Genomic DNA, 71,871 nt, shown 5'->3' with positions numbered 1-71,871 from the left:
ATCCAGGCGCCGTCGGCGATCTACCGCCGCCCCTGCGCACTCGCGGACCGTCTGGCCCTAGGGCGCGGACCGTCCGCCGTCAGGCAGAGGACCCAAGCTCCTGCACCAGGTCGCGGACCGTCCGGCCCCAGGCCGCGGACCGTCCGCGCCTGACCAGAGAGCACCGCCGCCGGTTCTTCTTGAGTATTTGGCGCTCCGAAAAGGCGTCAACAATAATGATATTTTATAGTTGTAGTGGAGTATAGAGAGAGAATATAGGGGAACCGTTGTGGGAGATGAAAAAGTAAGGGATGATGTGATACAGAAAATAATATAAGAGAAAAATTTAGCAATAACCGCTGCGGACAGTCTAAGGTGCAGCCGCCGCCGAAGGCCCTGGCTGTGGAGGGCACAGTGGCTTCCAATGGATTCTACCAGGGGCAAAACCAAAAGTTCTCATGGTATAATATTGGTAAAATAAATATTTTTTAAAAAAAAACTGAAAGGGTATTTTAGCAGGAGTCCATGGTTTGAGAAGGGCGTATGGATGAAGTCCATTAGAACGAGGGCATTATGACTACTAAGTCCATGTTTGATAAGGATAAAAGCAAATAACTCGCTTGGGCGCAGATGTTGCTGCCACGACATGGTAAGCCTGAGGATGCGGGATCAAACTTCATCCGGCCCAACGGTTGCACGCGCTCACCATGCTCACCAGCGTCAAACGAGTGGGTCTCGTGCTGGTGTCAGCAAGGCAACAAGGGTTTCTGGGGCTACCACGACGCCACTCACGGCTATGGCGTTTGACGATGTTATATCTTAACTCAGCAGTGTCGTCCTCTAAATTTTTATCTTTTAAAATAATATTATTTATTCTTTATAGTACACCTTAAAAGTTTTCGTCTTTTATATTTTCTCTCACAGTGTCCTCTATGGCTTCATATCTCAGCAAGTATATTATCAGAATTTTTATAAACCGTATTGTTTGTGGCAACAAAAAATGCGCGTTCATATACGGATTGGAAATCTTGTATATTATGTACGAATAGATGCAAATGGTGGTTTCTTTCATACAATTACCATTGTTGGAGCTGAAATTTAGGAGACGGAATCTTTTAGAGAATGGTGAAAAAGTGAGATTGAGATAAATGATATAGGGCCTGTTTGGTTACCCTGAGCTAAAACCAAAGGGCTAAAGTTCACAGGCTAAAATTTAGCCCACCATGTTTGGATACTCTAGCTAAAACACATAGTGAAGCAATTAATGCTGTACAAAAAGACCAACATACCCATTCTTAGCCGCATGTTTGAATACGGGTGGGTAGGGTTCTGTGGAGGGTATACGGTGGAATTGTGGGCAGAGAAGCCCAGTTTAGCTCCTCCCCGTGGGCTAACGCAGCTAAAGTTTTTTAGCCGCATTTTAGCCGGCCTGTTTGGTATTTTAGGCCACAAATGGGCTAAAGTTTAGCCTTTTTGCTTTTAGCCCAGGTATCCAAACAGGCCCATAGAAGCAACTGTTGCAGGTTGTCTTAGGCTATTCTTGGTAGGTATCCCATGCGGGCGAGTCTTAGGCTGTTCTTGGTAGGTATCCCATGCGCGCGCAGGTATCCTATGGCGTTCAGCAGACTGCGCATGTATATAGGCGTATACAAGGATAGAAAAACTCGTAAAAATGAGGTACTGGTCGCCCGAATGCTCGTTTTGCACGTCCTCTTTTACCGTCTACGGGAAGGTGAACACTGCAACACGGATGCACAAAATGAGCATGCGAAACAGGTTTAGCACCTTGCTTGAAATAGCCCTAGGAGGCTAGGACATGTTCGGTTCCTAGGGATTAGTCACCCGGAATGATTCCTAGTCGAATTGTTTACCTAATTTATATAAGTTTTGATTAGCTAGAACGATTTGAGGGACAAATCCCAACATAAACTAACAGGTCCTTACATGAGTGCCGTTGGGAATAGCCTTACATGAGGGAGAGAAGCTCACGAACCAGTATATGTAGCAGAGAGAAGCAGTTACAGGTAGGGATGAAAACGAAAACAATAATTTTCGGTTATCGAGACTCGTTTTCAAAATTTATTGAAATTTAAGGCTAAACGAAAATGGAAACAGTTGGCGAAAACACGGCAACAAAATCGGTAGAAAAAATTGGAAAAGGAAGCGATTTGGTTCCTTCCGACTGTTTCCAAAAATTACCGTATTTATTTGAACGGATTCACTATTTTCAGAAAAGAAAATAATTATGAATTGATCTTTGTAAATTCATAATAAATTCGTATTAACTTAGAAAAATATGAAACTAATTTTATTCATTTTCTAAAACTAAGATCTATCTAATGGTTAATATTTTAGAGTTGTCTAAGACTTTTATAGATCTTATTTATAGTTTGTTTCTAATTATTACTCTTGATACATATATTCTAAAGGACCGGGATGATACAAATTATGTTGACTTTCTATCTATATGTATGTGTGCACAGTGTTTGTCGATTGTATTTGTTGTTTTATTATTCATGAATTTGTGAATATTTACATATTATTACTATTTTTATGTGGATGTATGATTTATGTGAATTTTTGAAGTCATCTGAGGGTACATATTATGATTTTTATCGGTGTATTTCATATTCCGATCGTAACTAATGTGTTTTTCGTACCAAACTTTTGTTTCCAACGTTTTCGAATTACCTATGTCATTTCTGTTTCTGGAGTTATCATTTTTTATTTTGTTTCCAATAAAAAATATGAAAGCAAAAATGATTTTGATATTTACCAACCGTTTTTACCTCTATTTAGATGGGCTTGTTGGGACAGCCTAAGCCTAGAAAGCTTGAAGTCAAAGTTCGACAAAACAACAGAAAGCACAACGCTCAAGCCATTAATGCGACTGTTGAATTATGAAGTCTGGAAGCTTTTTTCTCTCTCGAATACGCACGAGGAGAGCTATATATTTCTATATATTAAAGCAGGAAGGAAATCTGCCCTCAGGTTCAGCCACGTCAGCAGTTAGCATTACAGCCGTCCGATCGCCAATCAAAGGTTGATGTCTCCTCTCGCTTCCTCGCTCGCTCCGCCTCTCCACGCTCCCTTCTCATCGTTCGATGCCTGTCCTCGCTCTGCGCCTTGATTTCACTTGGTCCTGTAGCGTTGTTTAGTCAAGCCTCTCTCTCCCTTCCCCATGTCGTCGTACCCCAAACCCTAGGATGCAGCGCCGCCGCCGTAGCACCCCCACACGCAGCAAGATGAGGCCGCGCGGCAGGGGCGACGACATCGAAGACGACGAGGATGAGTACGAGGACATCACGCCCCCTCGAAGAACGCCAGAGCCTGAGACCGACCCCGTCCGCTCGCCCTCGCCCTCGCCCGCTCCTGCCCCCGCCCCACCACATCCCGCGCGTGCCCCTCTCAGCAGTCTCGTTGTCAGGCCGCCACCGCAGCAGCAGGAGAACGGCGGCGGATCCTCCCCGCCCTCATCCTCCGCCCGCTCGCCTTCTCCCAGCACCGGCGGACACCGAGGCCGCGGGGCCTCGCCCCCGCGGCGACGGCGTGACTTCTCACCGCCGCCTCCCCGTGGTTGGGTGAGGCGCCGGTCGCCGCTGCCGCCATCGCCGGAGAGGCGGCATCCTGGGAGCCCGCAGCCCCAGCGCCGATGAAAGGGAAATGTGCCCTTGGGCCATTTCTAAGTATTTTGGTGATTAAGTGCAAACACAAGTGCTTAAATGTGAATCTATGCCCATGGATGAACAAAGTGAAAATCACAAGTAAAGGTATGTTTCTAAGCCTTAGTACATTGGTTTTGTGTACTAATATATTTGTCTAAGTGTTAGAAACAGAGAGAAGAAGAAAAGGAGAATGTTGGCTGTGTACAGCCAACAGGCTGTTTCGGTCTGGGGCACCGGACTGTCCGGTGGTGCACCGGACAGTGTCCGGTGCGCCAGGCTGCCTCGGCCCGAAGGTGCCGCTCTCGGGAATTTGCCGACGGCGTACGGCTAAAATTCACCGGACTGTCCGGTGTGCACCGGACTGTCCGGTGAGCCAACGGTCGGCCGCGGAATCTGCGCGCGACACGTGGTCTGGCCAACGGTCGGAAGAAGGCACCGGACTGTCCGGTGTGCACCGGACTGTCCGGTGCGCCAGATCTGCAACGGCCGGCAACGGTCGGCTGCGCCTGTTAAGGAAAGAAATCGGGCACCGGACAGTGTCCGGTGTGCACCGGACTGTCCGGTGCGCCCGACGACAGAAGGCAGGGATGGCCTTCCAGATTTGCTCTCAACGGCTCCTAGCTGCCTTGGGGCTATAAAAGGGACCCCTAGGCGCATGGAGGAGGATATCCAAGCATTCCCTGAGCACTCTTGATCACTCACACATCAATCTTGCGCACTTGTTCGACATTCTAGTGATTTGAGCTTCGTTCTAGTGTGCTAGTCTCTTGAGCTCAAGTCTGGGTCTTGTGTGTGCGTATTCGCTGTGATCTTTGTGTCGTGTGTGAGTTGCTAATCCCTCCCTTGCTCTGTGATTCTCTGTGAACATCTTTTGTAAGGGCGAGAGGCTCCAAGCTGTGGAGATTCCTCGCAAACGGGATTGAGAAAAGAAAAGCAAGAACACCGTGGTATTCAAGTTGATCATTGGATCACTTGAGAGGAGTTGAGTGCAACTCTCGTCCATTGGGACGCCACAACGTGGAGTAGGCAAGTTTTGTACTTGGCCGAACCACGGGATAACCACCGTGTCATCTCTGTGATTGTTTTCTTGTGGTTATTGTGTTTTGACTCCGCTCTAGCCACTTGGCCATAATTGTGCTAACACTTAACAAGTTTTTGTGGCTTAAGTTTTTGAAGTTTTACAGGATCACCTATTCACCCCCCCCCCCTCTAGGTGCTCTCAATTGGTATCAGAGCCGTTCTCTTCAAGAAAGGGACTAACCGCCCGAAGAGATGGATCCTAAGGGGAAGGGAATTGTGATCAACGACAAGGAGAAGGAGTCCTTCGTCAATGAGCCAAGGGATGACAAGTCCAACAACTCGGGCTCGGGCCACAAGCGAAAAGATGGAAAGAAGAAGAAGACAAGACGCATCAAGGAGATCGTCTACTACGACAGCGATGAGTCCTCTTCTTCCCAAAAGGACGACGACAACGACTACAGGAAGACGGTCAATTCGAACTTCTCATTTGATTATTCGCGTATTCCACATAGTTCAAATTCGCATTTGCTTTCCATTCCTCTTGGCAAACCTCCACACTTTGATGGGGAGGACTACGGATTTTGGAGTCACAAAATGCGTAGTCACTTATTCTCTCTCCATCCAAGCATATGGGAGATAGTAGAGAATGGAATGAAATTTGATAGCTCGGATAGCCCTATGCTTATAAATGAACAAATTCATAGAAATGCACAAGCTACTACTGTTCTCTTAGCATCTTTGTGCAGGGAAGAGTACAATAAGGTGAGCGGCTTGGACAATGCCAAGCAGATATGGGACACCCTCAAGATCTCTCACGAGGGGAACGACATCACCATGCTCACCAAGATGGAGTTGGTGGAGGGTGAGCTTGGACGATTCGCCATGATAAGGGGAGAAGAGCCAACTCAAACTTACAACCGGCTCAAGACCCTTATCAACAAAATAAGGAGCTACGGAAGCACGCGTTGGACGGATCACGACGTCGTCCGCCTAATGCTCAGGTCCTTTACCGTTCTTGATCCTCATCTCGTGAACAATATTCGTGAGAATCCCAGGTACACGATGATGACGCCCGAGGAAGTACTTGGAAAATTCGTGAGCGGGCAGATGATGATCAAGGAGGCAAGATACGTCGACGACGCGTTGAACGGTCCACTCCACGAGCCTCAACTCATTGCTCTAAAAGCAACAAGGAACAAGGAGTCGCTACCTAGCAAGGTGGCGCAAGTTGAGGCGGCCGGGCTCAATGATGAAGAGATGGCTCTCATCATCAAGAGATTCAAGACGGTGCTGAAGGGTCACAAGGGGCAGCCAAGCAAGAACAAGACAAAGGGGAAACGCTCATGCTTCAAGTGCGGTAAGATTGGTCATTTTATCGCTAACTGCCCCGATAACGATAGTGACCAGGAACAGGGAAACAAGAGGGAAAAGAAGAAGAATTACAAGAAGGCCAAGGGCGAGGCGCATCTAGGCAAGGAGTGGGATTCGGATTGCTCCTCCTCCGACTCCGACAATGAGGGACTCGCCGCCACTGCCTTCAACAAATCGGCCCTCTTCCCCAACGAGCATCACACTTGCCTCATGGCAAGGGAAAAGAAGGTAATCACTCGTAATGCTAATACTTATGATTCTTCTAGTGATGATGAATCTAGTGAGGATGAAACTGATTACTCTAGTTTATTCAAGGGATTGGATAGAACTAAGATAGCTAAGATTAATGAGTTGATTGATGCCTTAAATGAAAAGGATAGAATCTTAGAGAAACAGGAAGACCTTTTATATGAAGAACATGATAAATTTGTTAGTGCACAAAATTCACTTGCTCTAGAAGTTAAAAGAAATGGAATACTTTCTTGTGAACTTTCTACTTGTAATGAAACCATTTCTTCTTTAAAAGGTGAAATTAATGTTTTAACTGCTAAACTAGAAGTAGCAAGTAACTCTTATGTTGAAAATATTACAATTTGCACTAGGTGTAAGGATTTTGATGTTAATGCTTGTAGTGAACACTTAGTTTCAATTTCAAAACTAAATGATGAAGTGGCTAGTCTTAATGCTCAACTTAAGACTAGCAAAAGTGATTTTGAAAAACTAAAATTTGCTAGGGATGCCTACACGGTTGGTAGACACCCCTCAATTAAGGATGGGCTTGGCTTCAAGAGGGAAGCCAAGAACTTAACAAGCCATAAGGCTCCCATTCCCGCCAAGGAGAAAGGGAAGGCCCCTATGGCTAGTAGTGAAAAAAGGAACCATGCCTTTATGTACCATGATAGGAGACATGCTAGAAATGCTTGTAATGATTTTGATTCATATGTTTATGATTCTCATGCCATGTTTGCTCCTAGCTCTTCATATGTGTATGATAGAAATGTTACTAGGAGAAATGTTGTTCCTAAAAGAAATGTTGCTCATGTTCCTAGAAAAGTTGTGAACAAACCTTCTACCATTTATTATGCTTGCAATGCTCCCTTTGCTATTTGTAGAAAGGGTAAAAAGGTAATTGCTAGGAAGTTAGGGGCAAGATGCAAGGGAGATAAAACCTGCATTTGGGTCCCTAAGGATATTTGTGCTAACCTTGTAGGACCCAACATGAGTTGGGTACCTAAAACCCAAGCCTAAATTTGTCTTGCAGGTTTATGCATCCGGGGGTTCAAGCTGGATTATAGACAGCGGATGCACAAACCATATGACGGGGGAGAAGAAAATGTTCACCTCCTACGTCAAGAATAAAGATTCCCAAGATTCAATCATATTCGGTGATGGGAATCAAGGCAAGGTAAAAGGGTTAGGTAAAATTGCAATTTCTAATGAGCATTCTATTTCAAATGTGTTTTTAGTAGAGTCTCTTGGTTATAATTTACTATCTGTTAGTCAATTATGCAATATGGGATATAATTGTTTATTCACAAACATAGATGTGTCTGTCTTTAGAAGAAGTGATGGTTCACTAGCTTTTAAGGGTGTATTAGACGGCAAACTTTATTTAGTTGATTTTGCAAAAGAAGAGGCCGGTCTAGATGCATGCTTAATAGCTAAGACTAGCATGGGCTGGCTGTGGCATCGCCGCTTGGCACATGTGGGAATGAAGAACCTTCACAAACTTCTAAAGGGAGAACACGTGATAGGATTGACTAATGTAAAATTCGAAAAAGATAGACCTTGTGCAGCTTGTCAGGCAGATAAACAAGTGGGAGGAGCACATCACAGCAAGAATGTGATGACCACTTCAAGACCCCTGGAGCTGCTGCATATGGACCTCTTCGGACCCGTCGCCTATCTGAGCATAGGAGGAAGTAAGTATGGTCTAGTTATTGTAGATGATTTTTCCCGCTTCACTTGGGTGTTCTTTTTGCAGGATAAGTCTGAAACCCAAGGGACCCTCAAGCGCTTCCTCAGGAGGGCTCAAAATGAGTTTGAGCTCAAGGTAAAGAAGATAAGGAGCGACAACGGGTCCGAGTTTAAGAACCTTCAAGTAGAGGAATTCCTTGAGGAGGAAGGGATCAAGCACGAGTTCTCCGCTCCCTACACACCACAGCAAAATGGTGTGGTAGAGAGGAAGAACAGGACGCTCATCGATATGGCGAGGACGATGCTAGGAGAGTTCAAGACCCCCGAGTGCTTTTGGACAGAAGCCGTGAACACGGCTTGCCATGCCATCAACAGGGTCTACCTTCACCGCCTCCTCAAGAAGACTTCGTATGAGCTACTAACCGGTAACAAACCCAATGTATCTTACTTTCGTGTATTTGGGAGCAAGTGCTACATTCTAGTGAAGAAGGGTAGAAATTCTAAGTTTGCTCCCAAAGCTGTAGAAGGGTTTTTATTGGGTTATGACTCAAATACAAAGGCGTATAGAGTCTTCAACAAATCATCGGGTTTGGTTGAAGTCTCTAGCGACGTTGTATTTGATGAGACTAATGGCTCTCCAAGAGAGCAAGTTGTTGATCTTGATGATGTAGATGAAGAAGATGTTCCAACAGCCGCTATGCGCACCATGGCGATTGGTGATGTGCGACCACAGGAACACTTGGAGCAAGATCAACCTTCTTCCTCAACAATGGTGCATCCCCCAACTCAAGACGATGAACCAGTTCGTCAACAGGAGGCGTGTGAGCAAGGGGGAGCACAAGATGATCATGCGATGGAGGAAGAAGCGCAACCAGCACCTCCAACCCAAGTTCGAGCGATGATTCAAAGGGATCATCCCGTCGACCAAATTCTGGGTGACATTAGCAAGGGAGTAACTACTCGATCTAGATTAGTAAATTTTTGTGAGCATTACTCCTTTGTCTCTTCTATTGAGCCTTTCAGGGTAGAGGAGGCCTTGCTAGATCCGGACTGGGTGTTGGCCATGCAGGAGGAGCTCAACAACTTCAAGAGGAATGAAGTTTGGACACTAGTGCCTCGTCCGAAGCAAAATGTTGTGGGAACCAAGTGGGTGTTCCGCAACAAACAGGACGAGCACGGGGTGGTGACGAGAAACAAGGCTCGACTTGTGGCAAAAGGTTATGCCCAAGTCGCAGGTTTGGATTTCGAGGAGACTTTTGCTCCTGTGGCTAGGCTAGAATCAATTCGTATCTTGCTAGCATATGCCGCTCATCATTCTTTCAGGTTGTACCAAATGGATGTGAAGAGCGCTTTCCTCAACGGGCCAATCAAGGAGGAGGTGTACGTGGAGCAACCCCCTGGCTTCGAGGATGAACGGTACCCCAACCATGTGTGTAAGCTCTCTAAGGCGCTCTATGGACTTAAGCAAGCCCCAAGAGCATGGTATGAATGCCTTAGAGACTTTCTAATTGTTAATGCTTTCAAGGTTGGGAAAGCCGATCCAACTCTTTTTACAAAGACATGTGATGGTGATTTGTTTGTGTGCCAAATCTATGTCGATGACATAATATTTGGTTCTACTAACCAAAAGTCTTGTGAAGAGTTTAGCAGGGTGATGACGCAGAAATTCGAGATGTCGATGATGGGCGAGTTGAACTACTTCCTTGGGTTCCAAGTGAAGCAACTCAAGGATGGCACCTTCATCTCCCAAACGAAGTATACGCAAGATCTGCTAAAGCGGTTTGGGATGAAGGACGCCAAGCCCGCAAAGACTCCGATGGGAACCGACGGACACACCGACCTCAACAAAGGAGGTAAGTCCGTTGATCAAAAAGCATACCGGTCAATGATAGGGTCATTACTTTATTTATGTGCTAGTAGACCGGATATTATGCTTAGCGTATGCATGTGTGCTAGATTTCAATCCGACCCTAAGGAGTGTCACTTAGTGGCAGTGAAGCGAATTCTTAGATATTTAGTTGCTACGCCTTGCTTCGGGCTCTGGTATCCAAAGGGGTCTACCTTTGACTTAGTTGGATACTCAGATTCCGACTATGCTGGATGCAAGGTCGATAGGAAAAGTACATCGGGGACGTGCCAATTCTTAGGAAGGTCCCTGGTGTCGTGGAACTCTAAGAAACAAACCTCCGTTGCCCTATCCACCGCTGAGGCCGAGTACGTTGCCGCAGGACAGTGTTGCGCGCAACTACTTTGGATGAGGCAAACCCTCCGGGACTTTGGCTACAATCTGAGCAAAGTCCCACTCCTATGTGACAATGAGAGTGCTATCCGCATGGCGGAAAATCCTGTTGAGCACAGCCGCACAAAGCACATAGACATCCGGCATCACTTTTTGAGAGACCACCAGCAAAAGGGAGATATCGAAGTGTTTCATGTTAGCACCGAGAACCAGCTAGCCGATATCTTTACCAAGCCTCTAGATGAGAAGACCTTTTGCAGGCTGCGTAGTGAGCTAAATGTCTTAGATTCGCGGAACTTGGATTGAATTGTAGCATACATGTGTTTATGCTTTTGATCATGTCCATTCTGTATTCTGTTGCGTACTGTGGTGCTCAAGTTGTACAAACACTCCCTGGACCTCACAAGTCCGTTGCAAGGTGATGCACATGTTTAGGGGGAGATGTGTTACAACTTGACCCTTTGAGACTAACCATATGCTTGAGTTTGCTTGACTTAGTCTCGAAGGAGAATTGAAAGGGAAAGGTGGACTTGGACCCATGAAAGTCTTCCACTGCACTCCGATGAGAGGGTAACTTATTCCAAGTCCATCTCGTGAACTTTTATTGCTATTTGATCTAAATTGAAGATTTTGGTGAGGCAATGGGGTTAGAGGGCCAAAGTTGATCCCGTTTTGGTGCTTAATGCCAAAGGGGGAGAAAATAAAGGCCAAAGCAATAAATGGATCAGCTACCACTTGAGAGATTTTGAAAACAGTAGAATAGAGCTTTTGGTTTGTTCAAAACTCTTGCATTGTCTCTTTCGTCAAAAGTCGGCTTCTTGTGGGGAGAAGTATTGATTATGGGAAATAGGGGGAGTTTTTGAAATCTGTGATCAATCTCTTTCTGAATGACTCTCTTTATGCTTCAACATGTGTGTTTGACTTAGAGATAGAGATTTGAGTTTGATTTGCAAAAACAAACCAAGTGGTGGCAAAGGATGATCCATATATGCCAAAAATGAATCAAATTAGATTTGAGTTCTATTTGAAGTGATTGTGCACTTGTTCTAGTTGCTTTATGTTGTGTTGGCATAAATCACCAAAAAGGGGGAGATTGAAAGGGAAATGTGCCCTTGGGCCATTTCTAAGTATTTTGGTGATTAAGTGCAAACACAAGTGCTTAAATGTGAATCTATGCCCATGGATGAACAAAGTGAAAATCACAAGTAAAGGTATGTTTCTAAGCCTTAGTACATTGGTTTTGTGTACTAATATATTTGTCTAAGTGTTAGAAACGGAGAGAAGAAGAAAAGGAGAATGTTGGCTGTGTACAGCCAACAGGCTGTTTCGGTCTGGGGCACCGGACTGTCCAGTGGTGCACCGGACAGTGTCCGGTGCGCCAGGCTGCCTCGGCCCGAAGGTGCCGCTCTCGGGAATTTGCCGACGGCGTACGGCTAAAATTCACCGGACTGTCCGGTGTGCACCGGACTGTCCGGTGAGCCAACGGTCGGCCGCGGAATCTGCGCGCGACACGTGGTCTGGCCAACGGTCGGAAGAAGTGAAAGGGAATTAGACTTACACCTAGTCCCTAATTGATTTTGGTGGTTGAATTGCCCAACACAAATAATTGGACTAACTAGTTTGCCAAAGTGTATAGATTATACAGGTGTAAAAGGTTCACACTCAGCCAATAAAAAGACCAAGTGTTGGATTCAACAAAGGAGCAATAAGGCAACCGAGGGCACCTCTGGCTGGAGGCACCGGACTGTCCGGTGTGCACCGGACAGTGTCCGGTGCGCCCGTAGACTTCGTTTTTTACCCTTCGCCAGAGGACTTCGACTTCAACCCTTCGCCCTCGGGAGTTCGCGGAGGCCGGCGCGCTATAATTCACCGGACTGTCCGGTGTGCACCGGACATGTCCGGTGCGCCAACGAACCGCGGCATCCGGAACTCGCCAGCCTCGGGTTCGCGCGGCAGCCGCTCCGCTAAAATTCACCGGACTGTCCGGTGTGCACCGGACTGTCCGGTGAACCACGGAGCAACGGCTACTTCCGCGCCAACGGTCACCTGCAAGCGCATTTAATACGCGCTCTGCGCGCGCAGTCGGCAGGCGCGCCCATACCGCTGCACCGGACAATGAACAGTTCATGTCCGGTGTACACCGGACATCCAGGCGGGGCCACATGTCAGAGCTCCAACGGTCAGAATCCAACGGCAACGATGACGTGGCAGGGGGCACCGGACTGTCCGGTGTGCACCGGACTGTCCGGTGCGCCATCGAACAGAGAGCTCCCAGCAACGGCCACATTTGGTGGTTGGGGCTATAAATACCCCAACCACCCCACATTCATTGCTATCCAAGTTTTCCAACTTCTAACCACTTACAAGAGCTAGGCATTCAATTCTAGACACATTCAAAGAGATCAAATCCTCTCCAATTCCACACAAAACCCTAGTGACTAGAGAGAGTGATTTGCCGTGTTCATTTGAGCTCTTGCGCTTGGATTGCTTCTTTTCTTTCTCACTTGTTCTTGAGATCACAACTCCATTGTAATCAAGGCAAGAGGCACCAATTGTGTGGTGGCCCTTGCGGGGAAGTTTTGTTCCCGGCTTTGATTAGAGAAGAGAAGCTCACTCGGTCCGTGGGACCGTTTGAGAGAGGGAAGGGTTGAAAGAGACCCGGCCTTTGTGGCCTCCTCAACGGGGAGTAGGTTTGCAAGAACCGAACCTCGGTAAAACAAATCTCCGTGTCTCTCTTGCTTATTCGCTTGGGATTTGTTTTGCGCCCTCTCTCTCGGACTCATTTATATTTCTAACGCTAACCCGGCTTGTAGTTGTGTTTATATTTGTAAATTTCAGTTTCGCCCTATTCACCCCCCCTCTAGGCGACTATCAATTGGTATCAGAGGCCGGTGCTTCATTAGAGCCTAACCGCTCGAAGTGATGTCGGGAGATCACGCCAAGAAGGAGATGGAGACCGGCGAAAAGCCCACTACAAGCTACGGGAGCACTTCATCGGAAGAGTCCCGCACCAAAAGGAGGGAGAAGAAGAAGAGCTCCTCCAACAAAGGGAAGGAGAAGAAATCTTCTTCTCACCACAAAGAGAAGAAGGAAAAATCTTCTTCCCACAAGCCGCATCGGAAAGGCGACAAGCACAAGAGGATGAGGAAGGTGGTCTACTACGAGACCGACACTTCATCAACATCGATCTCCGACTCCGATGCGCCCTCCGTCACTTCTAAGCGCCAAGAGCGCAAGAAGTATAGTAAGATCCCCCTACGCTACCCTCGCATTCCTAAACATACACCTTTACTTTCCGTCCCATTAGGCAAACCACCAACTTTTAATGGTGAAGATTATGCTATGTGGAGTAATTTGATGCGATTTCATCTAACCTCTCTCCACAAAAGAATATGGGATGTTGTTGAGTATGGTGTACAGGTACCATCAATAGGGGATGAGGACTATGACACGGACGAAGTGGCCCAAATCGAGCACTTCAACTCCCAAGCCGCAACCATCCTCCTTGCCTCCCTAAGCAAGGAGGAATACAACAAAGTACAAGGATTGAAGAACGCCAAGGAGATTTGGGACCTACTCAAGACGGCGCACGAGGGTGATGAACTCACCAAGATCACCAAGCGGGAAACGATCGAGGGGGAGCTCGGTCGCTTCCGCCTTCGCCAGGGGGAGGAGCCACAAGACATGTACAACCGGCTCAAGACCTTGGTGAACCAAGTGCGCAACCTCGGGAGCACAAAATGGGATGACCACGAAGTGGTTAAGGTTATTCTAAGAGCTCTTATTTTCCTTAACCCCACTCAAGTACAATTAATTCGTGGGAATCCTAGATATCCACTAATGACCCCCGAGGAAGTTATCGGGAATTTTGTGAGTTTTGAATGCATGATTAAGGGCTCCAAGAAGATCAACGAGCTTGACGAGCCTTCCACCTCCGAGGCGCAACCGGTGGCCTTCAAGGCAACGGAGGAGAAGAAGGAGGAGTCTACACCAAATAGACAACCAATTGACGCTTCCAAGCTCGACAACGAGGAGATGGCCCTAATCATCAAAAGCTTTCGGCAAATTCTCAAGCAACGGAAGGGGAAGGACTACAAACCCCGTTCCAAGAAGGTTTGCTACAAGTGTGGTAAGCCCGGTCACTTTATTGCAAAATGTCCTATGTCTAGTGACAGTGACAGGGGCGACGACAAGAAGGGAAGAAGAAAGGAGAAGAAGAAGTATTACAAGAAGAAGGGCGGCGATGCCCATGTTTGTCGGGAATGGGACTCCGACGAAAGCTCAAGCGACTCCTCCTCCGACGAGGACGCCGCCAACATCGCCGTCACCAAGGGCCTTCTCTTCCCCAACGTCGGCCACAAGTGTCTCATGGCCAAGGACGGCAAAAAGAAGGTAAAATCAAGGTCCTCCACTAAATATGAAACATCTAGTGATGAGGATGATGATAAAAATGAGGAGGATAACTTGCACATTCTTTTTGCTAACCTTAACATGGAACAAAAGGAAAAATTAAATGAACTAATTAGTGCCATCCATGAAAAGGATGATCTCTTGGACTCCCAAGAGGACTTCCTAATCAAGGAGAATAAGAAACATGTTAAGGTTAAAAATGCTTATGCTCTAGAAGTAGAAAAATGTAACAAATTATCTAGTGAGCTAAGCATGTGCCATGACACTATTGCCAACCTTAGAAATGAAAATGCTAAATTAATTGCTAAGGTAGATTCTCATGTTTGCATTGATCCTAGAAATGATAATGTTGATTTGCTTGCTAGGATTGATGAGTTAAATGTTTCCATTGCTAGCCTTAGAAATGAGAATGAGAAACTAATTGCTAAGGCTAAGGATTTTGATGTTTGCAATGCTACTATTTCCGACCTTAGAACTAAAAATGATATGTTGCATGCTAAGGTTGTTGAACTAAAATCTTGCAAACCCTCTACATCTAATGTTGAGCATATTTCCATTTGTACTAGATGTAGAGATATTAATGTTGATGCTATCCATGATCACCTAGCCTTAATTAAAAAACAAAATGATCACATAGCTCAACTAAATGCTAAGATTAGAGAGCATGACTTAGAAAATGAAAAATTTAAATTGGCTAGAAGCATGCTCTATAATGGGAGACGCCCTGGCATCAAGGATGGCATTGGCTTCCAAAGGGGAGACAATGTCAAACTTAATGCCCCACCTAAAAATTTGTCTAACTTTGTTAAGGGCAAGGCTCCCATGCCTCAGGATAACGAGGGTTACATTTTGTACCCTGCCGGTTATCCCGAGAGCAAAATCAGGAGAATTCACTCTAGGAAGTCTCACTCTGGCCCTAACCATGCTTTTATGTATAAGGGTGAGACATCTAGCTCTAGGCAACCAACCCGTGCCAAATTGCCTAGAAAGAAAACTCCTAATGCATCAAATGATCATGCCATTTCATTTAAAACTTTTGATGCATCTTATGTGCTTACTAGCAAATCCGGCAAGGTAGTTGCCAAATTTGTTGGGGGCAAGCACAAGGGTTCCAAGACTTGTGTTTGGGTACCCAAAGTTCTCATTTCTAATGCCAAAGGACCCAAAACCGTTTGGGTACCTAAAACAAAGAACTAAACTTGTTTTGTAGGTTTATGCATCCGGGGGCACAAGTTGGATACTCGACAGCGGGTGCACAAACCACATGACCGGGGAGAAAAGAATGTTCTCCTCATATGAGAAAAACCAAGATCCCCAACGAGCTATCACATTCGGGGATGGAAATCAAGGTTTGGTCAAAGGTCTTGGTAAAATTGCTATTTCACCTGACCATTCCATTTCCAATGTTTTTCTTGTTGATTCATTAGATTACAACTTGCTTTCTGTTTCCCAATTATGTCAAATGGGCTACAACTGTCTATTCACTGATGTAAATGTCGCTGTCTTTAGAAGAAGTGATGATTCAATAGCATTTAAGGGAGTGTTAGAGGGTCAGCTATACTTGGTAGATTTTGATAGAGCTGAACTCGACACTTGCTTAATTGCTAAGACTAACATGGGTTGGCTCTGGCATCGCCGACTAGCTCATGTTGGGATGAAGAATCTTCATAAGCTTCTAAAGGGTGAACACATTTTAGGACTAACCAATGTTCATTTTGAGAAAGACAGGATTTGTAGCGCATGTCAGGCAGGAAAGCAAGTTGGAGCTCATCATCCACACAAGAACATCATGACGACCGACAGGCCGCTTGAGCTACTCCACATGGATCTATTCGGCCCGATTGCTTACATAAGTATCGGCGGGAGTAAGTATTGTCTTGTTATTGTGGATGATTATTCTCGCTTCACTTGGGTATTCTTTTTACAGGAAAAATCTCAAACCCAAGAGACCTTAAAGGGATTCTTGAGACGAGCTCAAAATGAGTTCGGCTTAAGGATCAAGAAAATAAGAAGCGACAATGGGACGGAGTTCAAGAACTCTCAAATTGAAAGCTTCCTTGAGGAGGAGGGCATCAAGCATGAGTTCTCCTCCCCCTACACGCCACAACAAAATGGTGTAGTGGAGAGGAAGAATCGAACTCTATTGGACATGGCAAGAACCATGCTTGATGAGTACAAGACACCGGACTGGTTTTGGGCCGAAGCGGTCAACACCGCCTGCTACGCCATCAACCGGTTATATCTTCACCGAATCCTCAAGAAGACATCATATGAACTCCTAACCGGTAAAAAGCCCAATATTTCATATTTTAGAGTTTTTGGTAGCAAATGCTTCATTCTTATTAAAAGAGGTAGAAAATCTAAATTTGCTCCTAAAACTGTAGAAGGCTTTTTACTTGGTTATGATTCAAACACAAGGGCATATAGGGTCTTTAACAAGTCCACTGGACTAGTTGAAGTCTCTTGTGACGTTGTGTTTGATGAAACTAACGGCTCTCAAGTAGAGCAAGTTGATCTTGATGAGATAGGTGAAGAACAGGCTCCATGCATCGCACTAAGGAACATGTCCATCGGGGATGTGTGTCCTAAGGAATCCGAAGAGCCTCCAAGTACACAAGATCAACCATCCTCCTCCATGCAAGCATCTCCACCAACTCAAAATGAGGATGAGGCTCAAAATGATGAAGAGCAAAATCAAGAAGACGAGCCACCTCAAGATGATAGCAATGATCAAGGAGGAGATACAAATGATCAAGAAAAGGAGGATGAGGAAGAACCAAGACCGCCACACCCAAGAGTCCACCAAGCAATCCAACGAGATCACCCCGTCGACACCATCCTCGGCGACATTCATAAGGGGGTAACTACACGATCTCGGGTTGCTCATTTTTGTGAACATTACTCTTTTGTTTCCTCTATTGAGCCACACAGGGTAGAGGAAGCTCTCCAAGATTCGGATTGGGTGGTGGCGATGCAAGAGGAGCTCAACAATTTCACGAGGAATGAGGTCTGGCATTTAGTTCCACGTCCTAACCAAAATGTTGTAGGAACCAAATGGGTCTTCCGCAACAAGCAAGATGAACATGGTGTGGTGACAAGGAACAAAGCTCGACTCGTAGCCAAAGGGTATTCACAAGTCGAAGGTTTGGATTTCGGTGAAACCTATGCACCCGTAGCTAGGCTTGAGTCAATTCGCATTTTATTGGCCTATGCTACTTACCATGGCTTTAAGCTCTATCAAATGGACGTGAAAAGTGCCTTCCTCAATGGACCGATCAAGGAAGAGGTCTATGTTGAGCAACCTCCCGGCTTTGAAGACAGTGAGTATCCTAATCATGTCTATAGGCTCTCTAAGGCGCTTTATGGGCTCAAGCAAGCCCCAAGAGCATGGTATGAATGCCTCAGAGATTTCCTTATTGCTAATGGCTTCAAAGTCGGCAAGGCCGATCCTACACTCTTTACTAAAACTCTTGAAAATGACTTGTTTGTATGCCAAATTTATGTTGATGATATTATATTTGGGTCTACTAACGAGTCTACATGTGAAGAGTTTAGTAGGATCATGACACAGAAATTCGAGATGTCGATGATGGGGGAGTTGAAGTATTTTCTAGGATTCCAAGTCAAGCAACTCCAAGAGGGCACCTTCATTAGCCAAACGAAGTACACTCAAGACATTCTTGCTAAGTTTGGGATGAAGGATGCCAAACCCATCAAGACACCCATGGGAACTAATGGGCATCTCGACCTCGACACGGGAGGTAAGTCCGTGGATCAAAAGGTATACCGGTCGATGATTGGTTCATTGCTTTATTTATGTGCATCTCGACCGGACATTATGCTTTCCGTTTGCATGTGTGCAAGATTCCAATCCGACCCTAAGGAATCCCACCTTACGGCCGTAAAACGAATCTTGAGATATTTGGCTTACACTCCTAAGTTTGGGCTTTGGTACCCTCGGGGATCCACATTTGATTTAATTGGTTATTCGGATGCCGATTGGGCGGGGTGCAAAATTAATAGGAAGAGCACATCAGGGACTTGCCAGTTCTTGGGAAGATCCTTGGTGTCTTGGGCTTCAAAGAAGCAAAATTCGGTCGCTCTTTCCACCGCCGAAGCCGAGTATATTGCCGCAGGACATTGTTGCGCGCAATTGCTTTGGATGAGGCAAACCCTGCGGGACTACGGTTACAAATTAACCAAAGTCCCTTTGCTATGTGATAATGAGAGTGCAATCAAAATGACCGACAATCCCGTCGAGCATAGCCGCACTAAGCACATAGCCATTCGGTATCATTTTCTTAGGGATCACCAACAAAAGGGGGATATCGAGATTTCTTACATTAATACTAAAGATCAATTAGCCGATATCTTTACCAAGCCACTTGATGAACAATCTTTTACCAGACTTAGGCATGAGCTCAATATTCTTGATTCTAGAAATTTCTTTTGCTAAGCTTGCACACATAGCTCTTTTGAATACCTTTGATCATATCTCTTTTATATGCTATGACTAATGTGTTTTCAAGTTTATTTCAAACCAAGTCATAGGTATATTGAAAGGGAATTGGAGTCTTCGGCGAAGACAAAGGCTTCCACTCCGTAACTCATACTTCGCCACCACTCCGAGCAACTCTCTCTTCTTTGGGGGAGAAATGAGCATCAAGGAAAAGGACTTCATCCTTGGGGGAGAGAGTAAAAAAAACTCAAACGCAAAAGGACTTCGTCTTTGGTATAATCTTAACTCACTTATTTATGACCAAAGGGGAAGATTGCACTTCGAGGGCTCTATTGATTCCGTTTTTGGCGATTCATGCCAAAAAGGGGGAGAAATGAGCCCAAAGCAAAAGGACCGCACCACCACCACCAAATTCAAAAACTTAGTGCTTTCCAAAAGTCTTTATCATTTGGTATCCTATTGTGTTCAAAAGGGGGAGAAAGTAGTATTTCAAAAATGGTATATCAAAACCCTCTTGAACACTAAGAGGTGGATCTCTTTCAGGGGGAGTTTTGTTTAGTCAAAGGAAAAGCATTTGAAATAGGGGGAGACAATTTCAAATCTTGAAAATGCTTTGCAAACTCTTATTCATGTACCTTTGACTATTTGCAAAAGATCTTTGAAATGGATTTACAAAAAGAAATTGCAAAAACAAAACATGTGGTGCAAACGTGGTCCAAAACGTTATATAAGAAAGAAACATTCCATGCATATCTTGTAAGTAGTCATATTGGCCCAATTCCAAGCAACCTTTACACTTACATTATGCAAACTAGTTCAATTATGCACTTCTATATTTGCTTTGGTTTGTGTTGGCATCAATCACCAAAAAGGGGGAGATTGAAAGGGAATTAGACTTACACCTAGTCCCTAATTGATTTTGGTGGTTGAATTGCCCAACACAAATAATTGGACTAACTAGTTTGCCAAAGTGTATAGATTATACAGGTGTAAAAGGTTCACACTCAGCCAATAAAAAGACCAAGTGTTGGATTCAACAAAGGAGCAATAAGGCAACCGAGGGCACCTCTGGCTGGAGGCACCGGACTGTCCGGTGTGCACCGGACAGTGTCCGGTGCGCCCGTAGACTTCGTTTTTTACCCTTCGCCAGAGGACTTCGACTTCAACCCTTCGCCCTCGGGAGTTCGCGGAGGCCGGCGCGCTATAATTCACCGGACTGTCCGGTGTGCACCGGACATGTCCGGTGCGCCAACGAACCGCGGCATCCGGAACTCGCCAGCCTCGGGTTCGCGCGGCAGCCGCTCCGCTAAAATTCACCGGACTGTCCGGTGTGCACCGGACTGTCCGGTGAACCACGGAGCAACGGCTACTTCCGCGCCAACGGTCACCTGCAAGCGCATTTAATACGCGCTCTGCGCGCGCAGTCGGCAGGCACGCCCATACCGCTGCACCGGACAATGAACAGTTCATGTCCGGTGTACACCGGACATCCAGGCGGGGCCACATGTCAGAGCTCCAACGGTCAGAATCCAACGGCAACGATGACGTGGCAGGGGGCACCGGACTGTCCGGTGTGCACCGGACTGTCCGGTGCGCCATCGAACAGAGAGCTCCCAGCAACGGCCACATTTGGTGGTTGGGGCTATAAATACCCCAACCACCCCACATTCATTGCTATCCAAGTTTTCCAACTTCTAACCACTTACAAGAGCTAGGCATTCAATTCTAGACACATTCAAAGAGATCAAATCCTCTCCAATTCCACACAAAACCCTAGTGACTAGAGAGAGTGATTTGCCGTGTTCATTTGAGCTCTTGCGCTTGGATTGCTTCTTTTCTTTCTCACTTGTTCTTGAGATCACAACTCCATTGTAATCAAGGCAAGAGGCACCAATTGTGTGGTGGCCCTTGCGGGGAAGTTTTGTTCCCGGCTTTGATTAGAGAAGAGAAGCTCACTCGGTCCGTGGGACCGTTTGAGAGAGGGAAGGGTTGAAAGAGACCCGGCCTTTGTGGCCTCCTCAACGGGGAGTAGGTTTGCAAGAACCGAACCTCGGTAAAACAAATCTCCGTGTCTCTCTTGCTTATTCGCTTGGGATTTGTTTTGCGCCCTCTCTCTCGGACTCATTTATATTTCTAACGCTAACCCGGCTTGTAGTTGTGTTTATATTTGTAAATTTCAGTTTCGCCCTATTCACCCCCCCTCTAGGCGACTATCAAGAAGGCACCGGACTGTCCGGTGTGCACCGGACTGTCCAGTGCGCCAGATCTGCAACGGCCGGCAACGGTCGGCTGCGCCTGTTAAGGAAAGAAATCGGGCACCGGACAGTGTCCGGTGTGCACCGGACTGTCCGGTGCGCCCGACGACAGAAGGCAGGGATGGCCTTCCAGATTTGCTCTCAACGGCTCCTAGCTGCCTTGGGGCTATAAAAGGGACCCCTAGGCGCATGGAGGAGGATATCCAAGCATTCCCTGAGCACTCTTGATCACTCACACATCAATCTTGCGCACTTGTTCGACATTCTAGTGATTTGAGCTCCGTTCTAGTGTGCTAGTCTCTTGAGCTCAAGTCTGGGTCTTGTGTGTGCGTATTCGCTGTGATCTTTGTGTCGTGTGTGAGTTGCTAATCCCTCCCTTGCTCTGTGATTCTCTGTGAACATCTTTTGTAAGGGCGAGAGGCTCCAAGCTGTGGAGATTCCTCGCAAACGGGATTGAGAAAAGAAAAGCAAGAACACCGTGGTATTCAAGTTGATCATTGGATCACTTGAGAGGAGTTGAGTGCAACTCTCGTCCATTGGGACGCCACAACGTGGAGTAGGCAAGTTTTGTACTTGGCCGAACCACGGGATAACCACCGTGTCATCTCTGTGATTGTTTTCTTGTGGTTATTGTGTTTTGACTCCGCTCTAGCCACTTGGCCATAATTGTGCTAACACTTAACAAGTTTTTGTGGCTTAAGTTTTTGAAGTTTTACAGGATCACCTATTCACCCCCCCCCCCCCCTCTAGGTGCTCTCAGCCGACGCTTCAGCCCACCGCCCCGGTCCCACCTACCGCGGCATCCGCGCTTCCACGATGAGCAGCAAGGTTTGTTGCAAACTCTCCAATCTTTCTCTTTTCTTGCAAAATGTTTATTATAAGTTATTGGAAGCTCGATCCAGTTTAAGTCGATTTGTACCTCTCCTTTATATTGCTGTTTTCGCACACCAGTATTTTCTATACTTTATTTTTATTTGATTCTGATTAATGCGCATTTTGTGCGATGCTGATGATTCCTTACCTTGAAGGATACATCTCTTTTTTTGTTTTGAAGGATTAATCTTCTTTATTACAACTAAATGCACGGTTGTACTTCTTGTGGTGACATTGATTGGAAGTCATGTGATTTTACATAGTTATGTGGCGATATATGTGGAGGACATGATGCTTGTTTTAAGCTATGCAACACATGTATTTAAATTGCTATCTACTTATTCCATGGCTGTTCCAATAGCAGCACATTTTTTATTCTTTTAGGGCTTCTGTGCTATGTTCAGATTTCATCAGGTGAAAGTTGTGCAACAGTGGTTTAGTTATGTAGTTGCTCACATATATATTGTCCAGAGATGATTTTGGCTCCAGAACTTCAACTCTCATTTTGATTGCAATCGCAAAGTTTACAAACAACAGTTGATGTTGCTTGTAATTGCTTATACATATTGGAAATCTAATGACATGAGAAGTGCTTGTTGTTGGAATATACTAATATTGTATGGGACAGATATAAATACTTTTGTGTGCATTAGTAGCTGAAGTTTGAAAGATCAACTGCATGGACCAGGAGCAAAAGAGAACAGATATGACATAGTTTTGATGATCATTTTTATATATTTCAAATTGTTATTGCAATTGGTTCTGTTGCTTCTAATGGGCTGAAGCAGCTAGCAAATGCTATCTGAGAAATCTCTTATATTGGTCTAAAGCTCGGAACGGTATTTGTGGTTCATGTTGCTTGATATATTTAATATGAAATTGCCATGACTCTTAGATGTGTTTTCCTCTTTTGGGTCATTTCATGCCTTATTTGCAAGAAGCCATAGAAGATATGAATCATATAGTTTGCGTCAAATTTCATATTAATAATATCAAGTTTGTTTCCACAAGATTTGCATGATATGTTGTTATCCTTGTATTATGCATGATTCCTCATATCTTAGGTGCTAATGTGTTGTACAATTTGCATCACTCAAACAATGAACCATTTAGTGAAATTCTTTTACCTGCTTCTCTCTTCTGTTGATTTTATTTTATTGTAAATGTAGAACTGTGTTTTTTTGTTTGAACTGTTCACTAAACAGACTGCTCATCATCTTTGAAGTATAGTATGCATAAATAGACTGCCCGTTACCTTTATTTGAAGTATACTATGCATAAATAGTTATATTGATCTTGTGTGCAAATGCTCATCATCTTTGAAGTATAGTATGCACACAAGATCTAGCATTTGAGGAATTGTCATGGAGTACAGTTAAGACACATTGGCCACTGAATGACAAACATTTTTTTGGACAATTAGTTACCATAGCCTCGATGGAGATATCATCGACTATGTTCACATCTCCAAGCAACCTGCATTCGATGATCCTTCCCTCAAGAGCCATACTATCCAGGTTCCTCTTATATATCGTCACCATTTTCTATTTAATAATTGTCATATATATCATCAGCTTCAATGTATCTCCATTGGTTGCCACCTTTCAGAAACGCCCTTCTAACCACCCAGAAGGCTAGTCCAACGTTGCAACCTATCCAATAATCACCCAAAATTGGCATCAGAATGGACATTTTTCTGAGAACACCAATCCAATTAGAAGGACCAAGGAAGAGGATGTACTAAGGGCCAGCTCCATCAGCAGTTTTGGCAAGAAGAAGCCCAGGAGCATCCCAAATCACAATTCGTTTCAGCGAAGTGTGACGAGTGAGCATCAGGTACAGAACGTCGTTCGACCAACAAGAATAAGCATCTAAATCCGATAGGGTTCCGCATGTATGAATTCAATGGGGCATGATTCAAAGTCTGTTTTGGATGACCTTTTTTGCAAAAAAAATTGATTTTTTTGAACGGAATATACTCATTGTCGTATAAGAGCTATGCATACAACAATTTGCTAGATGGGTCATAGAAAAGCATTGAACTGTGCAGCACTGTTAAGGCAAAACGTTTCATACTTCCATCATAACTTATCTTTTTTGTAGCTTAGCACTAAATCAAGGAATGATGACTGCTAGAAATAAATTAAAGTGTTATGTAGAAATGTTTCTATGTTCTCGAAACAAAAATCCTATCACTATATAAAATCTAAAAAGGTTTTTAGGCTAGGTTTTTCCTTTAAAATGGGTCAATCTCTTCTAATAAAGCAACAACACAACTTTAGATGCCTTCTCGGAAACAGCCTCTGTCCTGGTATACGCCTCTGTTACTACTTAACTTGCTTGTTGTATACGCCTATTGTGGATCGTGCGCGCAGACTGTTTGAACAAATGCCCCAGCAGTTTTTAATGCCACCTCCATTACATAGCTTGCTTGCTGCAGACATTAATGAAATACAGTTATACTATATCTTTTATTGTTTGGGTGTCACACCATTACATTGCGTTTTTTTTTCTTCAACTCAGCCCAAATCTCTGTAGTGCTATTTTTTCCATGCAGTTTTTCCTCTTTCTTCTAGACGTTCACATTTTGTTGCATCCATTGCTTTACCATTTCTTTTTCCCCGTGATCTATTGGTGTCCCATTTGCCGGAGAGATCCCGCCACGCATGCATCCATGTTCTGCACTCCTTTTATTCCTTCGACCTCACCACAGATCCTAAGTAGAACACAACAACTTTACACATCTGATTTAGTGGGTTTGTGTTCTATTCGATTTTTTCCTCTTCCCCTGCAGGTCATGAGATCAGATCAACTGTTGCAGACAGAGTACGTCAAAGGCAACGTGGAAGCAACCTATTGATGTACACAAAGGTAAGCTTTCTCATAGCCTCCGCTTCAACTTACTTTGGGAGTCTAATTAATTATTGTATTATTAATCTGTTCTTCATACACGTAAGACACCATTAGTCTGCTGCATGATTTGCGATGACTAATATTTTAATTTATCCCACTGTGTTTATGTGTCACATGTGCTTTATATTATGTTTATTTCTATATAAGTAGCACTTATTTTGCTTACATGTTAATAGAACACTTTATAAGTAGCACTTTGCACTTGCATTAACATGTTTTCCTTCCATGTAAGGCATCATTTATTCGTCACATGATATGTGACAAAATTTAGCTTCTTGAACTATTTAACCCCATGGTGTTTGTGTTTCATGCGCTTTATGATTTGTGTAATTAGCTATGTGTATATACCGAGAGATCACTACATAACTGAACTAGGTAAACATATCTATACACATATACATATAAAAACATGCATATATACATGTGGCATCATTCCTTGCCCCTTCCATGCAGATCGGCGTCATTGGTCAAGTCTCGTCTAAGGTTATCAAGGAAGTGTGGTACCATGTACCATGTTGCTATGATTAGCTTCATAACTTAACTCATGTGCTTGAAAATGATGTTTAACCTGTGTGGCATTTCACTCTTGCAATTGTGAATGCTTTCCCTTTTCAATATTTTTATATTTGTAATAAGATCAGTATATTTTTACTAACAATTGTTTCCCTCTTTCGTTTCTGTTTACAGCACAGTGGTGGCTTTTAGCTGTTCTAATACTGACGGCTTCACCCTTGTCTAGATCCTTGGTTATGGAGCTTTAGCGAGGTTAGTGAAGACGGGTTATTCCATATCTAGAGATGAAGCTGCAAAAGCATTGTATGCTATATCATCTTTGATCAGAAATAATGTAAATGGTCAAGAGGCATTCCATTCAGAAATTGGGAGTGCAATGTTGCAGGTAATGACAATTTTTAGCTTCAAAATTATGGGCACAGGAATGGTTGACATGTGACAACTTCCCCTATTTTACTGAACATGTTGGTCAACAACATATTGATGTTAGGCTATATAAGAAGGCAGTGTTTTTTAGTAACACATTTGGCATACTTTCAGCTAAATTTTAGAATCGCTCAACAGATTATTGATTGTAAAATGCAATAATTTAAATTTAGATATATCCAAATACTCTAGAATTGAATTTTACAACGCGCGCAGGGCGCGCGCCATCCACTAGTCTTTTCATTAAAAAGAAAGGAAAGAGAGTACAAAACGCCTAGCCATAGGCTTAGGCACACAGAGGCACACACAAAACCACAAGGCTAAGATTACAGTTAGCCGGTTAGGAAACCAGCAAACCAAATGACTCTTAAGACAAAACACTTACATCATCATCATGTTGCGCCAACTGAAGCTGGAGGCCTTTAGCACTAGCTTTACTCCAACACCAAGCTTCCTCTCCAGCATTGGAGACAGAAGTTGAGAGATGCGGGACCCCTCTATTAAAGATAACGTCGTTCCTATGTTTCCATAAGGTCCATGCCCTTAAAATGATGAGAGTTTAGCCCATTCTTCAAAGCTTTATCATCCACAGACATGGCCTGCTGCACCAATCCATTAACTCCAACCCGGGTTGAGGACAAACAGATCTAGCCTTTGCAGAAAGTAGAACCAGAATTATCTAGCAAAAACACAACCAGCTAGAAGGTGCTAAATAGTTTTCTCTTCCTGATCCCATAGCACACAAAGAGTGGCGTGGGAGATATTCCTTTTAACCCTTCGGTCTGCTGTCCAGCAGGGATTATGAGAAAATTAAAGCTTGGGAGGAGCCATCTTAGAATAGCATAGCTACTAAGTAAAATCTTTACTGTTGCCATGGCGTGCACTTGTACAATTTTTACCCCTCTCCAGGGCTGTCTTACAACAAGGTATGATACAGGATTAAGCCAAAAAAACAGATGACACCCGTCGAGTCAGGTTACAGCTTTCAGCCTTTCACACATTGCCATTCAAAACAGAGCTAAAGTGCGTTTGAGATACTGAGTTTCTAAAACAGGCGCCCAGCGCCCTACGTGAATGTGTCCTCCCTATCACCTTCAGCGACCTCTCCCTCCTCGATGTTGCTGAACTCAAGGAAGTGTGTCGGCCTGTGGTCCTCGTGATAGAAGTCCCGGGGCATGCCCAGCTTCATGTTGTACTTCATCTGTGGGTCGTGCTTCACTCCCATGAAGTTGAAGTTCCAAGGGGTGTTATCCGGAATCTGGTTGGAACAGAGTTAATCAGACAAATGACTAGAGACCCGAGAGGAAGGTTTGCAAAATGGTGAAACAAATACATACCATGTAGAAACCAAGGAAGCGGTCGCTCAGAAGCATCTGGACCTTCTCGTAATGAGTTGGGAGGTATCCATGTGGGTTGCTTCCGTTGTCCTTGTTGCTGCGTCCCCACTCATAACCACTTGGTGTCAGCTTGTAAGCAGTCAACGAGCAAGATCCTGGGGTGAAGCTGCATGTCAGAATGATGCACTTCTCACCATCCCATTGTTTGTTGTTCTCCAGAATCTTGGCATGTGATGTCAGGTCCTGCAAGAACGACGCAATTAGTCCCATGAATTAGGTCACAAGAAGACCGAAAGAAACTAAAAGAAATGCTAAATAGACTTCAAACCTGTGGTGATAGCTGTGGAGCTTCATTTGGCTGTGTATGCATCCATCCCAAGGGTTCAAGATCATTAAGGAACTCATGTTCAGGAAGATTTGATGGCAGAGTCACCATCTGGTGTGTTCCATGCTGCGGAGGGATGGCTATACACCTAATCTCTTTGACTTGAGGATTGTCCTGTGGACTCAGCCCATATAAGAATCCAGCGATTTGTGTACGCAGATCTGCTACGCATATGAATTTCTTCAATATGTTCTTTGGCATAATGTAAGTGTAGCCAGTTTCCTGCAATCAGAACGAATGCCAGTTGGTAACCATTTAACATTTCTTTTGCTGTGTCAACTTATTGGAGTTGGAGAGAGGCTATCACTATACTGACCTTTATATCATCAGAATTGACATAAATGTGATTTACACGTAGATACAAGTTTGTGGCAGAGATGGCTCTGACACGCCAATCAGTCTTCGATGCGAATGCTTGTTGCTCATATGGACTTGTGGTTGTGATAATGAGTTCATCTCCGTGCACATTCGTCGTCCTTGTGGTTACAGCAGTTAACTGAGTAGTCTCTCTTGACTGCAAAACAGGGTAACATCAACAGTGAGCAAACTGACAAAAGTATCTCTGAAAACAAAAATACAGAGGAAAATATTTATGCCTTACCTGTTTCTCAATTTCAGCAATCTGTTGCCTCTGCTGTGATGGTGGAGCAATTTCAGCTCCAAGAATGATATCTCGCATTTCAGATTGTGTCAGTGCAGAAGTATTAACATTGTTTTTCTTTGCATAATCAGAAAGGATGAGGTCCCTTAGTGCACACTCAACCTTCAACCACTGTTCATCATTCAGAGATGGCCATATATGATGTGGTTCAGTAACAATTGTTTTGTCAGGTTTGAGCAACATCTTTGCCTTCTCATTATTCACATGAAGTGCACGTAGAATAAGCACAATGCGGGAGAATGCTGTGTATGATGATATACTTTTCAACCAATCATCATATATATTATAAAGAACCATCTGTGGTTCAGTTGCCTTCAGTATAAGATCACCAAACTTCTCAATCTTCAAGCAAGCCTGGAAAGGAAGCTGCAGCTCGCTGCCCTTAATAACAATGTTAGGGAAGTCAAGTAGATGGACCTCCAAGGGATCCAACATGCCCTTCCTTGTCACAATAATTTGCTTTGGCTGCTCTTCTACAGGAAGAGATCGAACCAATGCAGCAACCTCCTCAGCGGTTTTCCACTTGGCCAGCTGCCCAAGACGCTTCTGCCCCGCCCATACACTTGTGTGGATAACCTGCACATTATTATCCATACTCAGTTTAAACCTACCTATGTTCAGGGTTTTACAGAAAAAACAAAATCACATGAAAACTGGAGCAGAAATTCGAAAAGAACAAACCTTAAGAAAAAGTTGACCCGTTCTTGGATTGAAAATGAAAATAGCACCATTAATTGGTTTGGTGGTCAAGTTACCCTCAAATGTTTTGTGAATAGTGACTCGATACACATTTGTATCATCCACGAACCATATGATTTGATTGCTGAATATCTCTCCATAGTTCTGTGAAGACAGGTATGGTTCAGTGGGTTCAGAAGAGTACAACTGCAGACCCTTCCTTATTCTCTCCCTCAGGACATACAGAGCAGGATTTGACTGAAAAAGATAAATCAAGAAGATTATTCAAATTGGACATCAGTTGAGTGGTAATCAAGTTATAGAGATTTTAGCATCATTATATACCTTCATGATCTTGTTCATTGCCTGCTGAAGTAGTGGCTTTGATCCAGGAAACCAGTTGCCAAAAGCAGAGTGCAAATTATACGCTAGATCGATTCCAATCATCACACCTGCAACAGAGGTCAATGAAAATTAGATATACTCAATTCAAACCAATCAAGTAAAAAGGATAAGAAATTGGCAGTTCATGGATATTCAGCAGCATACCAGTTGGCGATGGGTATATGGACATATTGTCTGTTGTGTAATCCATGAACTTGGCTCTTGTATAACGTTCTATGTCATGTGAATCATAGTCTCCCCAACGCAGTTGCACATCAATCCAATACTTGTTACTTGCTTTCTGATCAAATACATCCTTCGACTCAGAAACTAAGCTTGGTTTGGACATCTGCCATCTATGAGCAGCAAAGAGAAGGATATCAGCACAGGAACTGTTCATCTTGTAACTCTTCCTGGGATGTATTGTCTCCTTCTGCACAGTCTCAATCTCAAGTGCATCCAACTCCTGGTCTAAAACTTGGCAAAGATCCATAACAACACTTTCATGGATCTTCTGCCACAGATGTGCACGGAAGATCTGGATCAGAGAAATCTTCAATGTCGGGATTTTACCATGCATGAATATGCCCGTAAGATCTAGCTGGACCTGGAAACCAACATAGACATTTGCACGATTGATGGTTGGTGACCACCACAGGGTAAATCTTCGATTGGGGATTTGATTGAGACCAGACCGCTGTGCATTTGTCAGTTTCTTGTATTTCATTGACTCTTCGAAACCTGATGCCTTCTCCCAAAACAGACCCTCCCAAGTGGGGAAGTAAGTCCCTTTAAATAAAGTATGCTCCAAGATGCCTTCTACACCACCAAGTGCTTGGATGACATCTGTTCTGTAGTTATTTAGATTCCAAAGCTTCCCATCATGCCGCTGATGTGTCCACCAGAATGGGTTCTGTTTCAGCACTTGATATTGCTTAAAATCTGTTCTCACTCTCCATCCTTTGTCATAGGCTAGTGTATGACGGTCTTTTTGGAAAAGAGTGTTGATACGAGGTATACCTCTATCCCATGAATCTTCAAGATCCTCAAGAGTTAATCGTCTGTTCTGTGATTGTGCTTCCTGCCTCTTCAAAGCATACTCAGCCCAAACACGCTGTGAATCAATAAACTCGCTCTCCCATGGCTGGATGTAGCGATACAAGTTTGGAATAAGCTGATCCTCTTCATGGCTCATACCACTTCTAAAATGTGTTACACCAACATCTGTCTGTTTGCTATACCTAAGATCACTCTGCGGTATAAGAATATGGCCCATTGATAACATTCCAAGACCTCCAATCTCCTTGGGAGTATAGAAGATAACTGGAGGAAACCTACTAGGCATCTTTGAATTCAGGCCAATCTTTATACGAGTCTGGATCTTGTTTTCACATTTGACCAGTAAATCCAAAAGCTCCTGGGTATGGACAGTTGCTTCGCGGAAATATGTCATAAGGCCAATGAGAGCTGTATTCCACTTATTGACTATCTTGGTGAATGTTGTTGACCCTGATGACATTAGAATCTGCCGGACACGGTTCTCGAACACTTTCATATGTTCATCGTCAACCCTCAGGAAGGCAATTGCCGTTCTTTCTTTTGTCTGTTCATTCTGCAAATTCCATACTCCATCTTTTGTGTTGCTGAATGCCTCCTGGGTCATCCGTATCTTTGGCAGTATCCGGACTTCAAAGCCAGACATGCTAAAAAGCAGGTTTGGATTGTCCTTGCTGTAAACAGAGACAAAGCTATTCTCCCATTCTAAAGTTGTAATGCTCCTTGGAAGGCGGTTCTTCATATCCCAGAACACACTTCTTCCAAGATTCACGTCATGTTTCATAAGCCTCATTCTTGCATCTCTGGGCCAACATTTCTTGTTATTGTAACCAACCATGTTCTCATTGTTAGGATCAGGATGTTCTGTCAAGTAACGCTGAATTAGATCTCGTGCTTCCTCATGGGTGAACCGGAACAATATATGCACCTTGTCAATATACCGAGAATATAATCTTATGGGATGCCTTGTCTCAACTTTTGTGTCAGCATATGTAAGGAACTCATTTGGCATTTGAGGTGGCCCAGCAATCTCACTTGCACGAGTTAGACCAAGAATCAGGAGATCCAGCACAAGGCCATAATACTGAACAACAAAAGATGCAAATTGAAGCCCTCGAATGAGACCATAAGAATTTGTGTGACTCATGTCCTTGTAAGACAACACTACATTGTTCTTTGCAGTGACATAGTCAGCTATGTTATGATCCAAGACCAAGCGCAGAAGCCTGTTCAACAGAGTCAGATCAATTTTCTCAAAGAACTTCTCAAATTTTGTCTGGAGCATCACAACACACTGTCCATCACTTGTGTCCCATATATCCAGTAAATTATTTATACCCTGGCACCATTTATAAACAAGAAGAGGTGGTGGTTCTGAATCAGCAGGCTTAACCCAATTTGGGAAGAGGTGCCGTTTGTCCCCCTCGTACCACAGGTACTGGTCAAGGTATGCATCAGTGATCTTTTCAAGAGGTTCAATTTCATATACCGGAATCAAGTAGCTGTACAAGTCCATGAATTCTATACCAACTTCTTTAAAAGCACGCTGAGTAAGGAGATGCCTTTTTATCCTTGACAGTGCTTCATGTGGATTATCATAAGCTTGTTCAATCAACCCAAGCTCCTCTCGTTGCAATTGGTTCAATCTAACTGCTACGCTGTATGACTCCTTCAGCCTTTCTAGAGCAAGTATAAGAAGTTTAGTGTCATGCTTGTATGACAATGGCGGGAAAGGAATTGGGGAGAACTTTCTTGATTCCAGCCAATGAACAGTTGTTGTATAAATAGCAACAGCTTCTTCAGGAGTAACATATGGCCCATCTTTCAGGTAATTGTGTTGCCTCTCTTGCTCTGCCTTCAGCCACAGACGAGTTAACCTTCCTAGATTTTTCCGACAAACAGTTTTGTCAACTGTAGCACCACGCCTGATACGCTCACGATTGTAGTGAGCAACATTTGTCCACCAATCTGCCTTGGATTTCACATAACGAAGAATCATGTTTTCAATAGGCACAGGTAGACCAGGGACTTTCCATGGGATATTTGCCTTCCAGCATCGCCATGCCTCGCTAAGATGTTGTAATATAGTTCGAGCCTTGTTTTGTTTGATGCCTTCTGGCATAGCATCTAGGACGTCGTGCATAACTGCAGCACGAAGTTCTAAATCAAAGTGAGACTCAACACGTTGCTTTGTTACAGTTTTGGCCACACCCTTGGAATGACGGCCCTCAAACTGACGTGCCAGAAGATTGCCCAACCAGCGCTCCAATAGTGGGACAATACCTCGAAGGAAGAAGAGCCACACTCTCCACATTGGAGCCCAAAACCCACAACCAGGCCCTTTACCAACAGGGCCAGTGTTGAAACGATAATATATCAAGTGCTTCAGATCTTTGCACATCCTAATCTGTCTCATCAATCGGTACTTGTACCTATACATACCAGTTAACTGCCCAACATGAGAAAATATGTATTGCAGACCATCTGCCAACTGGAAGGCATCAACATTTCCCAGACGGAACTGGATGTTAGCATCAACAACCAACTTTGTAAGTCGTAAAATCTCACGACACAAATGGAATGCATTTCCAAAACGAGATTTCTTCCTTTCCTTTGTTGTAAGAGTCTTTACAGGCTTCAAATTGAAATTGTAATCTAAATGAAGATAGTTAAGATTTTTCCTGTGAATCAACAAATTTAGCATGTTGTACCCCTGCTTGCAAACTTGCAAGCCTGCTTCTGCCCAGTCAAGCTCAGTAGTTTGGAAGAACTTAGTTGCTTGGAGTGAACGGAACAGATGCTTCTTCTTCTGGGCCTTGGGAGGCCTATGATGTAGCTCATTGAGCACATAACACTTCAATAGCTTCTGATAACTCACACGAACTTTCACAGGATAAGCTGGAGGGCTGAAAAGAGGTGTCAAGAAAAATGCAGTCAGCTGAGCAGTAATAGCCGAAACTGGAAATACAAAAAATGGCGAGGAACGAATTTGTAAGGTATCACACTAGCACTCACCAATGTTCCTTGAACCACTCAGATACAAGAGGAATATCCTCTGCACGACGTGTCCGACCAGATCTCATGTTAAAAGGCTTTGGAGCAAAAAGTAACGATATACCAGCAGCTGTTGTATCAGTGTAGAGTTCAGTCTGTTTCAAGAGAGGCTCTACATCTTCTGGGAGACAAAAATCTTCATCATCTTCCTCTTCAGCTGCTTTCCTCTCCCGACGATCAACCTTGTTGGTTGAAGTGATAGGATTTATCAGAGGATCATAGTAGAACGCTGGCAAGTCTGGATCTTCAGTCTTGATGTACATTATCATGGGGGTATGATAGATACCAAGTTTCACTTTCCTTGGCCTGTTGTTGTACAGGTGAGGGAAAGCAATCCTGTACTCAGTTCGAAGTGGCTGACGTATGATGAGCTTATTTATGTCATTAAACTCATTCCAGTCCTCATCACCCTTCTCCATATCACGGTACAATGGCTCAAACTTTGGACCCCCTGACAGGACATAGATCTAAAGTTAGTGCTTGATAGGGAAAACAATTAGCACACGTTCAAAAAAAGTAGACAAAGGTTCCCAATTTTAACAAAGTACATGGCAACTACATAAATGAGAAGAAAATGTTTTACCCCATGCATTATCCAAAGATCTTGGCGATAGTACAACAGATACACATGACATTCACTATGCTTGGTGGACTAAATTTGGTGTAACCATTAACTTCAAATCTACAGAGCCCACAAAAGCCTACGAACTTGTGCTAACCCCTCTAAAGCGCAAGGTGACCAAAAGCATGACAGTGACTATAGCTTACAAAACTTAAAGAATCACAAATACCTGGAATGCACATATTAAGGGCCTTGGCTGTAAAGAAGGACTCCATATCAAATAAGTAGAAATAATTCCTATCGATCAGATCTGACAGCAGCTGGCCAGCAAGGCGATATAGTGTTGCCATTATGGGAAGAGATAGATGCCATTTCCTGTAACTGGGACCATTTATAAGTTTTGTCTTCATTAGAGGTTTGTGATCATAGAACCATTCATAGACAGCTGCATCTTCCTCCTCATCCAACTCCAACTGTATAGCTTCAAGTGGTTCAACATCCAACAAATTATCAGCATAGTCCAGTGGGGGCTCCTCATCATCAAATGGAGGAAAGCGCATTCGTTTAAAATGCCGCCTATCCCTTTTCTCTCGCCGCATCATAATCCACATTGTACCCCACTATGAAAGCACATTAAACAGAGAGCTTTATGAGCACAAAAGAAAACAGATGTATATGAAACAACAGGTTGTTACAGAATTACAGATGCACAAATAATAGCAGTTGCTACCATGTAAACACAGCTGGGTATGTAGTTATATAAGGATACGAGTCTGTAGATTGTTACCTGTGCGAGGTATATTGGTTCAACAACCCATGGGATTTCATTTATAAAAGTGATAGCCCCAGTGATGTGATACAAGATTTTCACATGGCGAACCTGAAACAAGTGTGTATTAATCAAATAGAATGCCACACGTAATCGCAAAGGATAAGCTATTTAACCATACATCAAAGGACATCAACAAATATGTACCTGCTCCCAAGGCATCGGCATGTTCTCTAGAAGTTTGTACACAGCGTGGGGCACAAATTTGAGTGCACCAAGATAAACACGCTTGTCATGCCTGTACTTCTTGGAAGACATGTCTCCGTGGTCTCTGTTAAATAAAATATGGAACACATTATAAATAGTATACACTCTAGTACTCTACAAATAAAAGAGTGTTTGAAACTTTTAATTCTGCTGGATGGATGGATGGAAAATGCATCTATGTAGATAGAAGGTACAAGCAGCTTGCAAATGAAAGATAAATAAATCTATTTTGGAGTTTCTGCTCCAGGGACACCAGCTTTACAGGCAGGAACCAGAAACTCAGATCCCACAACAGTAAATAGAAGCAACACTGAACACGTAGCCTTAGTGTACCAACAAGAAGAAATGGAACCCTAAGAAGCCCACAAAAAAAAATGCATAACCTTCCAACTGCCTATATAGAATCTCATTCCTCGATTCTCGACCTGCGGGGGGAAAGACAGCCCCCGGACATTGTATTAAGAAGAAGATCTTCTCGCACAGATCGCGAAAACCCCCGAATCTCTGCCCCACCCATATACAGCGGCACAGTAGACCATGTGAGAACGACCGCGGTCGGGGCCCGGACTTAGACCTGTGCTTGGCGTGGGACAGACGAATATATTTTTTTAACCACAATCCGAAATTCGCTCCCACGGGGAGTCAAACCCAGAACTTGAGAAGTGCTATTCAGACCACCTAACCAATTCAGCTAGAGACCCTTTCGCTCATTCCTCGATTCTTAAATCTGCTTAACTAGTTAATAGAGTTGCTTCCCCAATTATTGGTCAGAACTGAACTCAAAATTACTCGAGGATAATTAACTTCCAAACATTGACAGCAATATTTCTGATTTTCCAAGAGTGTATAAATAAACAACAAACAGAAATTGATAAATCAAGAGCAGCAATGGATTGGCTAGCTTAACTAGAATCACCTGCGGATGTCTGCAGTGAGTGAAATCGAAAAGATGATCACATGACTTGAGATGGTTAACAAAAACTAGTGCTGCTTCACAAACCAAAACAGCTAAAGCTACTACATATCACTACCATGACCCTACAGCATCAAAAATTCAAAATACACAAATTGGGACTCAAGACAACTTATGTATCACAAAACATCACAAGGAATGGTGGATGTGCATAGCCAAGTATACAAAAACACAATTAAAGCCAAACCTGGATACTGCCCTAGCAGATGCAATCAGTAAGGACATCAAATTCTCTACTCGTGTAACATGTACCACCTAGCGTGACTGCGTGAGGCCAGCCTACCCAACCAGTTCAAAGCTACGTACAACTACATAATAAACACTTAAACCATATCCATTGTTGCTCGACACGAGCCAAAAAACACTAGGACTTAGCCATGCGCATCTCGTGTAGCCTAAACATCAATGGGCGGAGCGGATCTGGAAGCTACCTGATGATTTTGCGGACGTGCTCAGGAGGCATGTCCTCCTTCTGTGCCTCGACGAACCCGAACTTGCGCTTGTCGCCGTAGCGTTTGGAGTTGAGCTGGTGCCACTTGCGGGCCTTCTCCACCAGCTGAGCCTCGAGCTCGGCCGGCGTCAGCGGCTTGCCGCCCAACGGCGCCCCGGCCGGCGGCGGCGGGGGCGGAGGTTGGCCTGCCCCGGGCACCGTCGTGCCAGGGGGAGGCGGGGCCGCCGCCATCTGCGGCGGCGGCGGAGGCGGCGCGCCGTTCCACATCGGCGACGGGGCGGCGCGGCGCGGCGCGGCGGCCTCCCGCAACTGCCGCTAGGGTTTAAGCGTCGTCAAGCGGGGTGGTGTGGTGTGTGTTCGAGAGAGGTCGGACTTCGGAGTGAAAAGGGAAGGGGAAATGGAGAGGGCAGGAGAAACCGGTGGGATCGTGTCGGCTCGGTGTGATATTTGTACCAGGGGCTCAGGGCCTCTTGTTGGGACTAATGGCGGTTCTGGGAGAACACCCACACGGCCACATCCGAGAGCCGACTTCGAGGTTTTGGGCCTGAGTTTTGTAGGGCGTGTTTGTGACCCTGTCCCTAGCCAGCTCGACCCGTTCAACTGGTTCAGACTGAGACTAACTTGTCCCGATTACTGTAACTCATTTTGTTTGCGCACTTGTACCATATGAGTCTGGCTCAGACGAGCTAGTGTTCGTCACCCAATATACAGCCGGGCTAGAAGACCAAAACTACCTAAACACAAAATCCTTGCGCCACGAGCAGCCAGGCTCCCAGGAAACGGACCTTGAGCTCGTTTCTGTGGAGCCAGGCTGAGAGGCTAAATTTGCACGCGCACAGCCTGACTCCCAACCAAGCCAGGTGACGCAAACACGAGAGCTGCAGACCGGGAGCGCAGTCAGGCTGCTGGGCCACGGCAGCAAACACGCTCGTACTAGCTCGTTTTCGTTGTGTTGTTAAATTGTGTTTCGTTTAACGTACAAAGATAGATGAAAATGGATGGTCATATTTTCTACAGTAAAAATATGGATAGAAGTTAGCAGCTATATTTTTTATAGTGTTTAGATGAGAGTCATGCCGGGACGAGTTAAATATCAAAGCATTTTTTATGACGGCGTCCTGGAATGGTTATCTGTATTTCAAATTCTTTCCTGGACGAGTAGGACCTTCTTTTTGGAATGCAGGATTGATAAAATATAAGATTAAAGAGAATGCAGAAATATAGTTGCATGATGCAAAAGGTTGGATCTCATTTTAGAAATCCTTCAAAATCTCACTATAATTGTTCATTTCATAGGAATTTTAAAGGATTTACAGAACATGTGTTTCAAATGCCGCATATGAAAGTTCTTATCTGTACTACTTATTAAGACAGCAAAAGTAGTCTGCCTCTGACGGTTCTGCCATTCTGTCTGTTATGCCTCCAGTAAATCTGCACCCTCCATCCATCCTGCGACATCGTCCATCGCAACCACCGCCGCTCGATCGTCGCTCTCCCGAGGACCACCCGCCCGCTCAATCGTGTGCTGGAACCTCGCCCTCCCGAGGCACATCCGCCTGCTCGATCATCGCCCTCCCGAGGCCGCCATCGTCCATCGCAACCCCTCCCCTCTGTCGAGGTCGCCAAATCTCGTCTAACCGTCGAGGGCTGCACCCCTCCGCCCGGTGCCACGGCGCCCAAATCCCACGCCCCATCCCACACCCTTGATGACGACGACGAGCGTGTCGCTGCTTCTCCTCTCCCCTCTCCCCAGTCTCCACTCTCTCCACGCCGTCCTCCGCGCGATGTCTCCAGACTGCAGCAACCGCTCCCTCTTCTTTCACTCTCTCATGCGCACCTGATTCGCATTCCCCGTCTCAGAAAGGTCTCCAAGGAAACCCTCGCTCCAGTCCTTCCTCGCCACCGGCCGCCAGATCTCCAGCCGTTGACGCCGACGGTAGGGCCTCTCGGTCGCCCTCGTCGTTCTCCAACGGGGCCTTCCAAGAACACCAACCAGACCATGTGGCTGCTGCTCCTCAAGGCGCGCACCGACTGCTGGGTGCCTAGCCTCGCTAGCCTCCGCCACCGTCGCACTGGCCGGTGCGGCCAGGCATAAGGTGGTCGTGGGGAGGACCGATGTGCGAAGCCGGTGTGGTGGTCTCCACTGGCAAGATCCCAGTGGTGTGCTCCATGTTCTACACCTTCATCAAGGCCCTCGTCGTCATCTCCTTGCTCCTCCTGGCCGTCGAGGTCGCCACATACTTCAATGGCTGGGATCTCGCCGCTTCCACGCTCGCCGTCTCCTCCTTGTGCTCCGCCTCCTCGCCCTCCTCCACGTTCTTGAGATCCGCACGCGTCATAGCCTCCACGTTGCCGAGATCCGCACGCGTCTTCGACCCGGAGAAGCCGAGCCTGTCGTCGCCTCGCTCGTCCCCAGATCTGCGCCCAGCTATGTCTCCTACCTCGTCACCAGCGTATGCCGCCCCGACCAACGCCGCCATTCCGTGCACTGCTGCTTCCACGACTTCGTCACACTCGCAGACCACCTCGCCGAGGCCTTCTGTGGCCATTTCGTGTCGTCGCTCCCAGACAAGAATGTCGGGCGGGGAGCAGAGGACGAGGGAGATCACGCGGGGCAGCCACGGCGACGGCATGAGCAGGCCAGCCATGACAACAGCATGGGCGGGGCTGCCTGATTCCGGCCAGGAGTGGTTTGTGCTCGTGGACGCAGGTCTGATTCCGGCCCCTGTTCTAATCCCTTCTATCCCCAATCCTCTTCCCAGTGTTGTTCGCCACATGCTCTTAGGTGGTGAAGATTGGCTGGTTCTTAGGTCTGTATGCGAGCATTCATTTTACATTTTGAGTGGACTGTCCACACGTCCCTAGATGTGAATTTATGTTGCTGAATCGTGTTGATATCTCCAACTTTTATAAGTTGCTAAATGGGTCAATTGGTTTAATACATTGTTGAATTGCCTTAGCACACATGGTAAATAATCCATTTCTTCGTTACCTATAGTATGTTGTTGGTAAGTGCAATAATAGGGCCGCATCCTGGAACTCCTCTCCGGTCTTAGATTCACGGAGGAGGAAGCGACTTGCCCACTCTCTAGGAGTCGCTCCCAACCATCACCGTCGTCGGAGACCAGGTGTTGCCCGTCTCAATTCCTCTCCGGTCCTACATCCTCTCATCCCTCTTGATGGATATATTGTTGACCAGTTTCTTTTTAGTACAACAAGGATTTTATAGCATTAGTTCCTTGGATTACCAAGTAGTTGCCCGCAACGTGTCCCATTATAAGTTGTACGGTACCAGACTGTATCACGTAACTGAAGAAGCCTCCAGTTCAGTCGATAGGGTTTGGTTGGAGTCATGCTACAAGCATTAACTATGTGGTGGTCTATCAAGTATTGCTTTTTATTTTTGGTCCAATCCATGAACTTAATCATTAATCTTCTGTATATATTGTGAGCTCTGTTTACAACCTATTGGTTCTAGGCTATTAGAACACAGTACTCATTTGTTCGCTTTTCAGCTAACAGTTTAGCTCATTAAACTACTTGTGGTCCTGCTGATCATAATAGCTTTTTATTTTAGCAAGCCCTGATAGTGGGTGTCTGTGATTTATTGTTCATGTGTACTAGGTGTTCCTATGATATTTGTGATTTTCTTTAATATATGAATTTGGCATTTATGCAGGTTGAACACGAATTAGAGAGCAGAAGTTTATGACATCGAACGAGGTCATTGAGTTCTTTTGTGAGTTAATTGTTACACGCATTCCCATCATCGCAAAATAAAGGTTTGTCTTTCACTATGATCGCTTACCTTCCTAAAATTATTTGTTCTCATAAAATTCCACTTCTGCTTTGATGCATGATTTACCTAGGCTTGGCATGGCAAGTGCTTGCATGCTTGCCAAATGTCTGCGGTATGCTCTCATTGCATAGTAAATTGCACGTACGATATGGCTCTTTTGTTGTTCTTAGCATAGCTGTGAAACTTGATCGATAGTATTGTGCAAAAACAGTACCGATGGTTGTGGTTATTGGATTATGAGTGATGATAACTCTCTAAACATAAGTCATTTCTTGCTTATGTTTGCTCTGTCAGTAAATTCTATGTGTATATTTTAGCTCGATCAGTATATTGTGTACCATATTTTAACTTCACCCATTTGTTGCTTGGTGGTGTCGGTGCCTAAATAGGTCTGTCGAACTGTCTGAATGTAGGATCATTAGAATCTGGGCTTAGGAGGAGCTGGTTCTCCAATTCACAAGTTTGAGGGGCACAAAGCTTCAGTTCTTTGTGTTCAGGCACTAGGCATGTAGAGATATTTTTTTGCTGATATTTTCTCTTTATGTGGATGTGGTTGCTTCATATGATGCTTTTGGATACCTTTTTTCTATAATTCTCTCTTTTGGCTTTCAGTGGTCACCTGCAAAGCATCTGTTTTGGTCATTTCTATATGAGATGGTTTCTTAAACGTGTGGGGTCGTGAAAAGGTAATCACTCATATACACCGAACTATTGTGTCTTTTCTTAAATGTGTTGGATTTCTTTTTTGTCTACACAGAATGAACTAATAGAGATTATTACCTTGGCTAGCTGCAGTGCAATATCATTTGTATATTGCATTGTATTGTCGGGAACACTACAAGGGGACACCATGACAGACCATGCTCTCGACACTCAACAACGGCGATGCCAACAGCGGGAAACCGTCTGTGTCGGCAGATGGCGGAGCAAAACCCGTCATCGAGTTCAATTGTTTTAACTGTCATATATTTAAGACTCTATTAACTGTTATCATTTTAATATTTAGTGTGCCTTCTATACTATAGTTGTGTGGTTTATACAATGGGTTTATGATTTTGGTTCACTAAAGTTTATACATGGGCATTACATTTTTATAGTTTTTAAGCTTTGATGTTATGAATTTTAGGTTCTTTTACATGCCACCATTGAATGGCAGATGTTCAATGTACTATCCACTAGAGCATTGGTGAGATGACCATCCAGGGTGACGATGTACATGAATTCTTCATTTTTCTCTTACATATTATTGAATTATACTTGAGTCTTGACAGTGAGAATGCATCAGTTACATGGTAATTTGGTTTTCTTCTTGGTTTATGTATCCTTAACTTTTCTTCTTATATTGTGTCTCTAAATCTATTTTAGATTTTAGAAATGAATGTACGCATATCTTAATGAGTGAAGTGGTACTATCATGGCTTGTTGTAATTATAACGATGATTTTAGTTGAACCTCTACACTTTGGATAAACATTAGATCTTTAGGCTAACTGTGATTGCAGTCAGAGGTTTAAAATGGATCAATAGTATATTTGTGTAAACAAAAAAAGGATACTGTTCATGGGGTTATTTCATTAGACACTAAACCAAAACCATTTTGTCTTGTGAATTGTACTTCTGTAGGGGGCACGTTCATGGACATTAGAGTTAACTGATGTCTGGTCTGGTATCAAGGAAGAGATGTTTTTAATTGTGTTTACGCTAATCAAGTTAATGAATTTGGTACATGTAATAACATCTAAGCCTTTGTAAGTTTGAATATTCATGTGTGACTTAATCAACTACTTATAGCTTTTATTAGGCTGTATATTGCTCAGTCCTGTAAGTTTGGTGTTACACATTGCACATTTGCTTTAAACCAATGGCCTTTCTATTAATAAGAAAAACTAGGAAAAAGTAGTTGTGATTCTGATAATTTTGAACGGCCATACTTGGGATAAAGTTTGAATGTTTTCTCTTTTCTTACCAAAGTTCTAACATAGCATTTTCACATTTCTTCCATGGTATACAGTTTGCTGCAGGAATCCACAAACTGAGTCTTTTCTTATGCTTCTGGAACTCCCATCCTCGTAGGCGTCCACATTCGAGGATGGTGCACGATTCTAATGCCTTGTCTGTTCTAATGCCTTGTCTGTTCTGAATCTTCTGATGCCTTGCCTGTTAGGAGTGCTTTGTCTAATGCCTTGTCTATTGTCTGTTCTAATGCCTGTTCTCTGCGAACTGTCTTTGTCTGTTTCGGTGGAGGCTGCCGGCGTGAAGCACTGGCCACCGGGTGCTGCACGCCAACAGCCAACAGGGGGCACCGTGCAGGTGGGCAGAAGCAGCCAGCGACAACAGTAGGGCACAGGTAAAACGATCCCCCACTTTAGAAATTGCAATCCCTATTTTGATCCTCGGATGTGCGCCATGCACCCCTGGTCCCTAGATGTATTTTCAATGAATTGGCTATCCTAGGCTACAAGCAGAAATGGTAAGTTGAACTGAGTTAGAAGATAATTAATTATTCAGCGTGGATAAATATTGTTTCTAACCAAGCTTTCTATCCTATATTTGCATGTTCTTCAAAGGGATGTATATGGACCTTCCAAATACACTAGACTTTTGCAAGCAACCAAAGATACTATCAGAGAAGAAGGTTTGCCTTGCCTTGAATACTTCTTGACTTATGTCATATTGAGCATTTGAGCTATTGAGAAACAGACTAATACAGACATTGTTGATCTTGCACTTGCATGCCTCTATGTAATAGGCTAAACTAAGCAGCATTGTACATGATACTGATACTTTTGCACTTGCACTGTCTCTTCTTGCTAGGTAGAGTCCTACCCCATAGTCTGGAACTAGAAGAATTCTAATTTTCCTTTTAGGAATCAATGTCTATTTGAGCTTTGTTTGGTCAGAAATGCATTGTAGAAAAATTTAGATGGTGAGATTTTTATCTTTGTTCTCATTTTTGTTCATTGTAGTATAATTTTTTCAGAGGTTGTTCTCATTTATCTATTCTGTAGAGGATCTGCCTTCGTAAGATCGAGGTTCTACAGAAGTACTGATTTTTTCTGAGGTTTCCATTATTTCATCCCAATCCACTTCCCACACACAATCATGAACCTTAAACAATGTTTTCTTTTCTTTACTTTGGATTTTGAAGACAGTAATGACAATGATGTTGTTCCAAAGCCCGTGGTTGCTGTGGCTGAGCATTTGCATGTGCCTTGGTCTAAAGAAGTGACGCTTGATGATAAAGACTTGAGGGTTACGAGTTCTCATTAAATCCATTTGACTTGATTATGTTATGTAATATCCATGGAGTTTAAATTGGTGTTGTAATGGCAGTATGGTGCTGAAAAGGAGCTTGGAGCAAATGGCCACAACCTTGACCGGTGTGATAGTGTTCAAGAGGATGAGGTGAGCATGGCCTACATGTTCGTCCACATGTTCGGGATTACGCTGTTCGGCATGGCCTACATGTTCGTCCACGACGGCCTGGTCCACCGCTGCTTTCCGGTCGGCCCCATCGCCAACGTGCCCTACTTCCGCCGAGTGGCTGCCGCTCACAAGGTACGCACGAGGGCGACGAGAGGCCAGCTAGCGACCTCTCGCTCACCGCCTCCTCATCCTTCTCGAAGCTTCTGTAGCATGCATTCTACTGTACTGTACTTTCCACTTGCCAGTACCGACCTGACTCCTGAGCTGATTTTTTTACGCCCTTTTTGTGCGCTCATGTGTCTAGCTGGGCTCCTCGATGACGTCGCGAGCAGATACACCACATGGACAAGTTTGAGGGCGTCCCGTATGGGCTCTTGTGAAGAAATGGTCTACCTTGATGGCTTTCCAGTTGCGTACAGTCCGTGCTCTCTTTCCGATTTGCATACACTTCTATTCTTGCTCTCTGTAGGCAAAGCTTATATGTCCATCATATTTGGAGGGTCTGTGTAAACTGTAATTTGTAGCTGTTGAAGCCTTTGTTAAATCATTGTTTAACATTTCTTATTTTTAGGGAGATAATGATTATCTTGATATGGTGTTTACTCAAGTGTCCTTGGAAGGTTACCTGTTGATTTGTCTTATTTGAATGTAAATGTGAAGTGAACATTTTTAGATAACTGAGTTAAACCATGTCTAAGTTCTAATCATTTTCATCTCATTTATCGTAATAAGGTGTCTACTGACCATGTTATTAATAATTACCACATATATATTTCTCTGACTTAGCATGACCAAGTGTTCTCTTTTGCAGAAGTAGAAAACTTGTGTCGGTATGAGCTTCCTAATTAGATGGCTACTATCCTTTGCAATTGATCAAGAATGGTGAGCTATTCTAAGGAAGCTTCTGAACAATATACCTGTTGTCCTGGAGTGCCACAGATCAGGTAAGAACCATGACCAACCATCGCTTATCTATACTACTTATTAAGTAAGCAATAGTAGTCTGCCTTTCCCTGGTTCTGCCTCTCTCTGGTTCTGCCGCATGTTAATCTACACCGTCTGTTCTGTCATTCACGCCGATCAGCACTGCCCCACTCGGCCACCCCCGCGCGATGGCCGCGTCCCCATCCCATGTCTCTCTCCCTACCTGCCATTCTCCGCAAACGAAGCAACGACGCGGCCACCTCCCTCTCCACCACACGCGGCGACGGCACCCCTCCCTCTCCCGTGTGTGGCGGTGGCGCCCCTACCTCTCCACCATGTGCAGCGGCGGCGGTGCCCCCCTCCCTCTCCAGCGCGCCCGTAAACCTACCCAACCCTACCTCTCTCTGATCGCCCCTGTAAACCCTCCAAGGGGTTTAGGTTTGTCTGTGACGAGGTTTATGTGCTTCTTTTGCCTGGGCGTGCAGGTGAGGAAGCAGGACGCGGAGGCGGAGGGAAGGACGCGCTGTTCGTCGAGCTGTGGAAGGCCTGCGCGGGGCTGCTGTCCTGCGTGCCGCCGCTCGGGCAGAAGGTCTACTACCTCCCGCAGGGCCACATCGAGCAGGTGAGGCAGACAGGGAGGGAGGGTGCCCTAGCGATGCCCGTCTCTCGTTATTGCTGGGACGGGTTCCCTGTGCGGTGCATGCCCTCGATTTGGGAAATTCCGGGCTCGCGCCTGCGCCGTGGCCCCGGATTTCAAGTCCTCGTCGTCCGCAACTCGGATTCGTGGTTCTGTTTCCTGTGAAGCCCGCGCATGTGCATGGAATCGTGGACTGTGAGGGGAATTGTCTGGCTTTTGGGGTAGATTCGCATGGCCGCTGCAATCTGCGCTGGGGTTTTGCTTTTGATTTGGAGGGTTCAGCAGTTCTGATTTTGACGCGTAGGCACTTTGGTCGCTCAGACCTCAAAGTCCCATGCGTCTTCTGATTTGGGGATTTTTTTCTGGAAGTGCATTTATTCCCTCACTTCCCAAATTATAGTTCACTTTAGCTGCATTGGTTATTCTTAGAGGTAGGGCAAGGGCCAAACTGTGTTCAGACTGCAGAGATCGATAATGAACGAAATCAAATCTGGCCTGTGTTAGAGAGGGAAGACCGTCTGAAATATACATATGAGCTGAATTAGACAGCTCAGTTCAACCCTAAACCATCAAAACCCTTGTAGGCCCCCGTGCATCATGATCAGGTAGATCCGTTCTCAGCGACATTATATAGGATTGCAACATGGCAGTGCTGATTGGCGTATTTGGATCCATTGTCTGCAGTAGTTTTTTGGCTCCAACCCTGTATTGTAACAGGGTGTCATTATTATTTTCTTAACCATGCAGTTATTAGCCTTACACTTCTGTTCCCTAACGAAACACACACACTGACACTGCAGGCAAGTTGTTAGAGGCGACGTGCCAGATGGTCGGGCTCTTCGGTCAGCGATCACGATTCGCGAGCTGCCAGTAGACGGAGAAAGGATCTGTTGATCTCCACGACACCGAAAGACGAACGAACGGCAGGAGGAGGGGGAGCCGTCCACATTATATTTAAAAAAACATACATGCCTATTTTAATTACATTAGATACGTATCTAATATGTATTTCTTTGATTTCAGTGGTTTATATTGTATGTTGTTTTCAAGTCATATTCACCAATGATTGCTATGTGTTTGCACTGTGCCCTTTCGCAGGACCTCAATTTCAGATGAATTTAAAAGACAAGGAGTACTAATTTATATACGGTTATATTTCTTCTGTTAATCTTATAGGATAACACTAATTGGATGTTACTATGCATAAACTTATATATCAATGATTTATGGTTTTAATACATTATAGGAGTATAGAATTAGAAGAGTTGTTTCCCTCACGTTTTCACATTGTTCTCCTTTTATGGTATGTCACTTGCAGAACATTGGAATAGATACAACATTGGCAACAATGGTGAGGGACAAGCATGTTAAATTTACACTGAAATTTGAGTATGGATTTGGCTATGAGTAAACAAGCAGGTGACAACAGTACCTTTGTGCTCTACATTAATATATAGTGGAATTGATAGATTTCACAAAAGTATGGTTAGTTGAAATAGTGTTGATCTTATCCATCTATATTGTGGTTTCTTCTATTTATTATGGGTTGACCTTGTTTAAAAAGAGTACCTTGAATTAATGTTGTATACAAGGGAAAGGGAGTGGTGTTCTTCAATTTCTCATCCGAGTGTTCTTCAAGTCCCATGCATATATTAATAAGCACTTGCTAATGTGCTTCACAACTGGTTATGCATGCAACCTCTTCATGCTTTGAAGGATACATCTTCAATCTTTCAAATATTATGATACTGACAATGACGTTAACAGGTATGATCAACTAACTTAAACGTGTGGCACCCCTTCCAACTCGTTTACTGTTAAACAACGTAACTATTCATACTACATTGACACACATACAAAAAGTGGAGTTTGACGATCGAGTCTATTTGTACAAATACCGATATATGTACAAAAACCAAGGATTACTCATAATTTTTTAGTTGCTTACTTAAAGACTATGCATGCTAATAAACCAACAAACACATTTGTTGTATATTTATTTTAAAAGGCAACACCTTACATTTTTAATCTGGTCATACTACATTGACACAACATTATTTTTTTTGTTTTTCCCATGAATCCTCGGCAGAGATACAACAAATTTGATCTGTTCATTCCTGATATTGCAAGTCGCCTCAGTGCTTGGAACCATCGCAAACTCCTTTCCACAGCCTATCTGTCGGCGTTTCGAGACCGGGGGGTCCCTAAGCCGACGAGTGAGTGTGCTGCGTGCCCCAGCCCAGATGGGTCGAGCGCGTGGCTGAGCGCGAAGGGGGGAGAGGCGAGGTGGCCGGAGACGGGCGTGAGAGAGGTGGAAGTCCTGCGGCCTTCGTGTTCGTCCCGCGCCCAGGTCGGGTGCGCTTGCAGTAGGGGGGTTACAAGCGTCCACGCGGGTGAGGGAAGCGAGCGGCCCCAAGAGAGCGCCTGTCCCGTCCTCGGTCCCGCGCGGCCAACCTTCTCTGAGAAGGCCCTGGTCCTTCCTTTTATAGGCGTAAGGAGAGGATCCAGGTGTACAATGGGGGTGTAGCAGAGTGCTACGTGTCTAGCGGAGAGAGAGCTAGCGCCCTAAGTACATGCCAATGTGGCAGCTGGAGAGATCTTGGCACCCTGCTGGCGTGATGTCGTGGCTGTCGGAGGAGCAACGGAGCCTGGCGGAGGGACAGCTGTCGAGGCGGTCGAGTCCTTGCTGACGTCCCCCTGCTTCCGTAAGAGAGCTGAGAGCCGCCGTCGTCACAGAGCTTGTGGGGCGCCATCATTGCCCATCTGGCGGAGCTAGCCAGATGGGACACCGGTCTTGTTCTCTGTGACCCGAGTCGGCTCAGGGTAGGATGATGATGGCGCTCCCTGTTGACGTGACGGGCCCGCGTCCGAGGTCGGGCGACGTGGGGGCTCCTCCGAAGCTGAGGTCGAGTCTGCCTTCTGTTGCCGAGGCCGAGCCCGAGCCCCTGGGTCGGGCGAGGCGGAGATCGTTCGGCAGAGGCCAGGGCGGAGTCTGAGCCCTGGGGTCGGGCGAGGCGGAGTTCGTCGTCTTCCGGGGCCGAGCCCGAGTCCGAGCCCTGGGGTCGGGCGGAGCGAAGTTTCCTATGGCGCCTCTGGCGAGGCCTGACTGCCTGTCAGACTCACTCTGTCGAGTGACACTGCAGTCGGAGTGGCGCAGGCGGCGCTGTCCTTCTGTCAGACCGGTCAATGGAGCGGCGGAGTGACGACGGTCACTTCGGCTCTGCCGGGGGCGCGCGTCAGGATAAAGGTGTCAGGCCACCTTTGCGTTAAATGCTCCTGCAACTTGGTCAGTCGGTGCGGCGATTTAGTCAGGGTTGCTTCTTAGCGAAGCCAAGGGCTCGGGCGAGCCGGAGATGTGTCCGCCGTTAAAAGGGGGGCCTCGGGCGAGACGGAAGTACCTCGAGGTCGGCTGCCCGAGTCCGAGGCTAGGCTCGGGTGAAGCGTGATCGAGTCACTCGTATGGACTGATCCTTGACTTAATCGCACCCATCAGGCCTCTGCAGCTTTATGCTGATGGGGGTTACCAGCTGAGAATTAGGCGTCTTGAGGGTACCCCTAATTATGGTCCCCGACAGTAGCCCCCGAGCCTCGAAGGGAGTGTTAGCACTCGCTTGGAGGCTTTCGTCGCACTTTTTTGCAAGGGGACCAGCCTTTCTCGGTTGCATTTTGTTCCGGTGGGTGCGCGCGAGCGCACCCGCCGGGTGTAGCCCCCGAGGCCTCGGAGGAGTGGTTTTACTCCTTCGAGGTCTTAATGCCTTGCATAACGCTTCGGCTGGTCTGGTTGTTCCCTCATGCGAACTGGTCGTAGCCCGGGTGCACGGTCGGGGCCCAAGCTCTCGGGCTGGTATGTTGACGCTGTCAACGGTTCGGCCGGAGCCGGGTTTGCGAGAGCAGCCCCCGAGCCTCCGCACAGGGCGAGAGGACGATCAGGGACAGACTCGACTTTTTACATACGCCCCTACGTCGCCTTTCCGCAAGGAGGAGGGGGGAGTGCGCCATGTTACCCTCGATGGGCACCGAACATGGTGTCTCCGGTGAGCTGCAAGCGGGTAATCCGAGTGGACGTCCGTGCCCCGTTCGTTGGGGGTCGGCTAGGGGCCCAGAGGCACGCCCAAAAGTACCTACGGGTGATCTGCCGGACCCGGTCCCCTAGCGACGGGGTCCGAGGGCTCGATGCCTCCCTCCGATGGGATTCCGTTACAAGATCGCTCCCGCTGGTCTCGGAAATGTCCTAGGGTACCTCGGGAGCGCAGCCCGAGCCTCGGTTATGTATCGAACGTACCCCTGGTCATCCCTCGCTCGGTGTCTGAGGCGACTGTGAACCCTTCGGGGGCCAGCCTTCGAACCCCTGATCAATAATGGGCGCGGAGCCCGAGTAGCCTGAGGCGGCCATGGAGCCCTTCGGGGGGCCGGCCTTCGAACCCCTGACCAGTAGTGGGTGTCGGGCCCACGTGATCTGAGGCGACTGTTGAACCCTTCGGAGGGCCAGCCTTCGAACCTCTGATCAGTAGGGGGGGCTCGGAGCCCGGTTCCTTCACAGGGAAGGATCCTTTTCGGGGTATCCCCCTTTCCCGGTCCCTGTTGCAAGAGATAGAGAAAGAGGAAAAAAGGAAAAGGATACGAAATCGAACGACGTGGCGTACCTTTTTTGGCGCGGTTATTACGGCGAAGGCGAAGCGTCGTCCGCTTCTCCTGCCGGAAGCGCCGCCTGTCCCGCCACGGAGTTAATGCGACGGGGCGAGTGGTTGGCGGGGCGACCGTTGCGCGTGCACGAGCCGTTCAAGGGACGGATCACGGGCGCACCGTCTTCACGCCGTGGGAGGAGGCTCTCTCGCTGTCCCTGGATGGGACGTGAGCCTGGCTGACGACGTGACTGCTGCTCCCGCCCGCCTGCCACCGTCATCACTGCCGGCCCACTTTCGGCCGCATTGACCGTCGCGCCAAGCTGGCGCCGCTGGGTCGTGCGCTGGGTCGCCTCGAGTCGCGGCACAGGCTCCGCAACCGAAGAGGCGCGACAGTGGCACAAGTGGTGGCGCGGTTGCTTGCATGCAGCAACTGGCGCGCTGATTGCTTGACGCGTGGGCCTGGGCCTCCAAGCTGGCGTGTCAGAAGTCGGAGAAGCGCGTCCACCTGGCGCGGTTGCATGCCGCCTGCATGGCTACCCGCCCCTTCCGCCCGTTGGTCTGGGCAAAAGTGGGGGGTCGCTTGTAACCGCTGGGCGGTTGTGCGCACCACGCGCGGCGGTTTGGCTTCTTCTGCTCTGAGCCGGTTTGCTTGACATGCGGGACCCAGCCCCCGAGTCGCAGGGGAGGGCCTTGGAGCGTGTTGGAGAAGACTCAGCCCGTGGCGTTTGGGGGCGCACGTAGGGAGAGTTGCCTTTAAAAGGAGGGAGACTCCTTTCAGAAGGCAACCACGTCTTCTTCCTCCCTTATGCGTCGTGTCTTTCCATCTTCCAAGCCCCCGGATGGGGGGTATCCGCCGTCTTTCCGCCTCCTCGTTGGAGGAACGCAACTCCGTGGGAGTTGGTACCTTTCAGCCATCGTTCGGCTTCAAGGATTTTCATCACACAGCCTGGTTGCTCCCCTCCGCCGGTGGTCACCCAAGACGGTGACCTCCAGCTCCTGGATGGGGAGAGGCAAACTAGGCTGTGATCCCGCCGTCAGCATCGGGTGTGTTCGTCATCCTCGCTGGGGCGGGGAGCGAGGCGAGCCGGGGCTCTACCTCGTGTGCGGGTTGGCGAACCACCTCCTCTTCCAGCTTCTGGTGGTGGCAATCGTCCTCCCGCGCTGCGACGGAGTCGTCCTCCAGTCATGCTGGGGAAGGCGAACTGTTGCTGTCCAGCTAGGATGCAACATTCCGTCTTCCCCCTCGCACTCGCGGCGAGGACGACAGCGAGGATCTGCCGGAGCGCTTGGGAGCGGCCCGCTCTTTGGCTTTGATGGCTTGTTCGCGTCCCTTGAGCGGGACCGCGAACAAGAGCCCTCCGATGGCCGCGTCCACCCGGGACCATGGCTGCTGCTGCAGAGGTCGCTGGCGAGCCTCCCGATGTTCGTCACCCCGCAGGCCCGAGGTCGCTCGTACCCGCGGGGACGGAACCGGAGTTCCGTTTGTGATGGCACCTTGAATGCCAATGTTTTTTGTTCATTGTGGCTGTCGAGGCCTGAACATGTATGTAATTTCGGCACGGAGCCGTGTTTTTTCCTCATTTTCGAGCACTAAGTCTCGCCTGTTGATTATCTGAACCGCTTCACCAAGCATGAGTCGTCCCGTGTCAAGGTGACGAGTGAGGTATCCGTATCCCGGAGGCGTAGGAATCCCTCGGCTCGATCGGCCTTGTTGTCTGAGGCTCCTCTAGCTTAGTTAAAGAGACCCCTCGGCCGCTCTTCGACGAGCCGAGGCCAGGGGTAGCGATATCAGTACGAACAGAGGCGGAGTTGGCTCGAAAATGGGAACCTGGTTGGCCGGAGCCTAGCCGGGTCGTCCGTCAGCGGAGCCGACGCCGGAGTCGATCAGCCGAGGCCTCGGGTCGGGCTGGCGCCCTTGGAAGTCGGTTGGCCGAGGCCCCAGGGATAACCGGCCGAGCCGCCTGCTCGGGCCGGATTCCGGGAGAAGTCCCTGGACCGCGTCGCCGTCCGAGGCTGGGTCGGACCTTGCTGAAGACGTCGTCGATGCCGAGGGTGCTATGGCCCCCTTCAGCGTGAAGACCCGAGCCTGCAGGATCAGATCGTCTTGTAGCGTGTGCCTTCTGCGGCCGCCGAGGCCAGAAAACACACCCTCGCTGCATTGTAAAGCCGCGTCTTCTTTCCTCTTATTTCGAGCATCTGGACTTTCCGTCGGTAACAGGGATGTTTGTGTGGGCGAGAGTTGCTTCTCGCGGAAGGTGATGAGTGAGGTATCCATATCCTAGAGGCGTGGGAGTCCCTCGGCTCGGTCGGCCTTGCCACTTACGCGTACTTTCACTCGTCCATGAGGCCATGTCCCCGACTTAGTCGAGAAAGCTTGAAGGACCGCTTTGGCAGAAGAGCTTCCGAACGTGAAGACTTGTTCGGTCCACGGAGTCGCTTTATCCGAACGCGAGTTACTTATCGCAGAAGGTGATGAGTGAGGTATCCGTATCCCGGAGGCGTAGGAGTCCCTCGGCTCGGTCAGCCTTGGCTGCTTACGTGTACTCCGTCGTTTCCAGGATCCGCTTTCCGAAGTAGTCAAGAAGCACGAAAGAAATTTTGCTAAAAAGAGATCTTTTTTCGAGGAAAAATTCGACGCAGAGGGGGTCTCCCCCCTTTTAGCCCCCGAGGGAGGGTCGGGCTTTGCCGAGGCGAGGCCGACCCTTCCTTGATGACTAAACTTTGCGTGGGTGCGAGGTATATGAATAACTTGAAAACATCTTAAGGGTAGAAGCGACGTAGCTGTTTGATGTTCCAAGCGTTGCCGTAGATCTCGCCTTGATTGTTGGCCAGCTTGTATGTTCCGGGCTTCAGCACTTTGGCGATGACGAATGGCCCCTCCCAGGGGGGCGTGAGCTTGTGCCTCCCTCGAGCGTCTTGCCGCAGCCGAAGCACCAGATCGCCCACCTGGAGGTCTCGGGACCGGACCCCTCGGGCGTGGTAGCGTCGCAGGGACTGCTGGTACCGCGCCGAGTGTAGTAAGGCCTTGTCTCGAGCCTCTTCCAGCTGGTCCAGCGATTCTTCTCGGCTAGCTTGGTTGCTTTGATCGTCGTAGGCCCTCGTCCTCGGGGAGCCGTATTCCAGGTCAGTGGGCAAGATGGCCTCGGCCCCGTAGACCAGGAAGAACGGCGTGAAACCCGTGGCCCGGCTTGGCGTTGTCCTCAGGCTCCACACCACCGAGGGGAGTTCCTTCATCCATCGCTTGCCGAACTTGTTGAGGCCGTTGTAGATCCGAGGCTTGAGCCCTTGTAGAATCATGCCGTTGGCACGCTCCACTTGCCCATTCGACATGGGATGAGCCACGGCGGCCCAGTCCACCCGGATGTGGTGATCCTCGCAAAAATCCAAGATTTTTTTGCCGGTGAACTGGGTACCATTGTCAGTGATGATGGAGTTTGGGACCCCGAAGCGATGGATGATGTTGGTGAAGAACGCCACCGCCTGTTCGGACCTGATGCTGTTCAGGGGTCGGACCTCGATCCACTTGGAGAATTTGTCGATGGCGACCAGCAGGTGCGTGTAGCCCCCGGGCGCCTTCTGCAAGGGACCGACGAGGTCCAGACCCCATACAGCAAAGGGCCAGGTGATGGGTATCGTCTGCAGAGCCTGAGCGGGCAGGTGGGTCTGCTTCGCATAGAATTGGCACCCTTCGCAGGTGCGGACAATTCTAGTGGCGTCAGCCACCGCCGTTGGCCAGTAGAAGCCTTGCCGGAAAGCATTCCCGACAAGGGCTCGGGGTGCTGCGTGATGGCCGCAAGCCCCCGAGTGTATTTCTTGCAGGAGTTCCTGACCTTCGGCGATGAAGATGCACCGCTGGAGGATGCCCGAGGGGCTGCGGTGGTAGAGCTCCTCCTCATCGCCCAGCAAGACGAACGACTTGGCGCGCCGCGCTACCCGTCGAGCCTCGGCTTGGTCGAGGGGTAGTTCTCCTCGGCGGAGATATTGCAGGTACGAGGCCTGCCAATCTCGATCAGGCGCGGCCCCGCTCTGCCCCTCCTCGACGTCCAGTGCCTCGCCCTCGGGGGCCGAGGGTACCTTGGGCTGAGCCGAGGGTGCCTCGAGCTGTGCCGAGGGTGCCTCGGGCTGCGCCGAGGGTGCCTCGGGCTGCGCCGAGGGTGCCTCGGGCTGTGCCGAGGGTGCCTTGGGCTCGGGAGCGTCGTCGATCTTGACGGAGGGTTGATGCAGATCCCGGGAGAAGACGTCCGGGGGAACCGTTGTTCGCCCCGAGGCTATTTTAGCCAGCTCGTCCGCAGTCTCGTTGTAGCGCCGAGCGATGTGGTTGAGCTCGAGCCCGTAGAACTTGTCTTCCAGGCGTCGAACCTCATCGCAGTAGGCCTCCATCTTCGAGTCGCGGCAGTGGGAGTTCTTCATGACTTGGTCGATGACGAGCTGCGAGTCACCGCGGGCGTCGAGGCGTCTGACCCCTAGCTCGATGGCGATCCGCAACCCGTTGACCAGAGCCTCGTACTCGGCCACATTGTTGGACGCCGGGAAATGGAGGCGGAGCACGTAGCGTAGGTGCTTCCCGAGGGGCGAGATGAAGAGCAGGCCCGCGTCGGCTCCCGTCTTCATCAGCGACCCGTCGAAAAACATGGTCCAGAGCTCCGGTTGGATCGGAGCCGTCGGCAGCTGGGTGTCGACCCATTCGGCCACGAAGTCCGCCAACACCTGGGACTTGATGGCCTTCCGAGGGGCGAACGAGATTGTTTCGCCCATGATTTCCACCACCCACTTTGCGATCCTGCCCGAGGCCTCTCGGCGCTGGATGATCTCCCCCAGGGGGAAGGATGACACCACAGTTACCGGATGAGACTCGAAGTAGTGTCGTAACTTCCGCCTTGTCAGGATCACAGCATACAGCAGCTTCTGAACTTGTGGGTAGCGGATCTTGGTCTCGGACAGTACTTCGCTGACGAAGTAGACTGGCCTCTGAACGGGAGTGCATGCCCTTCCTCTTGCCTCTCGACCACAATCGCGGCGCTAACCACCTGAGTGGTAGTGGCGACGTAGACCAAGAGGGCTTCTCCATCAGCTGGGGGCACCAAGACAGGCGCCTTTGTAAGGAGCGCCTTCAGGTTCCCGAGGGCTTCCTCGGCCTCAGGGGTCCAAGCGAAACACTCGGCCTTCCTTAAGAGGCGGTACAGAGGCAGGCCTCTTTCGCCGAGGCGTGAGATGAAGCGGCTCAGGGTCGCGAGACATCCCATGACCCTCTGTACGCCTTTTAAGTCCTTGATGGGTCCCATGCTGATGATAGCTGCGATCTTCTCCGGGTTGGCTTCGATGCCTCGCTCGGAGACGATGAACCCGAGGAGCATGCCCCGGGGTACCCCGAAGACACACTTCTCAGGATTGAGCTTGACTCCTTTCGCCTTGAGACATCGGAATGTCACTTCAAGGTCGGAGAGGAGGTCGGAAGCCTTCCTTGTCTTGACTACGATGTCATCGACGTAGGCCTCGACTATGCGACCGATGTGTTCGCCGAACACATGGTTCATGCACCGCTGGTACGTCGCGCCCACATTCCTCAAACCGAACGGCATGGTGACATAGCAGTACATGCCGAACGGCGTGATGAAAGAAGTCGCGAGCTGGTCGGACTCTTTCATCCGGATTTGGTGATACCCTGAGTAGGCATCGAGGAAGGACAGGGTTTCGCACCCAGCAGTGGAATCCACGATTTGATCGATGCGAGGCAGAGGGTAGGGAACCTTCGGACATGCTTTGTTGAGACCAGTGTAGTCTACACACATCCGCCATTTCCCCCCTTTCTTCCTCATAAGCACAGGGTTGGCAAGCCATTCAGGATGGAATACCTCTTTGATGAACCCTGCTGCCATTAGCTTGTGGATCTCCTCGCCTATCACTCTGCGCTTCTCCTCGTCGAATCGGCGCAGAGGCTGCCTGACGGGTCGGGCTCCGGCCCGAATATCCAGCGAGTGCTCGGCGACATCCCTCGGTATGCCGGGCATGTCCGAGGGACTCCACGCGAAGACGTCGGCGTTTGCGCGGAGAAAGTCGACGAGCACTGCTTCCTATTTGGGGTCGAGCCCGGAACCGATCCGGATCTGCTTGGAGGTGTCGCCGCTGGGGTCGAGTGGGACGGCCTTAACCGTCTCCGCTGGCTCGAAGTTGCCGGCATGACGCTTCACATCTGGCACCTCTTTGGAGAGGTTCTCCAGGTCGGCGATGAGGGCCTCGGACTCGGCGAGGGCCTCGGCGTACTCCACGCACTCCACATCGCATTCGAACGCGTGTTTGTACGTGGGACCGACGGTGATGACCCCGTTGGGGCCCGGCATCTTGAGCTTCAGGTAGGTGTAGTTGGGGACGACCATGAACTTCGCGTAGCATGGCCTTCCCAGTACCGCGTGGTAGGTTCCTCGGAACCCGACCACCTCGAACGTCAAAGTCTCCCTTCGAAAGTTGGAGGGCGTTCCGAAGCAGACAGGGAGGTCGAGTCGTCCGAGGGGCTGGACGCGCTTCCCAGGGATGATCTCGTGGAAGGGCGCAGCGCCTGCTCAGACGGAAGACAGATCGACGCGCAGGAGCTTGAGGGTCTCGGCGTAGATGATGTTGAGGCAGCTGCCCCCATCCATCAGGACCTTGGTGAGCCTGACGTTGCCGACGATGGGGTCGACGACGAGCGGGTATTTCCCCGGGCTCGGCACATGGTCGGGGTGGTCAGTCTGGTCGAAGGTGATGGGCTTGTCGGACCAGTCTAGGTAGACTGGCGCCGCCACCTTCGCCGAGCAGACCTCCCGGCGCTCTTGCTTGCGATGCCGAGCCGAGGCGTTCGCCGCATGCCCACCGTAGATCATGAAGCAGTCGCGGACCTCGGGGTATTCTCCTGCTTGGTGATCTTCTTTTTTGTCGTCGTCGTGGGCCCTGCCACCCTCCGCGGGTGGCCCGGCCCTGTGGAAGTGGCGCCGAAGCATGACGCACTCCTCGAGAGTGTGCTTGACGGGCCCCTGGTGATAGGGGCACGACTCCTTGAGCATCTTGTAGAAGAGGTTAGCACCTCCGGGGGGCTTCCGAGGGTTCTTGTACTCGGCGGCGGCGACAAGGTCCGCGTTAGCGGCGTCGCGTTTCGATTGCGACTTCTTCTTGCCCTTCTTCTTGGCGCCGCGCTGAGTAGACGCCTCGGGAGCCTCTTCCGATGGGCGGCCCTGGGGCTGCTTGTCCTTTCGGGAGATAGCCTCGACCGCCTCCTGGCCAGAGGCGAACTTGGTGGCGATGTCCATCAGCTCGCTCGCCCTGGTGGGGGTTTTGCGACCCAACTTGCTCACCAGGTCACGGCAGGTAGTGCCGGCAAGGAACGCGCCGATGACATCCGAGTCGGTGATGTTGGGCAGCTCGGTGCGCTGCTTCGAGAATCGCCGGATGTAGTCCCGGAGCGACTCTCCCGGCTGTTGCCGGCAGCTTCGAAGGTCCCAGGAATTCCCGGGGCGCACATATGTGCCCTGGAAATTGCCGCCGAAGGCTTGGACCAAGTCGTCCCAGTTGGAGATCTGCCCCGGAGGCAGGTGCTCCAACCAGGCGCGAGCAGTGTCGGAGAGGAACAGGGGGAGGTTACGGATGATGAGGTTATCGTCGTCCGTTCCACCCAGTTGGCAGGCCAGGCGGTAGTCCGCGAGCCACAGTTCCGGTCTCGTTTCCCCCGAGTACTTCGTGATAGTAGTCGGGGGTCGGAACCGGGTCGGGAACGGCGCCCGTCGGATGGCCCGACTGAAGGCCTGCGGACCGGGTGGTTCGGGCGAGGGACTCCGATCCTCCCCGCTGTCGTAGCGCCCCCCACGCCTGGGGTGGTAGCCTCGGCGCACCCTTTCGTCGAGGTGGGCCCGACGGTCGCGTCGATGGTGCTCGTTGCCGAGGTGGCCCGGGGCCGCAGGCGCGGTGTTGCGCGTGCGCCCGGTGTAGACCGAGGCTTCCCGCATGAATCGGGAAGTCGCGGCATGAGGTTCCGAGGGGTATCCCTGCCTTCGGGAGGCAGTGCTCTCGGCCCGTCGGGCCGCAGCGCCTTCCAGGAGATTCTTGAGCTCTCCCTGGATTCGCCGACCCTCGGTAGTTGATGGCTCCGGCATCGCGCGGAGGAGCATCGCTGCGGCTGCCAGGTTCTGACCAACCCCGCTGGATGCGGGCGGCGGTCTGACCCTGACATCGTTGGCGACGCGGTGCTGGAGACCTTGGGGCAGGTGACGTATTTCTCCGGCCGGGGGTTGGCCCGCCCATACCTGCCCGACGTCCCGACGGATCGGCTCAAGCGCTCCTGTTCCCTCGTTGAGCCTGGCCTGCGCCCCGCGGACTTGCTCGAGTTGTGGGTCTTAACCCCCCGCCGGAACGGGGACCACAGCTAGCTCCCGCGGGATGTCGGCGCGAGGCACCGGCCTAGGCAGATCACCGTCCTCCGGCATGCCGAGATGGTTGCCTTCGGAGGGATCCCCTAGCTCGATGTGGAAACATTCGCGGCTTGGGCCGCAGCCCTCGTCGTCAAGGCTGCGGCTTCCGTCGGAACAGTCGGAGAGGCAGTAGTCACATGCGGTCATGAAGTCCCGCATGACACTGGGGTTGCCAAGTCCAGAGAAATCCCAACAGATGCTGGGATCGTCATCTTCCTCGGACCCAGAGGGCCCGTAGGTTGAGATGTCCGTCAACCGGTCCCAAGGCGACCGCATACGAAACCCCAGTGGGGTTGCACTCGCCTCAATGAGAGCGCCCGCCAAAGCGAGGTCGCTTGGCGGGTTGAGGCCGAGTCGAAATGACGTAAGATGGGAGTTAGTCAGTACCTTTTGGTCGATGAGGAGCGACGTAGTCACATCGGGGACTGGTTGCACCGTCGTCCCAGGTACGAGGGCGACGTCCTGCAGGCTTTCCGCGAGCGCGCTGGCGTCGTCTTCTTGCTCGGGATCAGCGTGTCGCGGGGGGACGACGCTTGCCTTCGTCTCGAACGCGAGGTCGACGCCCAGCGTGCCTTCCGTCGGGGCGTCGGGGGCGTCGATTCGCTCGACGGCCGACGAAGCGCGGCCTCCCGCTTGGCCTTGGTTGCCCCGCCTCTTCCTCCGTTGGCGGGGGAGAGGACGGAGCGAGCTCGAATGTTGTTCTTCCACCACGCGGGGAAGATGTCGTCGATTCCGCCGCCGGCGGGCGGGTTGTCGGCCGCCATTGTCGTTGTCGCGCGGCGGTGGAAGGAGTATCATGTCGTAGCTGCCGTCGAAGGACATGAACTCAAGACTCCCGAAACGGAGTACCGTCCCGGGCCGGAGAGGTTGCTGGAGACTGCCCATCTGGAGCTTGACGGGAAGCTGTTCGTCAGCACGCAGCAGGCCCCTACCTGGCGCGCCAACTGTCGGCGTTTCGAGACCGGGGGGTCCCTAAGCCGACGAGTGAGTGTGCTGCGTGCCCCAGCCCAGATGGGTCGAGCGCGTGGGCGAGCGCGAAGGGGGGAGAGGCGAGGTGGCCGAAGACGGGCGTGAGAGAGGTGGAAGTCCCGCGGCCTTCGTGTTCGTCCCGCGCCCAGGTCGGGTGCGCTTGCAGTAGGGGGGTTACAAGCGTCCACGCGGGTGAGGGAAGCGAGCGGCCCCAAGAGAGCGCCTGTCCCGTCCTCGGTCCCGCGCGGCCAACCTTCTCTGAGAAGGCCCGGGTCCTTCCTTTTATAGGCGTAAGGAGAGGATCCAGGTGTACAATGGGGGTGTAGCAGAGTGCTACGTGTCTAGTGGAGAGAGAGCTAGCGCCCTAAGTACATGCCAATGTGGCAGCCGGAGAGATCTTGGCACCCTGCTGGCGTGATGTCGTGGCTGTCGGAGGAGCAACGGAGCCTGGCGGAGGGACAGCTGTCGGGGCGGTCGAGTCCTTGCTGACGTCCCCCTGCTTCCGTAAGAGAGCTGAGAGCCGCCGTCGTCACAGAGCTTGTGGGGCGCCATCATTGCCCATCTGGCGGAGCTAGCCAGATGGGACACCGGTCTTGTTCTCTGTGACCCGAGTCGGCTCGGGGTAGGATGATTATGGCGCTCCCTGTTGACGTGACGGGCCCGCGTCCGAGGTCGGGCGACGTGGGGGCTCCTCCGAAGCTGAGGTCGAGTCTGCCTTCTGTTGCCGAGGCCGAGCCTGAGCCCCTGGGTCGGGCTAGGCGGAGATCGTTCGGCAGAGGCCAGGGCGGAGTCCGAGCCCTGGGGTCGGGCGAGGCGGAGTTCGTCATCTTCCGGGGCCGAGCCCAAGTCCGAGCCCTGGGGTCGGGCGGAGCGGAGTTTCCTATGGCGCCTCTGGCGAGGCCTGACTGCCTGTCAGACTCACTCTGTCGAGTGGCACTGCAGTCGGAGTGGCGTAGGCGGCGCTGTCCTTCTGTCAGACCGGTCAGTGGAGCGGCGGAGTGACGGCGGTCACTTCGGCTCTGCCGGGGGCGCGCGTCAGGATAAAGGTGTCAGGCCACCTTTGCGTTAAATGCTCCTGCAACTTGGTCAGTCGGTGCGGCGATTTAGTCAGGGTTGCTTCTTAGCGAAGCCAAGGGCTCGGGCGAGCCGGAGATGTGTCCGCCGTTAAAAGGGGGGCCTCGGGCGAGACAGAAGTCCCTCGAGGTCGGCTGCCCGAGTCCGAGGCTAGGCTCGGGTGAAGCGTGATCGAGTCACTCGTATGGACTGATCCCTGACTTAATCGCACCCATCAGGCCTCTGCAGCTTTATGCTGATGGGGGTTACCAGCTGAGAATTAGGCGTCTTGAGGGTACCCCTAATTATGGTCCCCGACACTATCTGTCGCATAACTCTTTTTTAATGTCTAGCTTATATACCTCTGCTCGCGCAGACAATATATTGTTAAAGGAGGTGCTCGCACGGAGGAGGACCTCAATGTGGTGGGCATACTTTGCAGGTTGAATCGTTTCTAACCTTATTAAAGTCTCATTCTTGTAACATGAAAGTCATATATAGTTTTCTGAATGGGACATATTTTAACTAAACGAAACAATGTTTAACACACAAATTACTTGTTTAGAGCCTCCTCTCGTTCATAAAGATTGTCCACGTTTATGAGCAGACTACTGTAATTTCATATCTGAACACCGATTTATTTAGATATAGATCTTCTGTTCTACGGTCGTGCTGTGTTTTTTAAGTCCTGCTCCAAATTGCAAATGCAATTCTGTTATTGGAAGGTTTTAATTAAGATACTCGTTTTCGAATCAAACTGCTGCTCAGGTCTCCTGTTCTTCAGCTGAAGATCATACTTGCTGTGGAGCCTTTGATCCCTTCAGAGGGACCAAGGATTGGAGAGCACATTTTCGGTTACACGGTCAGTACATAATCTATTTAAAGCTTCATTTGTCTCACTATCACCAGTATTTATAATCCGTCTAGGTGTCCTGATTTATATTCGTCAAACTGTGCGAACATAGTTTTTTTTCATAAAGACAGTGTTTGTAGCGATTAATGGTGTTGTCTGAATGAACTCATACATGTGTTTTCTTCGATCGTACCAGGAATCGAATGTTGCTGGTTAGATTCATTTATGTTTAGTTCGTGCTCATGGTGTCTTGTAGAATAGAGAGTGTATGTCTGTGTTCTCTTCGAAAAGTGTATTTTGGTGCAACAACCCCTATTTTTTGAACTCAGGTTGATGCTCCTTTTTTTGAATGTTCGCTACATATAATGAATATGGGTTGGGTTTAGAAGGTGCTAGACAGAGACCGATTTTTTAAGGTTGACAGCCTAATTATGATGCATACAATTTTTAAGGTTAACTAACCAGTCTACAATTTTTCAAGTCAACGAATCTGACATTATATTTTCGCATAGTATTGAGTGCATACAAGATTAGCATTCACTTCAAGTCCTTTAAATATGTACTCCCATGTAAATTCAAGCCCTCTTGCCCCAATCCAGAGAGGTGCCAGTCGGTGCAAAACTTAATCAGCAAAAGCCCAACCTGAAAACCCCAAAACAACGAGCTTTTGATGATAAGTAACAACAGAGTTATCATACACTGAGAAAGGACCTAAATCTCACATTTCTCCACTAATTTATGCAGAGAAATATCAAAATAAGATCTTGTCAGATTTCATATACCACTGACAGTAACCAGCAATTCTAAGGGCCTACTCAGAACTCATTCTCAGAGTGAGATTCTGGATTCTAGACAGCGGATGTAGAATCTGGATAAGGGGTGTTCGGATCTTTCTCATAGTGATTATTGCCTTTGCATAGTTGGATTCTAGAATCTAATTCTAGGACCCAAGTGTTTGGATCACATTCTCATTTTTTAGGAGATCCAAACATGAGGCAAGGAATCAAACTACAGAATTTTGTTTCAATTGGGGATATGAAATGCCTCATGATGTTTTGGCACAATGGTAAAAAATGAGCTCAAGGAAATATATAGTATATCAGGACTTCAGACTGGCAGTGCCTATAATTGCTTGATGACATGAAAATAATTCTGTCTGTAACATTAGTTAAATCTCACTCATGTTCAGTGTCGTGTTGGATGTATGAGAGGACACTAAGATATCCTCTCGAAAGTATTTATCCTGATTTATGCATGTATATTTTGTCTGTCTGTTGATCCTGCACATTAAGGTGAAGGAAAGAAATTAAGTGGGGCCTGTGAATTTCACACACTTGTACAGTACAGGGAGCGGTCGTCACAAACCAAAACTATCTTTATATTTACTATGTATAATATTTTTTTTCTTTCATCAATGACGATTTATATATAAACATGATATTTTTTAGTAACCTGGCATGTTTCTGTATTTAAACAGGGTTCTTCTGCATGTAACCAACTGCATATGCTTGTTTATTCACAGGATTGCAGATAGAGCACAGATCTGGACCGAGTATGTTTCCAAGAGACCTTCTGGAGTTGGTTAGTGCAATGAGACTTACATATTTGAGGGTGGTGTTCCTTCCCCACAACAAAATGGGAGTGGTGGAACCTATAGCCATGTTTTACTATTTTCTGTTATATATCTTAATGCTTAGAGCCTTAGACCGCCCTTATACTCTCCCACACAGTTGCCATGATTTTGGGCATTGATGATGAGAAAGGAACTCCACAACTCTTTACATGTGATCCTGCTGGGTATTTCTTCGGTCACAAGGTAATTATTATTCAAGGAAATTTGATCTACTCACTGACTTCCTTGGTTAATCCAACTCGTAATGCAAGCTAACCGTTTCACTTTTGAATGATTTTCGCGTCTCCAAACAAGACAGTCTTTATTTATAAATTCCAAACAAGACACCCTTTGTGGGGGATGGATATCCCCCGGGTCCACTAAAGAAGTAAAAGACCTCACGAAAGGCCCAAGGACCCAATAAATCGTAAGGTCATTCTTTCGTGGGCCTGGGGAAAGACAATCAACAAAGCAGAGAAGACGTAAGACTGGATTGGAGCAAACCCGGACGGCCCACAATGTCGAACGAGTAAATCGCAACAGAGACCCGACTTTCCCGCGCTGAAGCTCCCATGCAATGGAGCCATGCGAGGATAAGTCGGCTAGGGTTACGCAGGGATAAACTCAAGAGGTTCACTACCTTTCAGCTGCTTGTTGTTATCATATCCACGTGTACTGCCCCACGGTCGAGTATATAAGGCCTAGGGGGCACCCCTTCAGATCGATCGACCCTACATTACTTAGCCACCCACATCACCTCTCTGTGTCTTCAAACCAGAGAGCCCTCTTGTAACCACGCACACATACTCACCAGGACGTAGGGTGTTACGCATTTCTAAGCGGCCCGAACCTATAAATCTTGTCCACTGTCTCTCGTGCGATCGGCACGAACCATTTTGCTACAGTCGTCGACACCGTCCTACTCCTAGAAAACACCTTGAGGGGCAACCCCAGGAGTGCGGTCGGACCCAAAACACCGACAGCTGGCACGCCAGGTAGGGGGTGTGTCGACGATCCAAGCTAGCTCAATGGCCATCACCTTCTACAGCAAGATCGCCATGCGTCCTGGATCCGTATTCTGCTTCGGGACGATCTCATTTGTAGCAGATGAAGAGGGAATTCTACACCGTATCGCGGATCCGCCGGAAAAGAAGTCTCCTCCAACGGACTCCGAAAATGCTGGAGAGACGCAACCTCCGGCTCTTCGGAAAAAGATCGTCTCCGGAAAGGCTGGAGCTGGGAGCTCGCTGACCCGGAAAACTCCGCTGTCTACTTCCTCGACAAAAGAATGGACACGGATCACGAGGAAGGAGACCAGGGAAAGGCAAGTCGTTCTTTCCGTTCCTCCGGCCTCAAAGGAGAACGGAAAGAAATTCGCCACGACAACAGCACCATTCTACCCCGACGTCCTCTTCATCGGGAGAGTGGAGTCGCCCACCGTCTCTGACGACGAACCGACCGCACCTGGAGAAGAACCACCTCAACGAGAATCCCGCCGACGGAGGAACCGACGCAGGAACGTTCGACGACATCACGCGGCCGGAGAACGAGATCCGGAGCAGCCTGTCTCGCGAGACGAGGTCTCGGAGATAGGAGAAACTCCGGAAGAACGCGTCTTCAGAGAACGAAGGAACTCCCGACGACGTGATCGCCGACGGACTCAGGAGCAAGCCGAGCAAGATGCAAGGCAACGCCGGGAGAATCCGCTCTTCGGGCGCAACCTGAACCCCGACTTCGCCCGAGCTATGAACACGCCAAGCGAAGTCGGAGGCGTACTAGCTCGGATAGCTGACGGACTCCCTCGGACTCCCGACGCCGAGGGATACCGACGCTTGTTCACTCAGGCGGCCAACCATCTCCTACCGCTCGCTCACCCGCCGAACGATCTACGACACGCCATCAACAGTCGCCGAGACGCGCGAAGCTCTATCAATGCTTCGCGGAGCGGCGACATGAAAACGAAATTCGCCGTCGGGAGGAGTATGACCGGGATCATGGCTTCCCGACTCAAAGCCAGGCCACCAGGACTGAGTCGGCAACAGCTTCAACTGGCGGTACCACCCGGGGACGGTCGAGGAACCACAACCACCACTCCCCTCCCCGGGACAGACATCGTCCCCGACGACAGGAGGACACGTGCGGAGTATCCGCTCTTACTCCGCGCCTTAGGGCCATCCAATGGCCTCCCAACTTCAAGGTATCCAATGTCGACAAATATGAACCTAAGCAGGATCCAGGGGGTTGGCTAGCCGTCTACACCACCGCTGCTCGGGCTGCCGGGGCATCTGAGGACGTCATGACCGCGTATCTGCCCATCGTCCTTGGGCAAGATGCGCTACAGTGGCTACGACATCTACCCCGACACTGCATCGACGACTGGGGAGACTTCAGTCGACGTTTCACCGCCAACTTCCAGTCCCTCTCCGACAAGCCAGCGCAACCATGGGACCTCAAATCCATCAAGCGCCGAGGGGATGAGACTCTCCGGTCGTACCTCAAAAGGTTCCAGACCATGAGAAATCGCATCCCCGAGGTCACGGAGGCGGCCGTGATCGAGGACTTCTACAGAGGATCCAATGACTTGGCGTTCGTCCGAGCCATACTACAGAAGGCGCCGACTACCTCCGAGGAGCTGTTCCGGGAAGCCGACCTCTACATCACCGCCGACGAGCGGGCCCAGGATCTCATCGGAGGAGCAAAGCCTGCACCAGCAGCACCGCGACGTGACGTGAACCAACCACCCGACAAACGCTGGGAGAAGAGGCCTCGCGAAGAAGTACACGCCGCCGGACCACCCGCCTCTCGCGCCCGAGGAGGACCTCGTGGAGGCGAGCGCACACTGGACGACATCCTCGACGCCCAGTGCCCGTACCACAAGGACATGCGCCACACTCTTCGTAACTGCCGGGACTTCAAGCACTCCGTCGGGCACAGCCGACCCTTCCAACCTCTACCGCCTCCTCCGCCGAGGGGAGGACCAGATGAACCACGACAGCCCCATCGGCAGGAGGAGGGGGGAGGAGGAGCTTTCCCACGCGTTGACAGGGAGGTCAACGTCATCTTCGGCGGACATGGGTCGCAGGAGAACAAAAGACAACAAAAGCTCAACGACCGCCAGATACTGGTGGCGACCACCGATCCTCCCGCCCCATACCGGTGGTCGGAGCACCCAATAACTTTCACTCGGGAGGATCAATGGTTCAACTTCGACCATCCAGGCAAATACCCGCTCCTCGTCGATCCGGTGATCCGAGAGAGCCGGGTAAAGAAGGAGCTAGTGGACGGGGGGAGCAGCATCAACGTCACCTTCCCCCGGACACTCCAAGGCTTGGGAGTTCACCTCAAAGAGCTCCACGAGTCGGACACTCCTTTCTTCGGCATCGTGCCGACGGAAGGGGAATACCCGCTGGGCCACATCTACATGCCGGTCACCTTCGGAACTCCGGAGAACTACAGAACCGAGTTCCTGAGGTTCGAGGTGGCGAACTTCGACTGCGGGTACAACGCCATCATCGGGAGGCCGGGACTGGCCAAATTCATGGCCATTCCGCACTATACATACATGATACTGAAGATGCCAGGACCGCAAGGAATCATAACTGTGCGCGCCGACTTCCAAGGCGCCGCAGAATGTTTCCGAGTGGCCATCCAAGCAGCCCTCACCACCAAGCCGTCAACGGTTCCTTCTACACTGGCGAACTCTAAGCCTGAGGAAGGCCTCGCAGTACCGGCAAACGAAGCTCAGGCCGAGACCTCTATGCGGCCGATTGAAGAAACCAAGCGAATCAACCTGGGGTTCGCTGATGAGCGCAAGACGGCCATCATCAGCTCCAGTTTGAACGACAAATAGGAAAGCGCGCTCGTCCAGTTCCTGCAAGATAACCGAGACGTATTCGCATGGCAACCTGCGGATATGCCGGGAGTCCCAAGAGAACTGGCCGAGCATAAATTGAAGGTCTATCCCCAGGCAAGGCCGATCCGGCAAAAGCTACGTCGTTTCACGCCCGACAAGAGAGAGGCCATTCGTGCCGAGTTAGCTCGCTTGGTCGCGGCTGGATTTATTAGAGAAGTATTACACCCCGAGTGGTTAGCCAACCCTGTTCTTGTACTCAAAAAGAATAAAGTGGATTGGCGCATGTGCGTCGACTATACTGATCTCAACAAACACTGTCCGAAGGATCCCTTCGGGCTCCCGAGGATAGATCAGGTGGTGGACTCCACCGCTGGATGTTCTGTGCTGTCTTTCTTAGATTGCTATTCTGGGTATCATCAGATTAGTTTGGCAAAGGAAGACGAGGAAAAAACGGCGTTCATCACTCCGTTTGGTGCTTTCTGTTATACCTCCATGCCGTTTGGCCTCAAAAACGCTGGAGCGACTTATCAGAGAGCTATTCAAACATGCTTAGCCGATCACTGGGGCAAGCGTGTGGAAGCTTACGTAGATGATGTGGTGATCAAAACAGAGAATTCGGAGAACTTCATCGAAGATTTACAGCTAGTTTTCAACAGCCTGAGAAGATATAGATGGAAGCTCAATCCTGAAAAATGTGTTTTCGGGGTACCAGCAGGAAAGTTGCTCGGGTTCATCGTCAGCAACCGGGGAATTGAGGCTAATCCGGAAAAGATTGAAGCTATCATGAAGATGGAAGCTCCTCGGTCACAAAAGAAAGTTCAGCGACTCACTGGATGTATGGCAGCTCTGAGCAGATTTATATCCAGGCTGGGAGAAAAAGGTTTGCCATTTTACAAGCTACTCAAGAAGGTGGATAAGTTTCAATGGACTTCAGAAGCACAAGAAGCTCTAGACGCACTAAAGAAATTCTTGACAACACCACCAGTACTGAAACCACCCCGGCGAGCTACGCCGACTCAACCAGCTGAAGATTTGTTGTTGTATATCTCTTGCACGACTCACGTGGTAAGCACCGCGTTGGTAGTCGAGCGAGTAGAAGAAGGACATGCCTATCCAGTACAACATCCTGTTTACTTCATCAGTGAAGTTCTAGGCCCCTCGAAGAAAAAGTATCCTCAGGTTCAGAAGCTATTATATGCAGTACTTCTAACTGCCCGCAAGCTGCGTCACTACTTTGACGACCACAAAGTCATAGTAGTCACTGGTTTTCCAATAGGGGACATTCTTCACAACAAGGAAGCCATTGGCCGAATAGCCAAGTGGGCTTGCGAGCTGGGATCCCACGATATCGAGTTCCGACCTCGCACTGCCATCAAAACTCAAGCACTGGTCGACTTCGTATCAGAATGGACAGAACAGCAAGTACCAGACAATCCAGAAACTGCAGAAGTATGGCGAATGTATTTTGATGGCTCGCTGAAGCTGCAGGGAGCAGGAGCAGGGATTCTCTTCACCGCGCCTGGAGGCGAGCACCTCAAGTACGCTCTCCAGTTGCTATTCCCGGCCTCTAACAATGCAGCCGAGTATGAAGCTTTGATACACGGATTGAACATCGCCATGTCACTGGGCGTCAAGAGATTGATGGTATACGGAGATTCTCTGGTAGTCATCAGCCAGATAAACAAGGAATGGGATTGTTCAAGTGATTCAATGGGAAAATACTACGCTGTCGTCCGAAAGCTGGAAGATAAATTCGAGGGTCTGGAATTTCATCATATAGAAAGAGATCGGAACACGGCGGCCGATGTACTGTCCAAGCTCGGATCCGGTCGAACTCAGGTCCCACCCAGAGTCTTCGTGCAAGAAATTCTGCAACCAAGTATCTCAATGGATCAAACAGAAGAGTGCAACATCATAAATCAACTCGAGTCAGATTCTGACGACTGGAGAAGACCGATTATTAAGTATATAAAGAATGAAGAAGAGCCAGATGACAAGAACTCGGCAGAGCGCATTGCCAGGCAGTCGGCTCACTATACACTCATTGGGGAAGAATTGTACAGAAGGGGCGCGTCAGGCATCCTCATGAAGTGCGTTCTCCCGTCCACTGGGAAACAACTTCTGGAGGAGGTCCATGCAGGGCAATGTGGGATACATGCAGCATCCAGAACACTAGTCGGAAAGGTTTTCAGGTCAGGATTCTATTGGCCGACGGCGAAGAATGATGCAGCCGAGTTAGTTCAGAGGTGTGAAGCTTGCCAATACTTGTCAAAGCAACAACACATGCCAGCACAGCAACTACAGACCATACCAGTAACTTGGCCTTTCGCGTGTTGGGGACTGGATATGATTGGACCTTTCCAAAAAGCTCAAGGGGGATATACCCATGTATTGGTGGCGATTGATAAAATCACTAAATGGATAGAGTTCAAGCCCATTGCTTCTTTAACCTCTGCTAAAGCCGTGGAATTCATACAAGGCATAATATTCAGATTCGGGATACCAAACAGTATCATCACTGACTTGGGATCCAACTTCACCAGTTCAGAGTTCTTTGACTTCTGCGAGCAAAAGAGCATTCAAATCAAGTACGCGTCTGTAGCACATCCGAGAGCCAACGGGCAGGTTGAGCGAGCCAACGGAATGATATTGGAGGCACTCAGGAAAAGGGTCTTCGATAAGAATGAAAAATTCGTAGGAAAATGGATAAGAGAACTGCCTTATGTTGTTTGGAGCTTAAGAACCCAACCTAGCCGAGCCCTGCATGGAAACACTCCTTTCTTCATGGTCTATGGATCGGAGGCAGTGCTACCTACTGATCTCAAGTTTAGGGCGCCAAGATTGATCTTCGAAAGCATAGCAGAAGCCGAGGCCACCAGGCTGGAGGATGTTGATGTACTTGAGGAAGAACGACTGAATGCAGTAATCCAATCAGCACGGTACCAGCAGACTCTAAGGCGCTATCACGACAAGGCTGTGCGGCAACAGTTCTTTTCGATAGGAGACCTCGTCCTCCGCCGAATTCTAACGGGAGAGGGACGGCACAAGTTATCACCCTTATGGGAAGGACCTTTTGAAAGGGAATTAGGCTTACACCTAGTTCCTATATAATTTTGGTGGTTGAATTGCCCAACACAAATCTTTGGACTAACTAGTTTGCTCTAGTGTATAAGTTATACAGGTGCTAAAGGTTCACGCTTAGCCAATAAAAAGACCAAGAGTTGGGTTCAACAAAAGAGCAAAGGGCCAACCGAAGGCACCTCTGGTCTGGCGCACCGGACTGTCCGGTGTGCCACCGGACAGTGTCCGGTGCACCACCGGACATGTCCGGTGCACCAGAGGACTCCAACGCAAACTCGCCACCTTCGGGAATTTCCAGAGGCACTCGCGCTATAATTCACCGGACTGTCCGGTGTACATCGGACAGTGTCCGGTGCACCAAGGAGGAGCGGCCTCAGGAACTCGCCAGCTTCGGGAATCGCCAACGGCTAGTCCGCTATAATTCACCGGACATATCCGGTGTGCACCGGACTGTCCGGTGCAACTCCGGAGCAACGGCTATCTCCGCGCCAACGGCTACCTGCGGCGCATTAAATGCGCGCGCAGCGCGCGCAGAAGTCAGGAGTGCCCATACTGGCACACCGGACAGTAAACAGTACATGTCCGGTGTGCACCGGACACCCAGGCGGGCCCACAAGTCAGAAGCTCCAACGGTCAGAATCCAACGGCAGTGATGACGTGGCGGGGGCACCGGACATGTCCGGTGTGCACCGGACTGTCCGGTGCGCCATCGAACAGACAGCCTCCCAACGACCACTTTTGGTGGTTGGGGCTATAAATACCCCAACCACCCCACCATTCATTGCATCCAAGTTTTCCACTTCCCAACTACTACAAGAGCTCTAGCATTCAATTCTAGACACACCAAAGAGATTAAATACTCTCCAATTTCCACACAACGCCATAGTGACTAGAGAGAGTGATTTGCTTGTGTTCTTTCGAGCTCTTGCGCTTGGATTGCTTTCTTCGTTCTTGATTCTTTCATTGCAATCAAACTCACTTGTAATTGAGGCAAGAGACACCAAACTTGTGGTGGTCCTTGTGGGAACTTTGTGTTCCAAGTGATTGAGAAGATAAAGCTCACTCGGTCCGTGGGATCGTTTGAGAGAGGGAAGGGTTGAAAGAGACCCGGCCTTTGTGGCCTCCTCAACGGGGAGTAGGTTTGCAAGAACCGAACCTCGGTAAAACAAATCCGCGTGTCACACTCTTCATTTGCTTGTGATTTGTTTTCCACCCTCTCTCGTGGACTCGTTTCTTTATTACTAACGCTAACCCGGCTTGTAGTTGTGTTTATATTTGTAAATTTCAGTTTCGCCCTATTCACCCCCCCTCTAGGCGACTATCAATTGGTATCAGAGCCCGGTGCTTCATTAGAGCCTAACCGCTCGAAGTGATGTCGGGAGATCACGCCAAGAAGGAGATGGAGACCGGCGAAAAACCCACTACAAGCCACGGGAGCACTTCATCGGAAGAGTCCCGCACCAAGAGGAGGGAGAAGAAGAAGAGCTCCTCCAACAAAGGGAAGGAGAAGAAATCTTCTTCTCACCACAAAGAGAAGAAGGAAAAATCTTCTTCCCACAAGCCGCATCGGAGTAGGGACAAGCAAAAGAGGATGAGGAAAGTGGTCTACTACGAGACCGACACTTCATCAACATCGACCTCCGACTCCGATGTGCCCTCTGTAACTTCTAAACGCCAAGAGCGTAAGAAGTTTAGTAAGATCCCCCTACACTACCCTCGCATTTCTAAACATGCACCTTTGCTTTCCGTCCCATTTGGCAAACCACCAACTTTTGATGGTGAAGATTATGCTAGGTGGAGTGATTTAATGCGATTTCATCTAACCTCACTCCACAAAAGTATATGGGATGTTGTTGAGTTTGGTGCACAGGTACCGTCCGTAGGGGATAAAGACTATGATAAGGATGAGGTGGCCCAAATCGAGCACTTCAACTCTCAAGCAACAACAATACTCCTCGCCTCTTTAAGTAGAGAGGAGTATAACAAAG

The 71,871-nt window shown here is 48.5% G+C and overlaps 1 protein-coding gene and 1 long non-coding RNA gene across 2 annotated transcripts; one reads left to right on the top strand and one right to left on the bottom strand.

Moving 5' to 3' along the window:
* Positions 1 to 26,847: 26,847 nt before the first annotated feature.
* Positions 26,848 to 37,011, bottom strand: LOC103638016 (pre-mRNA-processing-splicing factor 8A). The gene is made up of 13 exons (XM_008661024.4): positions 36,598 to 37,011; positions 35,134 to 35,257; positions 34,945 to 35,037; positions 34,387 to 34,777; positions 33,557 to 34,046; positions 29,651 to 33,447; positions 29,447 to 29,553; positions 29,105 to 29,359; positions 28,364 to 28,999; positions 28,079 to 28,276; positions 27,706 to 27,984; positions 27,378 to 27,620; positions 26,848 to 27,298 (listed from the first exon to the last, which is right to left on the bottom strand). Exons 1-13 carry the CDS (start codon positions 36,882 to 36,884, stop codon positions 27,107 to 27,109), a joined length of 7,092 nt encoding a protein of 2,363 aa, XP_008659246.1. The 5' UTR covers positions 36,885 to 37,011; the 3' UTR covers positions 26,848 to 27,106.
* Positions 37,012 to 45,250: 8,239 nt separating this feature from the next.
* LOC111590150 (uncharacterized) lies at positions 45,251 to 46,325 on the top strand. Its single transcript, XR_002749266.2, has 2 exons — positions 45,251 to 45,387; positions 46,203 to 46,325. It is a non-coding gene; the product is annotated as an uncharacterized lncRNA (long non-coding RNA).
* The last annotated feature ends 25,546 nt before the right edge of the window (positions 46,326 to 71,871 follow it).

This window comes from Zea mays, chromosome 9, assembly GCF_902167145.1.
Source record: "Zea mays cultivar B73 chromosome 9, Zm-B73-REFERENCE-NAM-5.0, whole genome shotgun sequence".
Lineage (NCBI taxonomy): Eukaryota > Viridiplantae > Streptophyta > Magnoliopsida > Poales > Poaceae > Zea > Zea mays.
Note: the sequence above shows the minus strand (reverse complement) of the source record. Positions and strands in the feature narration are given on the sequence as shown.

Bases quoted from the DNA above. Each gene is read 5' to 3' on its own strand.
- LOC103638016 (XM_008661024.4), bottom strand. From the start codon at position 36,884: ATGTGGAACGGCGCGCCGCCTCCGCCGCCGCCGCAGATGGCGGCGGCC. The intron at 29,360-29,446 runs GTATATAATGAT...TATCTTTTTCAG, and splicing joins CAATGAACAAGATCATGAAG to TCAAATCCTGCTCTGTATGT. The intron at 27,985-28,078 runs GTCAGTATAGTG...TTCTGATTGCAG, and splicing joins TCAATTCTGATGATATAAAG to GAAACTGGCTACACTTACAT.